Source organism: Bidens hawaiensis, unplaced genomic scaffold, assembly GCF_021521415.1.
Source record: "Bidens hawaiensis isolate Kalapana, Puna unplaced genomic scaffold, B.hawaiensis_p1.1 tig00002343_1, whole genome shotgun sequence".
NCBI lineage: Eukaryota > Viridiplantae > Streptophyta > Magnoliopsida > Asterales > Asteraceae > Bidens > Bidens hawaiensis.
In genome coordinates, this window is record NW_027491127.1 from 2,219,477 (window position 1) to 2,291,565 (window position 72,089).

General features: G+C 33.9%; 2 protein-coding genes, 1 long non-coding RNA gene and 3 pseudogenes across 8 annotated transcripts; 3 read left to right on the forward strand and 3 right to left on the reverse strand.

Annotated features, from left to right (window-relative positions):
• The first annotated feature begins 3,109 nt into the window (after window positions 1-3,109).
• On the forward strand, window positions 3,110-8,016 carry LOC143618947 (RNA polymerase sigma factor sigF, chloroplastic-like; annotated as a pseudogene). Its single transcript, XR_013151115.1, has 9 exons — window positions 3,110-3,403; window positions 4,454-4,605; window positions 4,730-4,860; window positions 4,964-5,173; window positions 5,259-5,535; window positions 5,607-5,837; window positions 5,921-6,061; window positions 6,130-6,330; window positions 7,431-8,016. The product of XR_013151115.1 is annotated as an RNA polymerase sigma factor sigF, chloroplastic-like (transcript).
• Window positions 8,017-10,326: 2,310 nt separating this feature from the next.
• On the forward strand, window positions 10,327-13,330 carry LOC143618948 (heat stress transcription factor A-3-like). Of its 2 annotated transcripts, none has more exons than XM_077091001.1 (3): window positions 10,327-10,412; window positions 11,541-11,806; window positions 12,283-13,330. In XM_077091001.1, exons 1-3 carry the CDS (start codon window positions 10,343-10,345, stop codon window positions 12,970-12,972), a joined length of 1,026 nt encoding a protein of 341 aa, XP_076947116.1. In that variant the 5' UTR covers window positions 10,327-10,342; the 3' UTR covers window positions 12,973-13,330. The 2 variants fall into 2 exon arrangements, with proteins under 2 accessions (XP_076947116.1, XP_076947117.1); XM_077091002.1 differs by having other exon boundaries at window positions 10,329-10,412; window positions 11,550-11,806.
• A 2,122-nt stretch (window positions 13,331-15,452) lies between these two features.
• Window positions 15,453-22,899, reverse strand: LOC143618950 (DNA glycosylase/AP lyase ROS1-like; annotated as a pseudogene). The gene is made up of 18 exons (XR_013151116.1): window positions 22,820-22,899; window positions 21,095-22,402; window positions 20,483-20,573; window positions 19,721-20,399; window positions 19,546-19,625; window positions 19,360-19,444; window positions 19,176-19,267; window positions 19,033-19,101; window positions 18,908-18,944; window positions 18,756-18,838; window positions 17,890-18,333; window positions 17,760-17,796; window positions 17,622-17,679; window positions 17,388-17,527; window positions 16,614-16,679; window positions 16,410-16,524; window positions 16,287-16,325; window positions 15,453-15,655 (listed from the first exon to the last, which is right to left on the reverse strand). The product of XR_013151116.1 is annotated as a DNA glycosylase/AP lyase ROS1-like (transcript).
• An 8,667-nt stretch (window positions 22,900-31,566) lies between these two features.
• Window positions 31,567-38,939, reverse strand: LOC143618885 (delta(14)-sterol reductase-like). Of its 2 annotated transcripts, none has more exons than XM_077090942.1 (13): window positions 38,806-38,939; window positions 38,497-38,614; window positions 37,851-37,921; window positions 37,720-37,776; window positions 34,658-34,749; window positions 34,534-34,581; window positions 34,289-34,409; window positions 34,160-34,206; window positions 33,432-33,513; window positions 33,287-33,363; window positions 33,085-33,204; window positions 32,168-32,242; window positions 31,567-31,880 (listed from the first exon to the last, which is right to left on the reverse strand). In XM_077090942.1, exons 1-13 carry the CDS (start codon window positions 38,842-38,844, stop codon window positions 31,805-31,807), a joined length of 1,023 nt encoding a protein of 340 aa, XP_076947057.1. In that variant the 5' UTR covers window positions 38,845-38,939; the 3' UTR covers window positions 31,567-31,804. The 2 variants fall into 2 exon arrangements, with proteins under 2 accessions (XP_076947057.1, XP_076947058.1); XM_077090943.1 differs by having other exon boundaries at window positions 31,608-31,880; window positions 38,802-38,939.
• A 3,099-nt stretch (window positions 38,940-42,038) lies between these two features.
• Window positions 42,039-44,235, reverse strand: LOC143618820 (uncharacterized; annotated as a pseudogene). The gene is made up of 9 exons (XR_013151077.1): window positions 44,147-44,235; window positions 43,960-44,058; window positions 43,778-43,863; window positions 43,609-43,691; window positions 43,393-43,520; window positions 43,221-43,322; window positions 42,850-43,155; window positions 42,654-42,778; window positions 42,039-42,431 (listed from the first exon to the last, which is right to left on the reverse strand). The product of XR_013151077.1 is annotated as an uncharacterized LOC143618820 (transcript).
• Window positions 44,236-56,253: 12,018 nt separating this feature from the next.
• On the forward strand, window positions 56,254-56,745 carry LOC143618886 (uncharacterized). The gene is made up of 3 exons (XR_013151097.1): window positions 56,254-56,351; window positions 56,434-56,544; window positions 56,650-56,745. It is a non-coding gene; the product is annotated as an uncharacterized LOC143618886 (long non-coding RNA).
• Window positions 56,746-72,089: the final 15,344 nt, after the last annotated feature.

The window sequence follows — 72,089 nt, forward strand, 5'->3', positions numbered from 1 at the left end:
CAAAACATGCTCAGGCATCATATGCTCGCGCATCACATATGCGCGCGGCGCATATCGCATGCTCTTGCACATCACATATGCTCGCGCGTCACATATGCGCGTGGCGCACCAGCGCGCGGCGCATATCACACGCTCGTGCATATCACACCTGCGCATGAAATATCTGCGCGTGAGAATAAAAAGAAGACTTCGCGCATTCTCAGGATGGGCGCATATCACACGTACACATAATCAACCTCGTCCTTATCCAAATCAGGATCAGGGCAACCTTGATTGTGCACGTCAGACACTCTTCTAGAAGGCATCTTTTTAAGGAGTAAGAATATGCTGATGTTGACAGCTGCCAAATGAAAGGTCGACAACTCAGCATGACACATGTGCTACCACATGATTTCAACCAACGAGAAAGCGCCAGGTGTCCCAGAGGACACGTGGCGCAGTGCGATTGGAGGAGGCCAACGAGGCTGAGCCCAGCCAGTGGAAACCCTAGCACTATAAATACAGCATCAACTCCACTTTGATGAGACATTCATTCACACTCAATCATTGACAGTTACAAGCAGTGATATCACATTCAATCATATTGAATTGTATTCACTCACAGTCAGTTACAGAAAACACACAGTCACATAATCAAGAGTATTCAGCGATTCAGCAATACTCTTGAGATTTCACTGACTCACACTTTATTATCTTCTCCACAAAGATACTGATTCTCACGCCGGAGGGTTACCCCAAAGAGGACCCCTCTGTCCCTTTCTGAGGGGTAAGTAACGGCGCTGTTCATTTTGTAGGTGGAAGAACACGGATTCAAATGAACCATCGGTGAAACAGTTTAATCATACCCGAGGAAAGTAGATCTGCTACCAGTGAGCGGATCCACGTTTCTTCAACTAGATAAACAAGAATGGAACGTTATATTTATGAACAATTGCAAGTGTTCTCAACGTCACCTTATTGTGTCGTGTAACGGGTTCCAAACGGTCGAGAAAGTAGACCCGAAGGTCTTTATACGAATTGAGAATGATCGATGCATCGTTAACGGTGGTCGTCCGATTAAACCTTCCGAATCGATTCATTTTCATTATGCTTGGGATTCTGCTTTCTTTTTGATGCCGAATTCTTCGAAATCTAGTTGTTAGGTTTTAATGTTGATTATATGGTCATATGTTACTTGTATTATTGGTTAATGTTTGTTTGTAACGATAGAATAGTTTTAATTTTGTTACTGTTTGCCACAATATGTTATGTACTTCGATCGCTCTTGTTGCAATTGGCAGTCGTACTACGACAATTTATACACACGTCGTTTGACATTTAATCATATATAACGATGTCCGAATAGTGATGGGACCACCGTTTTGACAAAAATATTTCAAAAGTTTGACCGGTCAAAACAAATATATTGACCAAACAGTTGTTTAAACCGATAACTTTTAAAGTTTGACCCCCCCCCCGGGTAGTTAGAATGAAGGCTTGGATATTATTAAATGACCGTTGTGGATCAATAATTTTCAACATGCTTTTTTTGTCAAAACCTTAGCCAGAGCCTCAGGTGTTTTATGGATGGTCGTTTAAAAGTTTGAAGTTATATCCATATGTGTTTTTTTTAATGTTTTTAAGATGCATATATTTAGTCATACGGTTGTGATATGTTCAACAGCCTTCACCCACGTTCACCTCTCATTACATCCATGTACATTTTTCAATCCCACGTTCACTTGCATGCTTAGTTTTCAGTTTAAAAGTTAGTTGTTAGTATCCTACGTACGTTAAGAGAAAATGGTTACAAAATGTTGTTTAGGACCTCTGGGTTTCTCTATGTATAATTTTTTTTTTGAAGCTTGACCCACTTTGCGGGTTGCCCATGATTGTTAGCGAGTCAAGTTGAGTGAAATGAGCCAAGGTTTGCTTGATATCAATAAGATTTACAACAATGAACGTAAGTGTACCTTGTTGATTTGGATGTTAAAAACTTAGCTCAACTAGCATTGGAGTGAAGTGAATATTTGGGCCGGAGACTGCAAGGTCTTAAGTTCGAATCTTATCCCAACTGGGTTTCATCGTAGTAGGCCTTGGGTGGCAGGTTTTCCCCGGAACGGGAGTTGGTGGGCTACCCCGTGTTGTCTACGATCGCGGACATATGGGGCCGTCTTTTGCCATTGAGTTCTCTCGGGTAGTTGTGCTTAATTTATTCGTTGATCGTTAAAAAAAACACTTAAACGACAATTTGGCCTTAAGAAGAGTAGGCAGTGATTTGTATTGAACAAAATGATTCAATTATAACAGAGACACATGTAAGCGGACAACAAGTTACGTTGTCATCAGTAGACGGTGATTGATTGGCTGAAGTCTTTAAATGTTGGACCGTTAAATAAAAATAGAAATTAAACACTATTAAAGAAATTGGACTAAAATATTGGGCTGAAATATTATATGCTTCAAAAGTGGCCTATTTTTAGCTTATTTCACAAAAAAAAAAAAGATTGGGTTATACTTAAAACAAGCCGAGAGTGAGCTCGAGTTTGACTAGTTTACCAGCTCTGCTTGTTTACAACTGAGTTTTTTTTTCAAGGGAGATTCAAACATTTCAACAGCCCATTTTATCCATAAAAACATATTCACATGGTCTAAAAAGGTAAGGATAGTATGCATATACTTGAATTGTATATGGGAAAGTTAACTTACAAATTAAAGTAGCGTGTTAACTGTGAGAATCAAGTAGTGTAATTATATTTACAAGTAGTGTAATTACGTAATTACATAATAGTGTAATTACATTTTGTTGATTCTCACAGCTAGCACGTTAATTTAATTTGTAATATCTAAACCCGAATTGTATATGCTACATAGTTTTATGTACATGCGAGATAATTAATTTAAGAAAACATATTTAAGCATGTATCAAATATCCCTTGAGTCCGACAAAAAAAAATCCGATAGAAGGTCACTACACCCATCCAAAAAGAAAACTTAAAGGGAAAGGGATAAAGTATAGAAAATTGGGAAAAATGGTTTGGGGGTGTGCGCCTGTGCGGGACGCGGGAACACCCCCGGGATGGTCGAGGCCAAACGGGTCTCAACTCCCACCTCCCTTTTTGTCAAGTCAGTTATTCAAAGGATAATATTTGCAATAAAGATATATAACAAGGGTATAACACTAAAACTATATAAAGCTTAAAACCATTATCCTCTTGCAAAAGATAAACCCACTTTCACTCTCATGGATTCAGAGCCAGAGAAAAACCCATTGTTCTTCTTCTTCATTGAAAATTAATTGTTTTTAATTAATTATCACATTGATGCTTGTTAATGGAGGCTGCAGCAGCAAGCAAGTTGCTTTCTTCTTCATTATCTTTGCCACCAAGAACCCAACTAAAGCAATCCCCTCATCCTCCTTCAGGTTAAATTTTGGATTTTTGTGTGCAAATGTTTGTGCCCACCAAGTGTTTGATGATTTGCTTGTTTGAATTTTGAAGTTTTTGTTACTTTCTTCTTACTTGTTTGGGTTCTTTACCTTGTTTAGTATATAAATGTACACATGTAGTATAAATTTTAGAGATTTTGGTAGGGGTGGAGCTGACCAGTGCCCGAGCCCGGCTTGTATTGACTTACCAGAGCTCGAGCTCGGCTGATTTATTTTTTTATTAGTTAAATTATACACAATTTGATTATTTATAAATTTTGAAAAAAAAGAAAAAAAAAGAAGCTTAAACGAGCGTAATCTCGGCTTGAGGTTTGTGTGCAATACCTTAAACGATCCAAAGCTCAGCTGTGAAGTGTAAATTTAATACATAGGTGTCTGAAAGAATTAAAAAGTTAAAAATACATTAGGCTCGTCAAAACGATTTTCCCAGACAAGGTTTGAGCTTGATAAGGCTCGGCTGGTTTCGAGCTTTTTATCAAGCTGATCTTGAGTAGCTCGTGAGTGGTTTGGCTCATTTGCACCGTAGATTTTGGTTGTATATTAGATACACTTTTGCACATTTCACTTCAGCTTAGGAATTTAGTTACCATTTTTGGGAATGTTTAATGCATATAGAAGTAGGGTTTGGATCAGATACAAATGAAATTAACGTGCTAATTGTGAGAATCAAGTAGAGTAATTATATATACAAGTAGAGTAATTATATATTACATTGTGATGTAATTACATAATTACTCTACTTGATTCTCACAATTAGCACGTTAATTTCATTTGTACGTTGACTTTCCCCTATAGAAGTAATCGAATTCATTGATTATGAACTACCATTCTAAAAAATCCCCAAAACGGGTAAGCATCATCTTCAATTCACTGTTACTATAACCTCTGCATATATCTAAATTTATTTTCATCACTAAATATCTGTGAATTATGAGGTTGATGTGTCTTGTTTTTGTTATATTGGCTTGTTTTTATTCATATCAAGGTCATTAACTCATTATTATTGATGACAACACCCTATTGCAGCTTTAAAGTTATGTGAGCCAGCAGCTCCTGCACATTCTTCTATGTTAGCAACTTCTTTAGCTCAACATTTCCCTACTTCTGTGCTGATTCAAGAACAACGTCCCGAAAGCAAGCCATTATTGCAGACCATAAAAGATGACAAAACATCGCAGGTAACACTTACAACTTTTTACAATAGAAATTAGGCGATATCTTGTATTATTCTTTAACCATCATCTATCGTCTATTTTACTACAACATTATACTATTTTGACAACTGTTGAATAACTTTAACAGCCTTTTGATGTATTTTTATTGTTCATAATAACAGACAACAGGCAGTTAGGAGCATGTGAAGTGAATGCTTTAAGTTCTGATCAATACCTTAAAGAATTCCAGTCTCAGTTGCTGCAATGGCCTGGTTTATGGTATTTGTAAGACTAATCAAATTATGTTATCATATGTGTCGTGTGTCAACCTTAACCATTTAGTTCTAAACGGGCCAGTTTGACCATTTTTTACTTTTCACAGGCTACCTTCATCAGAGTCAGAGACAAGAGAAAATATACTTTCCTCCTCGATTATGCAGCCCGTTCCGTACGGGACCAAAAAAAATATTAATATCGAAATGGAAAAAGTAATTGCTCTTGCGAAACAAGCTCTATCAGCTTCAAAAGAAGCAGCTTCACTAGTGGATAATAGTGAATCGTTTAAGGTTGACTTTGATAGCCCCACTTCAAGGTCGTGCCTTTGACTTTTTCTTTACACGGATTATAATTATCTGGGAAGATTTATTTTCAAGAGTTTAATGTATGGTGTTTTTCAGCTTAGGAACTACAAGTTCAACCGAACCACAAACCAAAAAGGTCAAATTTGTGAAGTCAACACGCCTCCTAGAAAGACAATCCAAGAGAAGAAAGGGGTCAAAGTCAAACGTTATTGTTCGCGAGAGTAACGCTTCTACAAAACCTGACCCACCTGAGAAAAAAACATCATATAAAGATGCCAATTTACACGATCCGCTTAGAATGTTCTTGGCACGTCCCGTAACATGAGAACTTTTGAATTCAAAAGAAGAACTTGAACTCATTGCCCATATAAAGGTACGTTAGTCAGCAAGATCCATAATTCCATATTATATGTTGACTTAATTTAATCACAAATTCTATTTCAGTGTGGGATGAGATTAGAAGAAGTGAGGTGTCGGTTACATAACCAATTTGGCCGTGAACCGACATTAGTCGAATGGGCTGAGGCCGCTAGTCTTAACTGCCAAGAGTTAAAAAGTCAACTCCACCTTGGTAATAGCAGCCGAGAGAAATTAATATGTGCCAATTTACGTATGGTTGTTTATATAGCAAAACAATATAGGGGACGTGGACTTGACCTTCAAGACCTTTTACAGGTAAACTTAATCCTTATTTTACATAATTTTATGTAATTATGTTTATCATTCATTATTTGACTAGTCAACTATAATATTTACAGGACGGTAGTATGGGCCTCATGAGGAGTGTACAAAAGTTTAAGCCTCAAGCCGGCTGTCGGTTTGCTACTTATGCTTATTGGTGGATAAGACAGTCAATTAGACAAGCAATATTTCAAAATTCAAAACTTATCCGTTTGCCCGTATGCAATCTTTTTGTATATTTTGTTCCGTGTTACAGAAACACGTTTTTAATTATTTTAACATGCAGGAGGGTGTATATAGTATGCTGTACAAGGTTAGTGAAGCAAGGAGATCGATCATACGTGGAGGAAATCATGAACCGACACAAAAACAAATTGCAGATCAAGCTGGACTTACTGTTGAGAAACTGCAAAAGTTGAAATCGATACAAAAAATAACACTTTCGTTGCAAAAGCCCATTTGGGCCAATGATAGTACTACATATGAGGTAATTACCAATTTACCATGATTCTAGTTTAGTGCACTAAATTACATTTATTTTACTCTAATAAGAAGAGTACACGTAAATATTATAAATGCGTGATTATAGCAAGTGTTAATTAGTTATTCGATAAAAATGCAGCTTTCAAATCAAATGTTATACATTTGTCAATTTAGCTTTTCAAGGTTACAATAGGTTCCCAAGAAAAAACTTACATCATGTTTCTTTTCTCCAGCAATAAAAAGTTGATAAGCAAAATATTAAAAATAATAAAATTCAAAAATAAAAATAAAGGTGTTTTGACCCGATGGGTCAAATGTCCAAATCAACCTTGACCAAACTGCTTTGACCACATTTCGACATGTTACCTAAACTGCTTTGGGGAAAAACCAGTTTTGACCATCTTTGACTAGGCCTGTATACGAACCGAACCAAACCGAACGAAAATGAACGGTTCATGTCCGTGTAGTTTGTTTAACTTTAATCGAACAAAAGGTCGAACACGAATAATTGAACAAATGGAGAATTCTTGTTCGTGTTCATTCGTTAAGAAACTGAATGTGTACATGCTCGTTTATGTCCGTTATTACCAGTATAAACAAACATATATGAACACAAGTGAATATAAATGATCGAACTTATATGTACATAGATCAACGAACAAAATTGAGCGAACATCAATTGAATTAAACATGAACATCATTATGCTGTCACTGAAAAATTAATAAAACTAGGGTAAATTGTAACGCACCTAAAAGCTTTTAGTAAACGTATAAATGAACTAACTTACACAAACATAAACCAACGAACATAAACGAGCTTAAATAAATGAACATTCACGAGCATAATAACAAATGATACATTTTCATGTTTGATCGTTTAACAAAATGAACAAAAAATGTTGTTCGTGTTCGTTCGTCTACTAAATATACCAACATAAACAAACTTCCCATGGATCAGTTCATGAACGATTAACTAAACGTTCAGTTCACCTACAAGCCCCAAATCGGTTTAGGCCCAGAAAGTGATTTGTGCACCTCTTGCTAAAATTTAAGTTGGTGGTCTTATACATATCTATATAAATTAATTATTTGTTTTTTAACCAGGAAATCACTCCGGACACTACAATGGACAGCCCAGATGACTGTGCATCAAAGCAACTAATGAGAAACCATATCAAAAACCTTCTCGGGGTTCTGAATCAGAAAGAACGGAAAGTAATTAGATTGCGGTACGGAATCGGCTGCGAGGTCCGGAAATCGTTAGCCGATATAGGAATCATGATGGGGGTATCGAAAGAACGGATTAGACAGTTGGAAAGCGGGCTTTATTTAAACTGAAGCAGTATTCTGAAAGCCAAGGACTTGATGCATATAAAGATTTGCTCATTTGATCTTTTGCAGTTTAAAGATAGTTAAAAAAAACTATATATGCTTTTGATCCATTACCAACAGGAGGAATCTGATGTTTTTGTCTTACAAGGTTCTTGTACTTGTATGTAAGTTGTTGAGCAGGCAAATTGGAGGTCAGGGTACAAATCTTCATGCTTAGGGTACAAGTATTTGGATCAGAAACCGGACCTTTTTGAATGTACGTTACCGAACTTTTCATACTTTTGTGTAACGAAAAGTTGGTCGTGTCTGAATTAAAAGCTTCCTCTTAATGAATATAATGTTTGATTAGTATGTTATTTTGTATAATTTACAATCTTCGGTAGTTTAATGTTTTATTGATCATCGATAACTTCAATCGGCTGGTTTATTTTGATTCACTGGTTAAAACTTAAAACTGTTAAAAGTTGATGTTTATTTGGTTATCTTGTTTAGTCATTGTTTATTTGGTTCTAAACGGGCTGCGGGTTGGTTAAATATAAGATCACTTTTCGCTAAACGATCAAAATGTTGGGTATGGGGTTAATCGATTTATTTCTGTAACTTTTAAACATATGTTTCGTGTGATAACTTATATCTGTTTTGGATATTATATGTGCATTTTAAAAGAAATATGAGAAGTTTTATAGTTAAACCATATTGTTTTATACCATTTTTAGTTATACACTTGTGATCACATAGTGTTAATTTGTTAAAATAAAATAAAATGTATTTTGTGGGCCAAACCAATAATGTAAGTATTTACACACGAAAACTCTTATTGGAGTTAATGTGTTTTGACACATGTTTTGACTTTGGGTTGTATATGAGGCTCGGGTTGGACTTAGGTTGGGCACCCTGCATCTCGCCTTAGGTGGTACTTCTAAACGTCAGGACGTTGGTTTGGTAGAACATTCTACCTTAAGAGACCATTTTTAAATTTATTTAGTTACTATTTAATTAGATTTTATCCAATGCGATCAGAAGATAAACAATAAATTTCTAACAATACTAAACTCTATAAATAATTTTGGAGACCATCATTTTGATAAATAAGTTTTCCACTAACGCTAGGTTGAAAAAATAATATCTATTTTTTTTAAAGCCGGTAACACGAGAAAGAGAAAAAAAATGGACAGCTTACAAAACGCAAGAAGCCTAACAACGTAAAAAAAGAAAAATGAAATATACATGCTACAAGCCAGAAAACAAACCATGCTATTATGTGAAATTCAACAAACTAAACTTACACCTAAATCATTTTGAAAAGTATATATTTTAAAATCTAAAATCATTTTTATCCTTCAGAATTTTTTTTATAAATTTGAAAAGTAAACAAAAATTTCAATTCAATTCAATTCAATTCAATTCAATTCAACTCATCAAAAATCAAAACAAAAACAAATACAATTTGTCCTTTATAAACCGCAAGCAACAGTTAATGGTGAAACCTTAATTCAACAATTTTAACCTAAAAATAGTAGGACAAGAATTTGGACTATTTGTCACATATGACATAACCCATCTAGAACTAACTACCAAAGGGTCCCACCAGATATTTGTCGACCCTCAAACCCAACACCTGATTCTCATTGGTCCATCCATGATCCAACCCTTAAACCATAAGCAACAAAACCTTAATAATATCTTTAACCAGACGACGTCGTATCCATGTTATAAACCAAGCCACAAAAATATTGAATTTTTTTTATGAAATAGGTGAATTCAATAAAGAAAAAAAGGAAAAACAAAAAAAAAGGTTTTTGATGGTGAACTAGAATTTAAATGGTTTAAGTAGTTTGTTATCTCAGGTAACGGATTACAAGAACATGTCAACTTACTTTTCACGTGGCTGTCCATGTTTACCAATTATATCAAACAACACTCACACATGTCATACCTCGCTGACGTGTACGACACTTATTGAACAATTGGATGACATAGAGGAGTGCAAGAAATAAAAAAACCACTTTGAAACTAAAAAAACCGAATTGGAACAAAAAATGACGGTTTGGTTTTATGTTTTTGTAAAAACTGGACTTCGGTTTGGTATTGGTTTTACATATAATAAAAACCGAAAACACCGAACCGAACCGAATTTCTAGTTTTTTATATTAAGTAATTTATAAAAATTCAATAAATATATAACTCAAATATTTTTGACCAAATATATAATAATCACTTAGTTAATAATTACCAAAATTATTTAAACCGAAAAACCAAAACCAAATCGAAAATACGAAAACCGAATAAACAAAAACCCAAACACCGAAACCGAACATTTTTAAAATTTCAAAAATCGAAATTTAGGTTTTTAGTTTGATTTTGGCTGACCTGTACTAGTAATCTGCTGTCTGTCTGATGTTAAAACCACCTAAATTCTAGTTAAATAAAAAACCAATTTTTTTTAAATCACGAGTACATCAAAATATTTCCAAAAATATCTGGGGACCGTTGTTCTTGGAAGGTTCAGTTTACTACCGGTGAAGATACAACGGTAGTACTACCGTTAACAGTATATAAGCTCCACCCCTTACTTTACTTGTCTGCAATATGCACTCGTTACCTATATATATGGGACCAAATACTCCCTTCATAATATTAATATTAATTCGTAACACTTTGTTTACAACAACTCATTTGGATACATGGATCCGTTCTATAAACGCTCACTTTCCTCCTCTTCTTCTTCCTTCGGTTCCCATCCGTTACGATCAGGTTCGTCTTTTTACTGAATTAAGTAACCGAAACCGGTTAATAACCGATGGTTAGGAACCGGTTATGGATTTTCAATAGGTTATTACCGGTTAATAACCGAACCGGACTGGTTACATCAGTTAAGTATAATAGGTTATTATCGGTTAACTGGTTAATAAATAATAACTGAACCGAACCGGTTATTAAAATAAGTTTAATAGGTTTATTATCGGTTAATAACAGAACCGAACTGGTTACATCAGTTAAGTTTAATAACTGAACCGAACCGAACCGAACCGGTTATGTAAGTTAGAGATTTTCCACTGAGAAACAGGTTAGGAAATGTAACCGGTTATTGCAAAAAACCGGTTTTGACCTTTTGACTAATAATTGGTTACTGTTAGTAACTGATATTCCAATAACCTGTGTTTAAAAGCCTATGTAACCGGTTACATAGGCTAGACTTTCGAGATTTCCCACTTAGAGGTCCATAACCAGTTATTGGCAATAACTGGCTTTGACCGTTTGACCAATAACCGGTTATGGTTAGTAACTAATATTCTAAAACGTATGTTAAATAATTAAAGCTCATGTAACTTGTTAAATAGGTTAGGAACTGTATCCGGTTATTGGCAATAACTGGTTTTGACTGTTTGACGAATAACCAGATACGGTTAGTAACTAATATTCCAAAAAACCTATTTTTAAAGATTAAAACTCATGTAACTGGTTAAATAGGTTTGGGATTTTTCCACTCAGAAATAGGTTAGGAACCGTAACCGGTTATTATTGGCAATAACTGGTTTTAACTGTTTGACCAATAATCGGTTACGGTTCCAAAAACCTATGTTTAAAAATTAAAACTCATGTAACTAGTTACATAGGTTAGAGATTTTTCCACTCAGACGCAGGTTAGGAACCGTAAACAGTTATCAGCAATAACCAGTTTTGACTGTTTGACCAATAATCGGTTACGGTTAGTAATCTATATTCCAAAAACTAGTTAACCAGTCCATTAGTATCTATGGTTTGCATTTTGTTCTGTATATATTGTAATGCATTATTCAGTATTAACTGAATTCAGTATTTTACTGTCTTACATTAATTTAATTGGCCTTTAATCACTTTTTGATTAACAATTGACAACAGATGATGCAGATGCAGCTGAAGAGACTGGAACTGGTGACTTGGATGTTCCGAAACCGCTCAATTGGTTACACGAGACACCAATCCCGCCATTTTTATCAAAAACTTATGATTTGGTGGATGACCCAAGACTGGACCAGATCATTTCATGGAGTGATACCGGTGCAAGCTTCGTCGTGTGGGAACCCGTGGAGTTCTCGAGGAGAATCTTGCCGAAAAACTTCAAGCACAACAATTTATCGAGCTTTGTTCGACAACTTAACACATATGTACAATCTATACCTTTTTAGCTCCTGTGTTTCTGTTCCTTAGCATTTTTATGTGTTTTTTTTTTTTTGGTTTGGTTTATACATCTGTGTAGCTTAGTTTCCACTTTTCACTGTAATTGTATATATCACCATGTAAATATATTAGCTATAGATAATGAAAGGAAGCTTGTTTTTTAATTCTGATTCGAGTCGGGTACTTGGATACTTTGTCATGGCCCGTTGGCGATATGTTTTTCATGCAAAATGCAGAAAAAAGGTAACAAACTTTACAAGTTTTCTTTTTTTGAGGTAATTAACTTCTTTTTTGCTCGATTTGAGGTAACCTGTGTAGTAAAGTATGTTACTTTTTTCTTGAATTTTGTCATTTTCGGTTCTTTTATGTGACTTTGGCTGTTCTTGTAGAAATTGCATATGTTCTTGTATTTGAATTATGCTGTCTCGGTTTTGTTTAATCTTGTTTGCATAATTGAGTTCAGGGCTTTCGCAAGATTGATACCGACAGCTGGGAGTTTGCATGTGAAAGCTTTCTTAGAGGAAAAAGACATCTTTTGAAAAACATTCGCAGGCGTCGGTCACTGCCAGCTCAGCAGCAAACCGAAGAAAGCAGCAGTCTTTCAGTTGAAGCTGAAGTGGACAGGTTACAGAAAGACAAGATGGAAATGATGCAAGAAGTTATCGATCTACAAAACCAGCAACGCGGGACACATCAATACATGGAAGCAGTTAACCAAAAGCTGCAAGCGGCTGAAGATAGACAGAAGCAGATGGTCTCATCGTTGGCTAAAGTTTTCCAAACCTCAAAGTTTAAAAAAGACCGACCAACGGGTCGAAAGTATATTAAACATGAAGTCCATGATCGTATTCTTGATTCACAGGATCTGGTTCAGGTTAAAGATCCTTTTCCGAAACAGGAACTTGATTTCAGTTTGGATTACGATGCTGCAATCGTTAAACAGGAAGATATATGGAACTCTGATTTTGAGACGGTTTCTGGCTCGGTAATGCCTAATACAATATGGGATGATGGTGGTCACTTTGAATATCCTGAGTTCGGTTTGCCAGGTGGCGAGTTGTCTGAGTTTTGGAATTTGGCTGATTTGGGCGCTGAGAATTGGATGAGTGGCGAAGCTAGCAAGTCTCAGGAAACCAACCAATACGGGTTTTGAATCCCAAGTTGGTTTGGTTGATAGGGATTTTTATAGACTCATAAAACTATTATCAAATATTTGAGATGATAGATGATTAGTTTGTTTTTTATATTTTTTATAGTTTTGAATATAATTACAGTTTGCTTCGAATGATTCTTTGCTGCTCGATCGTTTAGCAGCTTTTCTAACAAGTAGATGTTAGATTTTTGCTCTTTTCGTAGCATATTTCTTCATTGGGATTCATATACATACATATGTTTATCGACTTAATGTTCACTTTATTATTTTATTTAGTGTGTATAATCTCAAATCTTTCATTGTTTTCTTTTCTGCAGGTCGCTAGGATGCAGTCTTCGGTTCGTTAAATTCGGTAAGACAGGCCAAGTAAGTATGTGAATATTTTTATTTTTCACTATTATTCACAATTCATATTTCTTCATCACAATTGCCTTCTGTTTAAAATTTAAAATATATTTTGATCTAAACATTTGGAAATTTTTAGTTGTTAGATCAGAGGCATTTATGTGAATAAAAAAAATTCACTCTTAGTACCAGGTGTATATATAATTATGTATGATGCCATGGCCTTTTGGCCTAGTGATATATGGTGTTTATCATCACTAAAATGGTGCGGGTTTGAGTCCCACAGAGTGGGTAATAAGTGGATTTCAGGAGTAGATTTTTGGGTAGTATGTGTTAGCCATTAAATTTTTTTTGAAATAAACATAAATTTTTATCACGTTGAGAACATCGGCGTCTAATTTTCGATCAATGATAAAATCTAATTGGCTTATGATGCAGATAGACTTGGTCTAATTGTCTTATGATTAGTTATCTTCATCAAGTCATAAAACTTAATTATATATACATGTGTGATATCAGTATACACTTGTGGCATGTAATGTCTTGTTGGACTAACAAGCAAAGCCACATGTGGTGAGTCTTGGGGGCGAGTAGACAAAAAAACCGATTTAACTTAAACCGAAAATCATGTTCAGTTTTGGTTGAACCATATCAAATTGCACCGAACTTGTTTGAATGTTTGTTATTCGATTAATGGCACTCATCTGTTAATTTAGGCAAAAATTTCATAACCAAACCGAATTCATGCAAAATCGTTAGTTTTAATCGGTTTACTGAAGTCGAAATTCTAGGTTTGATTCGTTTTTGGCCCAAAATAGACCCATGCATACTCCTGCAGTCCTATGAGTGATTATTAAAGTAAGCCATTTGCAAATCAACTTAAGAAACAAGCAATCACATTTTTATTTGCTTTTTTTTTTGTTTTGATCAATGATGGATTTCTAAAGGTTGCACTTGATTTAGGTTACAAACACATAATAATTGATTGCACATCGAATCAAATAAAACGAGTCACGCCCCACGACATCAATTGTCGTATCCATAACTACCTTAATCTAATGGCGAGTTTGGTACAATCATGAGATTCACAATAATGTCAACATTCATTGTAACATCTCTTAACAAATTATTTCAATCAAACGAATACGAATGAATAGACAACAATCCAAACCTAGTCGCGTTCATGATCAATGATCCCTAGACCCATTGCATTTAGACGAAGCCACGGTACAAAAGAGAAAAAGAGAAATGATGATGTTTAAGTTGAGCCTTAATATCATTTTATAAATTGAACTCAAATGTTTATAAAAGACTGAGATGATAGGAATTGACCAAAAAAATGCAAATGTTTTATAGAACACAATAAATCTATAAAAACAAATAAGTGATTTTATAAAACTTAGGGAAGTATAATAAATATACTAGTATAAAGCAAATTGACCAAAATCGCCAATCGATTCCATAGGCTATCAATCTCATCACTACTCCTTTGGATTAACCGTCAATGTCTGTACGTTATCAGAGCATCGAGTGACCGAGCTCAGATCGTTTCGAGATCTTTTTCCAGAGCTTGAGCTAGGCTCGTGAATTGTTTTTTTCAAACTCATGTTTGGCTCGTTTATTATCCATTAGTTATATACAATTATACATTGAGAAAAATCTTAACGAGCCTAATCTTGGCTTGAGCTTGTGTGGAGTACCTTACGTGAGCCAAAGCTCAGCTCGTGCTTGGTTATGTAGTATAAAATTAATTAATACACACCCACGAGAGTTAAAGCTAAAAAACACACAAAGCTTGGGCTCGATAACTACAAGGGCTTTATTTGAGACTCGGGATCGACAAAGCTCGGTCGTTTTGATCTTCCTATCGGCTCGTTTGCACCCCCCAAGATTTGGTGGTCATTATTGAAACTTATTCCCTTAGTGATGAAAATCACAGAATTATGATGTGTAAAGAAAATCATCTTTTGCATATTAGCCATTCTCATTCTCATATTTGATGCCTTCATATGATGCTTTATCGCGTTATCGATGTAGTCGGAAAAAAAAAAGAACTGATAGGAAAAACTGTATTATCTCTAGAAAAAAAAACTAACGTAACAAAATATCTTATTTTTTTCTTCGGGTCGACAAGTTAACTGCTGTGTCTACGATTACTGAACTACGAATCATGCTACTCTCTCATGTCCGCTACTGCTAATTGTCTACTGCTTTAACTTCTCTTTCTCTTCGGTCTTCGGCTTTGACTTGTTTAACCTGCTAGCAGGAAAGTGCAGCCTGGCCATAAGCGGACGCGGTGCTCGTGTCTTCTGGTCAAATCCTCTCACACAAACAAACCCTGTGAAACATTAACAAAACCAACACTCAGAAAAAAAAAAGCAGTTGCATTCAAGCCCGAGCACAACTAGGCTCGACCTGGGCTTGTTTTGAGCTCTTTTTATAAAACTCAAGCTTGGGTCGTGAGACGTTTTTTCAAGCTCAAGTCCGGTTGGGGCTTGGATCATTTATTATTTATTAATTATTTTTATAAAAATTTTTATTATTTTATATGTTTCTTTATTATAATTTTATATACAACATAATATATATTATTTATTAATTTTTATTATACTTTTATATGTAATAATATTAATATATAAATATATATTCAATACATTAAATAAAAATTATATAAAATAATAGGCTCCTTTAGGCTCACAAACAGGCTCGATTTCAACAAGTGAAGCTTGGACTCAATTCGAGCTTCTAACGAGCCAGTCTCGAGTAGCTTACGAGCTGGCTCGGCTCGTTTGCACCCCTACATTCAAGTATTTTCTCAAATCGAAGTTTTAATCAAAACCAATATTCTTTTAAACATGAACCACAATTGAATAAAACGGATCTGTAAACTCATTTTGCTCAGAACCTATTTTGACCCACCACCCAACCCGACCCGCATGTTTTTTCCAGGACTTAATATATCTGCATACCTTTCCAGAAGCAGTATTGAATATCCTCTGTTGTCAGGCCTGACAAATAATCATTAATATTTAACGAGTGAGTTTGGTATACATTAAAGTTTAACTGATATTATGCATATAAATACTTTCTACCTTTAAATATTGTCGGTATGGAAGTTCCAAAATACACGGTTCGTCTTGGTAAATTCCATAACCAAGCTCTGGGTACGTCGATCGGGTTAAGGCTTGACTCGTGGTCTGCAAACACCTGCAACTCATTCGAAGTGTTATTGTTTTAAAGCAGAACAATTACAGTAAGAAATAATTTAGTTTAGCTGAGTCAGCATCATGATATACCTCATTGACTTGAAAATATGTACCGTTGAGTGGAAAACTCCCTCTCATTGCAGTTCGGCACGGTATCTGTTCATAGCACGCATGCAAGATTGAGATCACACAAACATATAATAAGATCATGCAACATCCTGAAAATCTTATATATCTTGAATCAAGTTTCTTAATATATATTTATTAGGCTGATGTAGGGGTGGCAAATGTGACCCATTGGGTTGTAAACTTGCATGGGTTGTATTAAAATGTATATAATGGGTCAGAATGGGCCAAACTAAAAAAAGAAAATGATTGAAACGGGTCGGCATTTCTCAAGGGTTTTTTTTTATAAAACGAGATAAACGGAGGAAACTTCTTAGTTTTTGACTTATATTTCAAGTTATGATTTTTTAATTGTTTTTTTGAATTTTATAATGAGGGGTTTTTGAAATCTCAACCCATTTTGACCCATTTCAAAAACCTCTCACTAAAAAGGAAAAAAAGAAATTAAAAAATCATAACTCGAAATATAAATCAAAAACTAAAAAAATAAAAAAAATAAAAGTTTTCCTCCGTTTTTGTCATTCCATTAAAAAAAAAAAAAAAAAAAACTTTGAAGCGTTTTGACCCGTTCCAGTCATTTTCTTTTTTTGGTTTGACCCATTTATATAAATTTTAATACAACCCATGGGTCACATTTGCCACCTCTAGGCTGATGCTTTGAAAGTCAACAAGTTTGACTTTTCTGTTTTAGTAAGTTGACTTTAGTTTAATGCAAAGTTAAAATAAATGAATACTCACCAGGAGGGTCCCACGAACGGTTTGCGAATTTGCCTCGCGTGTACTATTGCAAAAAAAACATGTTTCTTCGTTGCACAATGTTCCAGACTCTTGAGAGCAACATTGTCCTTCTGGCGGCTGAATCGAATCTGCAGTTTCACCTAGTATAAACAAACATCAAAAGACAATAAATGTAATCAGCAACCACAAAACCGATTATATAATTACGTTTTCAATTCTCTACTTCCTACTTACCAGGTGTCCAAATCGCTAGAAGGTACGGGCAAGGATCATCATGTTCCCGTATCTCCAGCTGAAATTTAATAATAATTGGTTAAGAAACCGAAATGTAATAAATATACAATTTATGTTTTCTTTTTAAAATGTTCTTACCCCTCCCAAGAGAGGATGTGAATCCGGAAGCTCGTACCTACAAAGTTAATATGAAAATGCCATTAATAAAATAAATGCATGAACAAACTTACATAGAAATAATAGCATTAGCAAGTTAACGATTGCTTACACTTGGTGTTCTGTTCTTAGATGACTGACATTTTTAAGTTTAGGTGTAGGTATCGAGGCAGCTTCCGATGTTAACGCGACTAACGCCTTTGACATGTCACCTTCCACAAGTTCCATGTGACTTTCCATGTAAGTCTGCAAGTTCTGAGTGAACTGTTTGATGTTGAGCTTAATCATTGGAATTTCTTCGGTGTCTTCATTGAAGTCCTCTATATCATATACTTCTTGTTGTAGTTCTTCCGGTTCTGGTGATGCCGGTACCTCAATATTAGGCCCTGGTGTTGTCGGTTCTTCAATAACAGAGTTGCAGTTTTGGATTTCTGATAGTTGTTTCGGTTGTTCACTAGATGAAGGTAAATCTATCATCCCAATTGGATTTTGACCGGTTTTATTTTCGGTTAAACCTGCTATACTCTCTTCTGGTGCTGGTAATGTCAGCCTTGCACTATAGTGAAAATCGTCGTTAGTGAATTGGATTATGCATTATTAATCTATGATCATGACGTGGGTTGACCCGCACTGTCATTTATATAATTTTTTGAAATATATTTATAATAATTATTAACTAATATATATAATATTATGAAAAAAATAAAAATAACTAAATAATATATATTATTTTATACACCAAACTATAATAGGAAAAAAATATAAAATAATTATAATTAATAAAAAATAATTAATAAATAGTAAACGAGCCGAGCCAGAGCCAAGCTTTAAAATCTACTCACGAGCCTAGCTCGAGCTTTGAAAATAGAGCTCAAAATGAGCAGAGCTCGGGCTTGGCTCGGCTCGGCTCATTTGCACACCTATACAGAATTTAGTCAACATTGCATTGGAAATGATTAAAAAAGATGCAGCTCGTACCTTGCAAATGCACTAGCAAAATGTCTGCACTCTGCTCTCAGCGGACACGCATTGCAATTTGGTTTGGTCTTTGTACAAAAAACCTACAAAAGTTACATACTTACGTTAGCAATAGTCACGGAGATGCCTTGTATATATATAAATCGTCTTACCTTTCCAAATGTTATCATCTGGTAATGCAGTTCATACCTGATAATAATGAAATTTTATAAGAAACGCTAATAACTCGATAAATAACTATATGTATAACATCAGTGCATGAAAATTGTTGGCATACAAAGTTTTCTGGTCAAGCTTGCAAAGTCTCGGCCATAAATACTTTTGAATCGTCTCCTGAATTGGATACCTGTGTGCACATAAGAGCGTTAATTAAGTCTTTTCTTTATAAGTAATAAACTTTGCATACGCTTTAGTCCTTACAGTTCTAAAAGATGCAACTGAAGGGACTCGGGAAGTGGTTGCAGGGGTACCTATCCAAGTCTTACAGCTATACGTCCCACATTCGTATCAACCTAGTCGAAATTATTAATGTTAAGAATCTTTAAATATTATATCATAAATACCTTATTAGAATGAATAAATATCTCTCGAGCATAATGCTTACCGGGAATGCAAGATGATGAAGCGTTAGAAGTCGAATACACTCCACACTTTTCAAGCCCAAGCCTTTAAAGCTTAACAAACACTCCCTAAATTAAAAAAAAAAATAAAATAAAATAAAAAATTGTTAGTTCTATTTTTTAACTATTTTAATTTTGAACTTAATGTGTCCAAGCTCTGAAAACCTTACTTGGCTTTATCGGGTGGAACGTCTCTTAACCATTCAAGATCAATGCTTCCATGGTCTTCAACTACGCGGTCAAGCATATCCTGTATCAATGTATCATGTAACTAATATCAAAATCTACTTCTTGAGATTACCACTTATAATATAATAATATTCGTTATGGAACGATATATTGTACCTTAATTCTTGCAGCGAGCCGATTATTCATACCCCTTTCCTTAATGGCATCAGCAACGTCATTTACATTTGCGGCCCTTATTGCCTCATAGTCCATCGAATCCATTGTGTTCGGTGTTCTTTCTCTCTTTTGTTCGACTTCCGCTTGCAATCTTAATTTATCCCAATCAACCTTAATTTGTGTCTTTGTAGTCTTCTTATTTTTAACTTCAGAACAACCCTCATCCGCACCGTTAACTATTTGATTATTTCTATTCAAATTACTGTTTGCTGATTCTTGGGAACTTATTATGTTGACCATCTGAATCGCAGTTTGACTTGCAGATTCTGATGATATTCCACTTTCTTCACTTCGAATAGTTTCACTTTCATACGCCGTTGAAGGTCCTTGCACGTGCAATAACTCTACAAAAGAAGCGCACTCGCCACTCTCCTTTTGTTCTTCAGATTCGTGCACGGAACATGTATCTGCAGAGTTTTGTGACGAGACTATTTCATCAACTTCTATATGACTTATAACCGATTCCGTGCATATTTCTAAATCTTTTTCGAACAACTCTGCAACTTCACATTCTGTATTATCATTCAAGTCTACACATGATTCCTCGTCATGAAGCGGTTCATTGCAGGCGGTGTTTGGCTTGAGGGGATACCGTGAAGCAAGTGACATAAAAGCCGAACTGCAATATTGAGTAATTATATTAGTTTTCATAGTCGGGAACTCGGGATCGAACTTATTTGTAGTTATTTCTTTATATCTTACCTGGATAAATGATCTGATACATTTTGAGTTAGAAAAACTCCAACGACTGAATCCAAAACAGACCCTTTCCACTTAGAGAATCGTCTATCACCTGCAAAACTTACATTTTCAGTATTTAAGACTAAAATGATTCAAATTTTATTTTTGAGTGAACTGCGGTTTTCGTCCCGTGGTTTGCCCAAATCTGCGGTTTTAGTCCAATAGTTTCAAATTTGCAATTGTCTTCCATGTGGTTTCATTTCACTTGCAATTAAACCCAGATTCATTAACCCCGTTAAGTCTGGTCGTTAAAACCATTAGCGTGCCCCTCATGTGATGTGAGGGGCATTTTTGTCCCTCTTCTCCCCAAATTCGCAAGCCCCCCTCACGTGAGGGGCTAGGGTGTATCCGGGAAAAAAAGGAAAAAATTGCCCCTCACGTGAAGGGTACACTGATCGATTTAATGACCAGAATTAACGGGGTTAATGAATTCGGGATAAATTGCAGTTGAAATGAAACCACATGGACGACAATCGCAAATTTGAAACTATTGGACTAAAATCGCAGATTTGGACAAACCACAGGGACGAAAACTGCAGTTTACTCTTTATTTTTTGATAATGTAATATTTACCTTGTACAAGATGCATTCTTGCTATAAATGAATCTACTCGCCCACGAAACACTCTTCGTTCTTCTTCCCACCATTTCGCCTTATCCTCATCCGTCCCGTCTATTCCTTCACTATTAATATTTTCCAATAAAAGCATCCAAACTCTATTCGTCTCGTCATCAAGGTCAACTTTAGGTCGTTGCTTTCTTTTCTTCACCGGATTAAACAAACCTTCGTAAGGAACGAGACTTCTGTCTTGGTGATATACAACAAGAGCATTTTTCTCATCGTTAATATGCAGCCACTCGAATCGGTTAATCAACACATCAATATCACATATGCTTTCACATTGTAAGAAATTTATCTTACATTTTGCTTTCGTGTACTTCCTTTTTAATCTCCCCTGTGGTAGCTCGGTTTTGCTAGGGGTGATCGGGTTCAGGGTCTCGGTTTCATGTACTTTTTCGTAATTTTCCACCGCTTCACTAACCACTATGCATGTTTTCTCAACCGTTACATCCGCCTGCTTATCACATTCATCAAACTCGAGCTTTCTCTTACACGTTTTCTTACTTTCTTGATCCGGGCTCGGATGTATGACCCCACTCGTTTCCTCGGGTCTTTCCGTTGACTTTTCAACCCCCTTTCTCCTCACATACTTCCTCTTCCTGGTCGATGCCCATTCGGGCTTTGGTGTTGTGGCCTTTCTTTCTCTTTTGGGCTTACCTTCCGTAACCACTTTCGGTCTATGCTTTCTTCTTTTCGGCTTCTGTTGTGGCGTTTCAATCACTCGTTCATCGTCATTTCGCGTTACTACATCAGACGCTCTTTTCGTCTGGTCTGGTGTCAATGGTGTAAACTGCAACGATAAACCCGTGTTTACTACCGGTTCCGCCATTGCTTGTGGCGGTAAATTGAGATCACACAAGCTTAACCGCTCACCACCGACCCCGCCATAATCCGAAGCTTTTCGGATCGAGGCGTCTGCAAGCGCAAGCAAATCTCTACAAGAAATATTATTCCATGTTTCCACATCATCTATGGAAAACATATTATTACACATTCCACTAGTAACATCATAAGTTTGACTCGTTGACCCGAAAAATGATGTTTCTTCAAAAACAGCTCCATCAAATGGATTTTCAAGCCAGTTTTTACAGATCGGGTTCGGGTTGGGTCGGCCGGGCTTCTCGGGTGTCACAGGAACATAAAATGAACTTTCTCCTCTTTCATCCATTTTCAGAAATGATCACAAATTTCCAAATTTATTTCAATAAATCAGATAACCAAATCCAACTAATTCATCAGTAATAGTTTAATACCATTATTCTGCACAAAAAAAATAATAATAATATTATAATAATAATAATTTACTAGAATTCAAATGACAACAAAACTGCTATATTAATCCTACGATATATCAGGAGGTTGTTAAACCCAAAAAATAAATAAATAAATAAATAACAATAATATTAACAATAAATAAATAATAACTTATTAGAATTCAAATTAAAACAAAACTACTATATATTAATCCTACGGTATATTAGGAGGTTGTTAAAACATAACAAAAAACAAATTTAATAATAATAATAATAATCACAATAAAATTAATAATAATAATTTATAAGAATTCAAATTACGAAAACTAGTATATATTAATCCTACCATGTATCAGGAGGTTGTTAAAAATAACTTTTATGATTGTTGGCAATACTGGCCGGAAAAGTGACTGACCTGGCTGACCGGTGATCGGAGAACTGGGTATTGTAGCCGGAGATCTATGATTCAGAGGGTAGCAGTCGGTGAGAGATAATAATAATAATAATGAAGGGGTTGGAGTGAGAGAGAAGTGAAAATTATGAGGTTGCTTTATTATTATTATTATGATTCATGGCTGCATGTGTTATGTGATAGTTTGAAAAAAAATGGGTTCGCGGGAAACAAACTGTTTCGAATTAAATGTTTTATTATGTTTGGTTGGTTGGTCTGAGTTTGTTTATACCGTAGCAATAAACAAAACTCAAAGCTGTTTTTAGAAACAGATTGTGTTGGAGTGTGTGTGAAATCTAGTAGGACCAACCTGCTTTAGATTCTCATAATACTTGATTTTATAGTACTATCTTTATTTGCAGCGAAACATTTTATATTATATTATATCATATCATATTAATATTATTTTAATTAAAATTTTATTGATCAATTTTTTTATAATGATGACTTTACTGTATTTAAGGTATCGAACTTTTCAAATTTAAAAAGCCTCTGTCTCATTCCTCTAATTATAACACATAGATTCCTTTTAAACATTACTATTTTAGAAATTATTTTTGTGAGATAAGAATAAAAAATCTTTCTAAAAGTAAGAAGGATAAACTTTTTATTTATTTTATGCTTGCAAAAAATATGTAGCTATGTAAGGACATGTACCAAGTGTATATACAAAACACTGATATATGATAAACTAAGTTATATAGAATATAATAGTGTATCAATATGTCTACTCAAATGCTTTGGGTATATTAGCCGGTGAGTGGCGATTCCATGTTGGGTAAGAGGATTCTATATGCAATTATATATACCTTCTATGGTATATTTGGAAGCGGAGTAATGCTAAGATCTTTAATAATAGGTGTCTCCCGAAGGAGGTTATTTTGGAAGATATCAAGATCAATATGTTCGGGTGAATCAAATCACGATCTATGCACAAACAGATTACTTGGGAGAACTGGAGTGTTAATCCTTTTTATTTTATTATGTTTTAGCTCGAGTGTGTTCTTTTGTTTCGTTTTGTTTTTCTCTTTGTTTGTGGTCTGTACGTTCTCTCTAGCAGCTAGCTGATAATTTTTTTTGTTCTATCTATATATGCTTTGCTGTTAAAAAAAATCATCCTCATCCAAAATATTCATCACACGTCAGCAAATTAATAATAAGCATGTTTATGAGTTTTTACCTTAAAATCACCTAGTATTTATTATACATAAAGAATTTTTTTTTATTGGAAATCTCCTTTTAAGAGTCATCGTTCGCCTTACGGTCATTCCTGTATTAAAAGGTACTATGGTTTTGTTGAGAATTGAGTATACATTTGAATTGGAAGATATGAAGAATAGGCACTTCACAAAAGATTTGATTTGTAGATGTATAGATAAAGAAAATAACTTCTTAATGTAATTGATTATTAGTTTGAAAGTATTTGTTTGCTTATAATGTAGATTCTCATGGTTTTATCGTTTTTGCATCATTTAATACTATCTTCGCTGATTAGAGGAGAGGTGAGGGGTGGACCTGACGTCTTTATAGAGAAAGGCGGAGCTCCAATGGAAAGATGGAGCGTGGAGAAGACAAACTAAGAGACGACAAGAGACGAAGTTTTATAGTTAACTTTATGATGTTGTTAAACGTATCTTGTGTCCTCTGTCAAGGGATATGCTTTTAGACACGCACATTGAGTATCGTTTTTGAGTGTTAGGCTATGCGTAGTGGAGGGGCTACAAATTGGGGCGTTTTGTGTCGTGTGGCGCCCAGTCAACAAGGGGTGATGTTCTCACCCCAAAACCTCCCTATTTGTTCGCACACTACATATGGCCTTAGAGTAGTTGCATTGATTTGAATGCTTTATGGTACTAGCCGTTTATACTATGCTTTCTTTTAACCTTCTTTGTTGTCTTTAATTGGTTTTCAAGTTTGGTGATTTTGTCTTTTAGTACAAACTCTTTTAATTTCAAAAGGAAATAGTAACTCTTGCACTTTAGATTTTCTTTCTATTACATGCAGTTAAATATTTGTTTGATTATTTCAAGTGTATTACACGGGTAATTGTTAAAAACTTTATGCTATAATCATTAAATGTGTACCAACTAATACAATCACAAATGTAGTGTACAATGGCGGAAATTAAAATATAACAAAATAATTTTTTTATTTCATGTTAATGGAAAATGACAAAGAAATACTAACCTTAAAGCCATGTTCATATTTCTGAGTTAGCATGATATTAGAAGATTTAAAGTTGCATAAAGTGAAAATCATCATCATCATCATCATCATCATCATCATCATCATCGTACTCAGTATATCCCACCAATAGCAATGCTATGGTAGGGTCTGAGGAGGGTAAGATGTAGACAGCCTTACCTCTATCCCATAGGGATAGAGAGGCTGCTTCCGGTGAGACCCCCGGCTCGATAGTAGTTTTGAATCAAGCCTTGGACATAAGACACATAACACTCAATCATCGGGACACCGGCTGATTGGTGCATGTGCCCTTGTCTTTCGGCTATCAACGCCACCACATGATACCTGATTAACCTTCCGCCACTTTTAACGTTATTTTCACGTGATTAGTAAAATAACGTCAAAATTAGTGCAATTTTACTTTTGCCCACCCAAGGGTTCACACATATATACATTATATGTGCGCACCGCAAGCAGGCGTGATAAAGTGAAAATAGTAATTCTTATTTATAATAGTTGAAAGTATTGGATAAGAAATGTTTAAAATTTAAATACTAATCCCGTGTTATTAGTTAACATTATGGGAGTTATTGGAATATTTAATTAACCGATATGTATATTTTAACAACTCATAGGAAAAAAAAATAAAGATTTCAGATTTGTTGGAAACATGGTAAATGACTTTTGACCGGATTAACTATTTTTTTATATTAATGTGAAAATATATGGTTATTAAGCATTTTGGTCAAAGTTATAGAATAAAATATTGAAAATTAAATATTGACTTTCTTATTGCTAAAACCCTTTATGCTAAGCTAAAAAAATCATATAAATAAATGACATACCATATAGTAATCGGTATACATATAAATTATAATTATCATATTCAACTTCAATAATTTAATGCTAAACACCAAGATATATATAATATGTATTCTCAATGCTTGCAATATTTATACAAAACGTTTGAAGAATTTTAAGAAAATACACATTTTTCTGGGTTCAAATTATGCATTGTTGCTTAAATCGCAGTTTAAAAAACAATTTGTAGTTTACCATACAAATCCAAATTATTCGATAATGATGCACATTTATTTGCTTTAACTTGCAATACTTGTGACTTTAAAGTTTTATTCTAACAAACCTGCAACATTAATTTTAATATTTCATTATTTTCTTATTTCACCACTAACGTTAATGAATGAATCGATTAAGATTTACATATAATAAAAACAAACTTGAATGTGTCATATATTGAAATGACTTAAAAGATAAGGGTCATATATTGAAATAAGTGAATAAAATGTGAGAAGGACTATGAGATTGACAAGTGGCAAAAGTAGGTAGTCTTTTATTAGAATAGATGTTTTCCGTTTCATAACATATTGAGGTAGAATGCAACAATTATTTTTGCGGTTGTAGGAGATAACTATGTGCTCTTAAATCTAGATCTTGTATTACATGTATTCTTGTTTATCCGTACATATATCTCATAATGTTAGTTAATATTGAACTTAGGCGGTCGATCCACAAGATGTTCATGACATATGTAGTGAACCTTCTATGATTTCTTGATCTTTTGTTTGTAGTTGATTTACTGAATATATGAAAGACATGTTTTATAAACATATATCTTGAATGGGGTATAATAGTAAAAAAGTTTCACATATCCACAAACATAAGATGCATGCATTTAAAGTCATTGGCGAAGCTTGGACATGAATGCCGAGGGGGCCGAACTCAAAATGTATAAAAAATTTCATAAAAGAGGGGGGCCGGGCTTAAATTTTTGGTCGAAAACAGGCAAATTTACACTACGCATAAAATATTTCGGATGAAAAACGGCTAAATTTACACTAACGCACGAAAAACAGGGGGGGTCGGGGCCACCCCTGCGCCTCTGTAGTTAAAGTCCGTCATGAATATGCAAGAAAGGATGTTCAGGGAGCCTTCAGTATCCTCCAAGCTCGGTGGGAGAGGTATAAGAGATTTGACAAGAATGTAGAGCCTAAAGCAATAAGTAATGTAATGTATGCATGTATTATGCTTCACAATACAATTGTAAAAGACATGTCGAAAGACATGCCATAACTTTCAAGTAATGAGGATGGTGAACCTGGATTAAACACATAATTATGTATAAAGAAAAGCATATATAAGAAAAAAAAACATTGGATATAAATGAAGTGTTTTAAAAAGAGGATGGAAATATTAATTTGACCGCGGGTGTATTACGTTTACAGACGTTTGAAACTTTAATAGAATAATATTTTAGTTAATTTGGCTTTACTTAGAATTTACTTATTTTTAATGTAGGTTTACTATGTAAACTAATGAAAATTTGTTAGCATTTGGAGATGTATAATGATGTCGGAAGTCATCTAGGTACCTTTTTCTTTAAGCATGGTGAATCATCATGAGTAGTCATGATCTATGATTAGCATTCTTTTGATCCATTGTTGATCATCAAATTCATAAGATTTAGTGTGCAATGTTGTGAACAACATACATATACAATAGTGAAAAAGTCTTAAAAATCTTATAAATAAAAGTAATCAAGAGAATCTTAAAATAATAAAAAAAAGTAATTTAATTAATTAAAACGTTGTAATTTTATAGATGTTAAATATTAAAATGATGAGCGGATGTTACAAATAGTTATTAATCATAACATAAATTATATTTCTTATTTTTATATATATCCATAAATAATAATGAAAATTGCAAGAGATGTTTATACGCTCACTTTCCGGTTCACAAGTATAAGTATAAGACGTATATGATATTAGGTAATACATGACCCAGTTACCCGAAACATGCATACATGGTTACCTAAACCATGCACGTAAACATTTTCTTTGTCTTTATAATATCATAATCTACTAATTTCACCGGCTTTACTATTTATCTGTTTCTAATTCATTGGATAAATAAACTCACATAAAATGTAAAGTAGTAACAAAAGTACTCGAGAATCACAATGAGTGATTTTTAACAAACTAACGAGCATATCCGACAACAACAATTAATGAGTAACCGAGCATCCCACAAGTAATAAACCGTTTATAGCACACGGTTTTACAAACAAATACACGACTAAAATTACCCAAACATGTCCTGTTTATTTAAACACTTGTTGCAAAGCATCAAATAAGATTTGACTACTCAACATGTAAATTTGAAGGAATAGAGGGGTAGAATAGCACTATGGACTCTGGCTACATAATGACAAACGGGTTAAACGAAGCCAACCACGTGACTGGATCTAATCAGGAAGATGATAGTATTTCAGACTTGAATTTGGATATTGATCTTTACTTTTAATTAGTGTTTGTTTGTTTTCCTTTATGCTCATTTGTATTCATTTATGTTTGTTAGCTATTCGGTTAGAACATGAACATGAACATGAAAATTTGTTTTTTAGATGTTCGTGTTCATTCATTTGTTTCGTTAAAGTTAAATGAGTGAACATGAACAAGCCTCACACGTGTTCTTTCGATTCATTTTCGGTCTATCTATTTTTTACTCGAAATTTTTTTCACTTAATCCGGTATAAAAAATTATGAAAGGGCTCTCAGTGGATTTGAAGCAACTACATCGATAGATCCTTACTTAATACCACCAAGGAATTTGAAAAGATGATAAATCATTTTGATAAGTTAGACAGTTTGTTGAAGGTGAATTTCAGTCTCTTTTTTATATATTTAATCGTCTTAAGAGATTGAAATTCAATATGTATGTGTTCATTTGTTTTAATTTAGGCTTGTAAATAAACCAAACGAACACGAATGTTGCATATTTGTGTTCCTTTGTTTAACTTTAGCCGATAAATGCTAGAAAAAGAACAATTTAACAAACTGGTTTTCTTGTTCGTGTTCGTTCGTTAAGAAAACGAACATGGTCGCGTGTATTTGTTTTAACTCTAACCGAACAACGAACATATTTGCTTCTACCCGTTTTTGTTTTTCATTATATTTGCTATATTTTCTCATTTAACTTATCTTGCTTCAAGCTTGGGAAAACACTTGGTATTGGTTCTTTTGAAAAGGTGAAAGTTGCAGTGTATGGTAAAGAACTAAAGATCCTTAACCGTTGCAAGATAATAACAATGGACATATAAGAACAATGTAGGAACATATTAAAAACAATATATTTGACTGCCTCATTATTTTAGCTTGAAGTTACATGTTCCCTGAGTACACTTTTCTTGCTCTTGCAGTTAGAAAATAGATCAGGATGTTAAGATTATTTATGCATCCGCATATCATCCATTTTATGAGTTGTTCGATTACATTGTTGAGAAGGGCATATTGGAGGAAGACGAGGGCCGTCATTTCTTTTAGCAGGTGATTGATTGAGTTCTTTATTTAATTTTTTTTTTGTTAGGACTTTTGAGTGTCAACCATGAAAACAGTTCTATGCCTTCAATTTATAAAGTTTCTAATAATGTTATTTATAATCAATTTATGTACAGAAAGATGTTGTGAGAATAGAATTTTTTATTTGATCAGTAGCCTAGATTAATATATCTTGTATTGCTTTTTTTTTACGGATGACTGAACCGAATATGGTCTCAAATGGCAATGTGAGCAGCGGAGATTGTGGCACAAAAGTGGCAAGAGATGTTCAGTCTCAACCTGAAGAGAGAGAGAGAACACAGAAAGGTATATCTATATATATGATTCATCTTTCACACATGATTCAAGTATATCATATGATTTTTGTTTTGTTTCTTTTGAAAATGAGTGACAGAGGAAGAGTATTTGTGGCCTCTATTCGCCAGATTATTTTTATTGACGGTGACCTCCACCCCAACTTTCACTTGCAACGGCGAGGTTAGTCTTTGATAATGTTTTCTTCGCTTATTGATTGCTTTTTGTCTTTTAAATCAACTGTCATTTTCCATTATATTATTATTAGTATTATTATTTATTGACCAAATAATGTAATTGTAATTTTATGGTGTGTAGATTTTTAAAAGCAAAGGTGAAATGAGGCTGTTTTGCAACCAAAAAACAACAAATACAATACCCGAAGAGTTTATTTGTGATCGATGAAAGAATTCCGCATCCGACCGCGAATGTTGCTGATTTGTTTGTTAAGGTTAATGAAGTTTATTTATTAGTACCTACCTTAATCTTATCAAGCATACAATATGTTTTAAATCTATTGACTAAAACGTTTTTTGGGTTGTTTTTAAGTGAATTCAAACTTTGTGTATTGTTTCTAGAAGTCAAGTTTTAAAGACCCTTTCTATATATTTTAAATCCGTTAATAAAAAGTTAAATGTAATTTGTATCTTTCTTTTCTTATTTTTTATCAACAACCATATCACATATGAGATGGTCACTTGAAACACAAGTGTTGTGAAAATCATTTGTTTCTGTGAATAAATGTTATATATTAAATATATAGCAAGTGCAACTTGTGTGGATTTCTTGTATGTGTTATTAAACTGTGGTTTGTAGAAGTACGTAGTTGATAATTTTAATGTTAAATTAGTATTTAACTGAGACGTGTAAGGCTTATGATGTAGATAGCCCAAACTTATGCTAAAATCTTGAAAACTATATGAAAACTAAAGTAAAAATCATAATAATCTTTTATAATGTTTTATACGTATAAGATAACTAACATAAGTAGTATATAACATATATCATTATATATCATTAGATGATTGATAAACTAACTAAAATGAGTATAACATTGCAAATTGTCGTCGCCGCAGCATCGCGCTGATTTCTAACTAGTGTTACTAGTATAGGCACACAGTGTGCCGCACACTTCACGTCTTAAGTTGGTTGGTTGGTGGTGTTCTTTTCATCACATACTCCTTCTAACAAAGTTTACTTATCCAATAGTTTTCTAGTATTTAAATTTTGATAGAAATTTAGAGGCTTACTTTTCTTTGAATTTTTGTTTTATATAAACTCACTAGCTTATTAAGTTGTGTATTATATGGGTTGGATGATAAAAACGTTATAATTCATATTCACGGTGAAATAATGAAAGAGATGTTCAATTTATAAAAATGTTTTGCAAGCACAACTTAGCGTTCTTTTAAATTTAAAAAAAACGTTTTATAAACATTAATTATAGAAATCAATATTATTTAATAGGATAAAGAGTCGGGAAACAATAAAATATTACAAAATTTTTAAAAAAATATGCATAATTATCAGGTGTGATATACGGCATAAAATAGTGAGGATGCATCATAATTGTATCAATGCACGTTAACTCATATATTATTAATAGTCACATGAACGCATAGACTAGAGTTGTTCAAAAAACTCGTGTCTCAAAGCTCAGGCCCGTGGCTCGCTTGAATAAAACTAGTGTGGACTTCCCAGCGAGTATAAATAGAATATTAGTAAATCAATCATAAGTCGTACATTATTTCATAAACGAACAAATATGAACAAATAGTCGAACATAATTCTAAATCTGCTTTAATGAAAGAATACAATTCTAGAGTCAATTAGAAATAATAAATAGAAAGTCCATTGGCCGCTTAAACGAAACAAACAAACAGCATACAAGAAATAAAACCTGCAATTTTGTTGCATCAAACACTTACGAACTTAACGTTATTTTTCTGCAACAACACTGCTAGCTTTAATTAGATAAAAATGGCTGCCAAATTTAATTCATAAACATCAAAACAAAAAATAAAAACTAGAAAAAATATTGGTTTTAATAAACATATGGAAGAATCCTCCATGGGACAGCCTGGCGATACTTGGCCCACACGTCTTTGTATTTCTCTGCACATCAAGCTTCGTCTCTTCTCTCTCGCCAAATCAGCAGAATCAGAAGATATATTGGATAAAAATATGGTACCGGTGAGCTGCAATTGTAAGGTCCATACATATAGATTTGTTAGTAATTGACTTTAAAAGTCAAACATGAGTACATGACCACTTTGAAATGTATCATAACTAAGATTCTTTTGATAAATGAGCACAACAATCAATTCATTTACATAATTCAGCTGAATAATTTAGGTAAAATCACACATTTTGATCAAACTTCGGGAAATGATAGCAATTTCAAAATCGAAACATAACCATTTTGACCAAATTGTTTGACACTTTGACTAGTTGCCTTAAACTTGAAACAAATGCAGGTTTTTACCTGATCCCGCATGGTAAACTGAAGGACAGTGCCAGTAACAGATCTCCAAGGTAGTTGCAGTGTCTTGCTATTCCCCTTCATATATGACAAACAAAGATCATCAGGGCCCGCCACATCAAGAATTTTGACAAGAAGGCCAAATGACATAAAAGAAACAAATTTTGACAAATTTATATGTGGGCAATCAACTTTTAACTACTTTCTAGTTTAAAATAACAAACTTTCCGTTTAGAATCTGCTAAGTGATAAAATTATTTGTTGTGCGTACAACTATAAAAGAACTGAGCGTTCAGTGAAGAATTCCAGAACCATTAGGCGGAAAGTTCGTTTATTTAATAAACGAACAGGCATGAACAAACCATTTTGTTTATTTACTTAAACAAACGAGCATTATCATACGTCTCGTTCATTAATTTATGTTCGTAAACGTTAGTTTATATAATCATTTAAATTTTTTTGGCCCGTTACAGCTTAATACAGTTTTAATACCTTTTTAGACCCAACACATTACTTTGAACTGGTTTTAGCTCAGTTATGTTCATTCATCTATGTTCAATAACCGTTCATTTAAACTGTTAGCGAATGAACACGAACAAGAAAACCTCGTTCATTTAATTGTTCATGTTTAATCGTCTGTTCAGCTAAAGTTAAACGAACGAACATGAAATGCTTTGTTCGTGTTTGTTCAATTCTTTACAAGACTAGTTACATTTCAAAGTTATTAATTCACCAGTCACCCACAAAGTAAAAAAAGTAAAAAACTGAAAACTTGTTACCTTTAACTGTTTATTTATAGTTGATTTACCCCAAAAAAATGTTGGGCCATATTTGCTTATGTTTTAATGTAATAAGCCCTTAAAGAAAATGAAAACTAAAAAAAAAATTAAGTTGAAACTGTTTAGAATTAATAACAGTACCAATAACCAGAAACCAGTAATTTTCCTCCAATAACCTTTGGAGGTTGACCCCATATAAGTGCTTTGGGGTTCTTCTTAAAATCATGTTTTTGCTTGTTTGCGCCTCTAAATACCAGATACCTGTAAAGATTAAAATCCAACAAAGCAATTATAAGCATACAAATAAAAAATAGTCAAAGTCTTTAATTTTGTAATAGATTACCCGATCACAAATACAATGCAATTTGCAACGACTGCAGCTGTTGGTAACTCCATTTTGTTACTCAAAAGCCACCAACCCTAATCACAATATAAAATTATACAGTTATACTTAAAAATCTTTTAAACAAAGTTATGCAACATATTACCTGTATGCTAAATGTGAAGGGAATCCACACTAAATCTCCAAATACTAGCATGAAGCCTAGTCTCTCAGCTATTATATCCCATCTAAAAGTATATGTAATTTAACGATTAAAATAATAATAAATCTAGAACTCATGACAGAACACGATTGTCAAGCATGCATTTTTTAAGAAAATCACTATAATTTGAACAGTTAAAACATTTTTACAAATTTTAATCACATATTCAACTTTCATCATGTTTCCTATCATCATCGTACTCAGTATATCCCACCAATAGCAAAGCTATGGTAGGGTCTGAGGAGGGTAAGATGTAAACAGCCTTACCTCTACCCCATAAGGATAGAGAGGCTGCTTCCGGTGAGACCCCCGGCTCGATAGTAGTTTTGCATCAAGCCTTGGACATAAGGCACATAGCACTCAATCATCGGGACCGGCTGATCGGTGCATGTACCCTTGTCTTTCGGCTATCAAAGCCACTACATGATGCCTGATTAACCGTCCGTCACTTTTAACGTTATTTTCACGAGATTAGTAAAATAACGTCAAAATTAGTGCAATTTCACTTTTGCCCACCCGAGGGTTTACACATATATACATCATATGTGCGCACCGCAAGCAGGGCTATTTCATCATGTTTCCTATCTAGAATCCAATTTCTGCAACTAGATAAATTTTGCTGATCGAATAAAAATATGTTTTTATTCCATCTTCACAAGAAATTAACTTACGTGGATGTCATGTATTCCTCATAAAAGAAGTAATCCATAATGTAGATCTAACAAGTCAAACAAAAAAGAGTTTTATTAATTTAAAAAGCTATCAATATAACAATATTAATAATAATAACACCTAATTACCACACAAAATAGTTGGTAGAGGATCATAGATTGGCTCAAGTTAGCATCTTGGATAGATTTTGCAAGCACCGAAAGATTAATGAGAAGCCATCCCATCATTCCAGCTCTCACAAAGAAAAATCTATATAAAAGTGTCACAAGAATAATAATTATTATTTAACAGTGTGATTATAATATGTTAAACTACAGCAATATTATTATAAGTCAATCATGAACTAAGTCAAACTAAGAGAAATATTACATACTTGAGGTCAACACCCAAGAAGTTAGGATTTAGTTGTATCCCAAACCACCTGTTTGTTATTTAATAATTAGTTGACTAAGCACCTTAATCTGCTACAAATAAATAATAATATAACAGAAAAATACATGTCATCAATTATGTTTCCAGTGACGTGAGGCTTTAGAGACGCACTTCGGTCTTTAGATTTGCAACCAGCCACATAAAGTATCAGTGTGACCTACCATTTAACAGTTTTCATGACAAATTCACAAGGCGGAAATGATCCCTGACGCACTCAAAAGCTTTCTCAATAACCCTATCCACACCTTCGCATGTGTAGGAGTTGATTCGAACAAGGAGAAACTGTTTTCGAAGTACTCACTTAAACTGATGAACACGGTGGATCTAGGCGCGAAGGCCGCATACGAATTGAGAGAACCAGATTTACTCGGTTATGATTCACAGTTGCTCACAATTCGGTTTCTTCGCAAACAGGTGGATCCGGAGAAACTGGAGGCGACTCTTAAGTTGAGCGATTGGGACTCGGATGTAAGGCCCCAGTCTCGGTGCCCTACGTTGGCGTTGGATTTACTCATAAAAACAATTCTAAATATCAGAGTGAATTAAAACTTTTCGCGGAATATAAAAACATCAACCATTCATTATAAAACATTCCACATCTTGATTTTAAACTTTCAAGTTGTCTTAACATAAAACATCATAACTTTTCTTCCCGAGATGTCAGTCAGCTCAGTCCATGCCATGTGCCTCCCTCAAGCCAGCTCCTCCATCCTATTTACATGTGTGCATACTAAAAGTCAGTTACGATGAGTGAGTTCTAGTTAATCATGCAACATACATTACATTCACATACGTACATATACGCATCCAAATATACATATTACATACTAAACCCGTTTTCTTTCTTTCATGTATACATACATACATACTTTCATACTTCTTTACTTTCATACTTTCTGATTTTAACTCATTTAAGACATATATAACTATCTCTACGTTTTAAAAAGCATTTCGCCTTATAACATCACAATATGTTATTAGGGTATGGTCCCTATCATCACATATATTTTAAGGGTCTGGTCCCTATCATCACAGATATTGTAAGTGTCTGGTCCCTAACATCACATATATTATGAGGGTCTTGTCCTATCTTCACATATATTATAAGGGTATGGTCCCTATATGGTCCCTCCTTTCCATACAATCATACAATCATACATATATTTCTTCATACTATCATTCATATAATTACATACATACATACTTTTAACATTTTTTATATCATTTATTTATCATTCACTAAACAATCATATAACATACACTTACCACTTAAGGTAGGTGTATTAACTAACCATATTGGAGTATGCACACAGCCCCGAAAACATAACAGAGAAAATGGGCTAGAAACTCACCTGAATCCTGTTTTTTTCCGAGTTAACAATAATACCCTTCCTTAGTTGTGTATGGCTAATTGTGTAATAATTATAAGTATCAGTTAACTACCTCTTACTATATAATCTAATCGAATCACAATTCTAATCGAATGACAATTCTAATCGAATGACCATTCTATCGAATGACAGTTCTAATCGAATGACCACTCTAATCGAATGACCACTCTAATCGAATCACTGATTCTAATCGAATCACATTTCTAATCGAATCGAGTCTCAATTCGATTCGATTCGTTTCTCCGGAACCCGATTCAAACATGGTTTCTTTGTATCTTTTCTTCCGAATCACATCTTTACATCCCGGTATGCCTGTTTTAATGATTAAAACGAGTTATGAGCCATAACAAGTTCGTTTTCGCACTTTAACATGGTCCAAACGTCACCCGCATTACACGTTTCATTCTAAATAACTTTTTTATGTTCAATTTTACATTTTTCTCACATAATAAGGTCTGATTTCTATCCTACCAAGTTTCATGCAAAATCGACTTTGGTTACCCGTCCTTTTTTCAAGAACCGGACACTACTCGTTTTACTCGAAACAAACCAACTAACCCATTTACTAGCAAGTTCATTACTTTATCAATAATATTGGCCTGCTCTATCATTCTACCAATTTTCATGCAAATCCGTACACGAAAATTAAACTTTTTTAACAAAAATGTACCTTTGAGGTTTATGTTCGAAATCACCAGAATAGACCAAAACCATATCAAACGAAATCGGAATTGAGTGATTCAAGAGGCCATGGAACCGTATCGCCCCGATAGATAAACCCATCAGCTGACGGTCTCCGAAAACGCTGCTACAGTCGCCGGAGAAGCTGCACAGGTTCTGGAAAATTTCATTTTTCACTGTTACGGTTTGCTTGATAAAAACTGGACTTCCCGACCTCTTATCAAGGATCTGATTGGTAAGAATCTTCTATTACATGTCATGAACACTCTGTAAAACTTTAAGACCGATCCGATGGTTGGATCTCCAAGAATCATCGTGTCTTTGCGGGTTGTTTTCCCAAAAACGGGAATTTTGGTAAAGGAGGAGTTTGGAGGCTAGAATGGTTATGAAAGAGATAGTGGATACATTTATAGAAAGAGGGTAGGGTTTCATGTTTAAATTTTCATCTAATTACACGTATCCCCCTCATACTTTAGATAATTAGATTTATCTTCTATAATTTAATTAAACTCAAATCATTTAAATACCGACGAAACTTGGGATGCTACATCGGATCAGTTACCGCACGATCAGGTATTGTACGCTACTGTCATTTTTCATGGTTCATTTGTGGTGGCGCAGATGCTCGAGTCTTGGTACGTGATGCTAGACTGTCGCTATCTAGTCAAAAACAATTAAATCAAGTTCCTAATCACCTAAGCAAGCTAGGGTAAGTAGGGTGTCGAACCACAAGGAGTATGTGGTCAGTGTAACGTGTAACAAATTTTGTACGATTATGAAGCAATAAATTATAGTGCTGATCACACAAGCAAACAAGTTTGGTTTTAATGATTAAACAAGCAAGTAACAATCTATCAAACAGTTAATAGAAACAAATCACACCTGGGGATCAAGTAAGCATGTAACAGTAATCTCATGTTAATTTAACATATTATTTATTAAAGACCAACACATACTGATTAACTAGACAAAACTTAGGCATCAACATTCGCTGAAGATAAATATTTCAGCTATTACACGTTAAAAACTATAACGGATTCAAAATTAGAACTTACAATAATACTGAAGATAAAAGTTGTAGACAAAAGCTCTAGCCCTCGGTCAGATATTGCCTGCAACATTCACACGTTTAGATAATAAATAAAGGTCAACATAAAGTCTTTCAAAAATAAGTTGTAGTACATACAGTGAGTGATACAAAATCCATCCAAGCTCCGATCATGAGTAAACCAACCAGCAAAAATAGTGACAGCAATCCTGAAAACATAAAGTTTCTATCTATACATTAAAACACCTGAATTTGACTTTCGTTTATATATTAATCAAACCAGATAATCTAACAGTTCTGCATAGGAATGGGATTTTTTTTCCAAACACCAGCACCCCACTTTACTCAAATTCAGTATTTTTGGTATCGGTACCGATATTTTTACGGTATTTCAGTATTTGTTACCGGTTGAAAAATGTAGAGTTTTTCTTGGGTATTAGGTATCGGTATGCATACCTTTTTTTCTTGTTTTCTATAGAAATCGATACGGTTGTTTTTAGGACATTTTGTATGTTTTGATTTTGGTATTACTGTTTCTTGATTACGAAATAAATTCATAAAATCAATAGAGATTAGAAAATAAAAAAGCAAAGCGGGTACCGATACCGAACCAATACATTCGGTACCTAGTTTTGTTCAAATTCGATATCGGTATTTTCTCTGCAAATATTTTATAAAACCTACTTGAGGGATTATAATATTATTATGTCATTTTCTTAAGAAATCAAATCCATACAAAACTACATTCTCCTAAAGATTAATAATTCAAAGCTCGAAACTTTACCATTACACCGATAACAAAGCCGAGTCCCATCAGCTAAAACCGCTCCCGGAACAAGCTTTCCAGGTAAAACAGATCCAGCAATCCCCAAATAACTAAAGAATCCCAGCAACAAACAAACCTAATATAATAAACATAACCCATTAATCTTAAAACAAATCATCACATATATCACATATATACATTCATTCTAATCCAATCTATTGCCCTAAATCATAAGCTAATCAAATTAAACTGAAAACCCACATACAGTTTCATCAATAGGAGCATATTATAACAGTAGAAATGAATTGAATAAAATCACTCACGTACAGAGTTCCATGAAGGCATAAAGGAAGTCAAGTAGTCCATCTTTAGATGCAGTCTTTCAAGTAAACTCCGTCGCTTTCGCTTTCGCTTCAGTTTCTACTTCTACTCGTTTCACTGCCAATTTTGCAAGTTTAGAATACCAGTCCTTGTACTTTTAAGTTTGGTTGTGTTTATTCTTTAGTTCGAGCTTTTAGTGAACCGATATTTTAAGTAGTTCATGGGTGTTCGGTTTCCGAGATGCTAAAATGTGTTATGTTGAATTAAATTAGAGGTGCACAAAAAGGTCGGGTCCGAACCCGACCCAGTGTACCCGACCCGGTTCCTACTCGTACCCAACCCGCGGGTAGGATTAGGTATAAGATTTCTTCCCGGAACCAAAACCGACCCGGAAATACCCGTTCAAAACCCGACCCTACCCGAAACCCGAAAAAAACCTGGAGGAACCGGTCAAATACTCGACAATACCCAGAACTGGTTTGACTTTTGTTGACCATACCCGGAACCAGTTCCGGGTTTAAAAAATACCCGATTTGTGCACGTCTAAATTAAATGGGTCAATGCGACACGTCACGTACAACATGACTAGTGAGTGTTAACATGAACATGTGTAGTAAGCGGCTTACATGACATAGCAAGTTTAACATGATTTATATTTAACTAGTAATTCAATATAACTGACATGTTTAACATGATTAAGTATAAGCAGTTTAGCTACACAAATAACATGACATGTTTAACATAGTTATTGAAATGATTCCTAAAACAATTTAAAAAATAATAATAATTAAAATGACTTTTTAAAGAGTAAAGGCGACAATTTAATTTTTTTTTGGTAGTATTTCAATTATCGATTAACTTACTTTTTTATTTTATTTTTATCACATCTTAAATTTATGCGTGTGGTTTAGTAGATTTACATTTTGCACATCGCCCACAAAGAAAAATTATATTAAATTTACTATGTTTTTCTGTTATTACGATACTTTAAAACGATGAAATTTCTACTATTTTATTATATCCTACTATATATCTTGTCATATAGCTCGAAGATGACATGACACTTCACATCTAAACTCACTCGAAACACGAATTTTCATTAGCTTTTGTAATGGGTTTGTAGATAAACAAAGCTTACCAACACTTTGCTCTATAAAATATTAAAATATGATAAAAGATTTGATTTTTCAAAAACTAGGATTTATTAGTCAAAATTATAAATATCACCCTCCCTTAAGATATGTTGCACAACAATTAACAACCGTTTTGTCAGAAATATGACAACTACCAACTTGCCTCTTTGATCATGTTATCTTGTTTTTCCAAAACAAATATCTTCAAAAACAAAGTTCATGTCAACACAAATAAACTTTGCCAACATGTGAACTCAATCCTAGCACCAACCTCACCCAAAGACCCTTACCCACACTTACCTGAAAGCTTTCAAAACTTATACTTTAGTTTCTATTTCCATTTTTCAGTTTATAAAATCATTCTTAAGCAAATACAATAAATAACCAACATACTTTCTGTTAATGCTCACAAAAATTTCTCAACCCCCTTCGATTGTTGAAATTGAACATGCATGTGATTTCTTAAAAGAAAAGACTTGTAACCGGTTGCACAGGTGGTCATTTTGCTAGCATGACATTATTTTTGAAAATCCAGTTTTCCTTTATAAAATATTAATTAAAGAGGTAATAAGTGTGCCATGTCAACCTATTAACACAATAAGTAAAACGCGTCATGAATTTGTTAACCGGGATGAACTTGTTTATATACGTTTTAAATCATGTCATTATCGTGTTAACTTGTTTATGACATGAATCCATTTAGCCTAAACACGTCCGTTCTTCATGTGAAGTCATGTAGCCTTATAAACTGCCCAAAATATTTGGCTGAGTTTTACCTTTTAACTATGAGATAATAGCTTACTCAAAGAGTATAAAACTATGTAAAATCACTATGACTTCTTGTCTTATGTACCTCCATGGCCCAAACAATAAACACATCTCTTTTGGAGAGAGATGAAATGTTTCTTCTACCGAGTAAACTTGACGTTCTTTTCTAATTTTTTAGTAGTGTCAATAATGTTTATTATTCTCTTTGAAAATGATAAAAAGAAGTCGCATTGAAGAAAAAACATTAAAACCTAACCAAATTAGTAATTTGATTGTCAGTTCAGTTTTTTTTATAAACGACAAATATTTTCTCCATAATACTCTTGTGTAAAAAAAAACTCCCCATCCATATATGTTACCTTCACGCATCACTGCCACGTGTATAACACATACTTAATTTAAGCAACAAATTTAAAAAAAAAATCAACAGGACATTGAGCAAAACAAATTGGATAAAAAAGGACAACAATTTTAACATAACTAACCTAAAAATCACAATTTTTTAGACCCCCTGAACTTAATAAATCAATCACTATTAGTTCTTAACATTATTTATGTACATGTTAGCTTCTATATATTTTTCTATGACATTTTTTTTACTTATTAGTCTCCACATCATATATCAACTTTAAAACAATTGCACTGTTATATGTATTATTTAGGTTCATGGAAAATAAATAAAAAAATATAGTTTTTAATTTATAGTATTTTCAAGGAAGACAATAAAATGCAATAAAGTGTTACATGAGAATAATATGTCAAATAAAATTTTTAAAGGAAATGAAAGTTCAAAGGAGAAAGTATGACAAATAGAGGAGTGAGGTACATTTAGCCTATCCCAATCGTGTAATGATGCAATATTGTTAACTGTGTTATAAAACCGTATCAATGATGTATGTATGGTAATAAGAATTCAAGAAACTCAATCTTAGTTTGCAAAGTGTACGTACAAGTGTACAACGTACACTCCAAGTTGTTCGAGATGATACAATATGCTAATGATGCAACTTTCTAAATAATAACAAACACACACATGTTACTTTTCTTCGGTAAAGATCAAGTTTTTCTCTCTTGAATGTACAATAAATCATAATACACTTTTAACTTAAAACTTTTTAAGTTATAAGACAGCCAATAAAATAATATAAGCCATGTTATGCATGTTGTTCATTGTTCAGTGAATAATAAACTAGCTGCTTATAAGTTAGGGGTCAAAGCAATATTATATCTCAAAGAAAAGTGCAAAAAAATATTTTAATTCTAGCTTAAAATTTCCTACACCCAATTCAAAACAAAATAATAATAAAAATAAATAAATAAACTGAAACTGGAGCATTCTTAAAGAAATGGATCTTCTTCTTGTTCAACACTCTTAAGTGCCTTCTTGGCAATCTTGTATTTTCGTGCAAATTGTTTTTGATACCTTGTAACATAGCTTTCTACGAAGAACTTAATTCCAGTTCTAAGGGTTTCATATTGTGGAGATCCAGCTATACGTTTGAATATATTCCAGACCAAACTATCTGCATACTCAAAAACGGCCTCGAAAAACATCCTAAAATGCATTATTTTCCTGGAAGTGAGTTTTGTGGTGTCGTGTAGATCTGCTTTTTTAAGAACGGCAAGTGAAAGTGTAAAACCGGACACCATTTCTGCTACAAATTTCGCCAGGTGCATTGATATAATTAGCTGCATTGATTCTAGTTGCATGTAGTGGTCCCATATGCAGTACTGAAAAAAAAATATTTATATAGAATTGAGATTCATCTAAGAACTCCAAAATAATTTAACAACTTTAAAAACTCTTATCAACCAATCAAATTATTTATTATTTTTCATTTTGTAAAGATTGTTTTATCATTAATATACATCGTAGTTATATACATTTACGCCAAAGAGTTTTTCAGGTCAACCCAGCCCACCCAGTTTCTACCAATTTGCCGAATGAAATACCTGTAATGTGAACTTGTGGTTCTTGTCACGACTTCATAGTTTTGAAGCAAGAACAGTATAATATTTGCTGAATATACTTTTTCATATAGACAGCAATCCACAATGACACGCACGATTTCTCTATCCTGCAATATCATGAAACACTGATAAAAACAATATACCTCAATAAATAAGACATTATTTTATTGATAGATACCTGCTTCCCTTTCAAATCCAAGCTCAACAGTTTCTCAGAGGCATCGATATAATCCTCCGCGCTCATAATTATACAAAAATTCGCCCGTCTTGCAGGTGTATTCATTCTTTGTCCAGCAGCAAGTTTAAGCATTTTTTGAGTTTCTAACCTTTCTTTATCCATCTTTTACGTGCCATTTACAATATTATTATTACCATTTGTCGTAAATGACATCATCTCTCCCGATAACCACCATTGACCGTTTTTCTCGGGGTCAAGAAGCTTGCTCCATTTCAATCCGCGGACTAAAATACTTTCTACCTTCAACTGTGAGAAAAATTAACATGTTAGAATATATGACAATGTATAAGAAAATAACGTATTAAAATGACCTTCTGAAGCCACTTCTTGATGCGAGTATGTTGTAAGGTATCCTCGTTACCCTTCTTTTTATTGTTCTTGATGTCATATATGGTTTCGAGCATGCACTCCATCTGCCATCCATGAAGCAAACAAAGTTACAAGAAAAGCAGTAAAAAAAATAACAATATATTATTTACATACTCTTTTACTTATAGTGTTTTGCTGGCTATCTCCAGATGCAGCTTTCAGTTCCGTAACCTTGTTCTGGATGCTAACAATAAAGTTTTTCATGGTGGCTGGATCGTCACCCCTCAGTCTCATCCCAGAACCTATTGAACGCAAATGACGTTTACTTGTAAATCGACAAACAAAAAGCATCGAGAAACAAATAAAACAATGAAGTATTGAGAATCTTACAATTAAGAACTGTCAAGATAGTGGAAACATCAACCTCGGTCAACCGCGAGCTCAGCATCATCATGAAATCATATATTAAATCGCTGAAATGGTATTATAACAGAGTTCCATTAACAAAACAAAACAAAATATTTATACATAATTTCAGACGAAAGTGAATAATAATAACCTTGAGCAAACTCCAAACATGTATAAATAAGAGAGAAGAAGAGTCAAATTCCGCAAGGAAAGATTGTCTTCCTTCTGATACTCGTCCTAATACAAATACGGGAAAATTATTAAAATCAAATTCCTTACACATAAAAATCTAAATTTACTTATTATTTCAAACAACGAAATCGTTTAACGAACCTCAAAACACTTTGCAAGTGAGCAAGTAGCTTTGCGCCAAAGTCAATCCCAACCAAGCAAGTCAAACCAGAAACTAAAGCTGCAAAAACAGCAGCATACCTGCAAGGGTACAAATGTAATCTAGTCAAACAGAACGATGAAAAGGTTAAAGAAATAATATTTATATGGCATAATAGATGGGCTTAACTGTTCGTTGCCACGAGGTCCTCCCGAGCATGATGCCAAAATTTCCTCACTTATAATTTGAGCACCGTCACTACGGCTTATAGACTTCATGCAATATAAAGTTCAAGAAAAATGAGACTACTGGTTTATAAAAGTTATAAACAAAAATTACATGGAGAAAGCCAGAAAACTTACCTGCAAAATTGAGGACATTTGCTCAGTAATTCCTTCTACATTGGATTCACCGAGCCTATTTAAAAGGCCTGTAAATAAACAAAATTATCACTTTTTTGAATGCATCAAGACTACAATGTGAGACCAGTATAAAAAGCACTTGCATACCGCGCACACGTTTTCGAATTTGAAAATACTCTTCCGGTTCGTTTCTTGACACTGATCTTAGTCCTAGTTTTGCATATGCTTGAGCATGCTTATTTTCATGTTCGGTTTCGAGCTCTTCAACCAAATTTTCACATTCTTCTTCCACTTTTGCATTTTCTTCAGTCTCCAAATAGCCAAATACAAATGGAATTTGAAGAAACATGAAATGAATCTGACCTGATCCAAGACGATGTTCCTCGGTCTTCGAGATAAACGAACCACGACTTCATCTTCTTCTCCGGTAGTTCGAGACCTGCCAAAGAAATATGGGGGTGTGGAGGTGACTGCTAAGAAATCTCGAGGATCTCTTGTTTACAGACACAAAAATGGTTATGGTGGTGGCTCTTATTGAGGACAACAACCCTTAATAAAAAGGTGGAGACCTCCTTATATAGGGGGCCTCATGGCCACCATCATGGTACCCTAATGGGCCTAGCCCAGTTAGGGTTACCTCCACAAAACCCCCTCAGCCCAATAATATTGTATTAGTCCATATAATAAAATAAGCCAAACATAATAAATTAAGGTCGTAAGCTGGGTTTAGTACCATACCCCTACAAGCCCCCCAAGTCCAGTGTTGCTCCTAGGCGTGCAAGCGTTTAGGTGGAGCATTGGACTTCATAAGGTGTGTTAGGATATGAGGCGGTTTTTTCCTTTTCTTCGGCCTTGTCTTTATTGTCTTTGAGTTTTGAGAGGTTTTCTCCATGATGGTGACATGTTGTGATCCTTATGATAATAATGGTGCACTGGCATGAATAAGATATAGCACGCATCATAACAATAGTGGCGCGGGGCCTGATAAAAGATAGAGTGCGCATCTCGATAATAATGTAATGCAACTTGCGCGCGAGGCAGCTTACGAGCTATAAAAATAATGAAGCTTGCGCGCGAGGCGACTTACGAGCTATAAAATAATGAAGCTTGCGCGCGAGGCGATTTACGAGCTATAAAAATAATGAAGCTTGCGCGCGAGGCGACTTACGAGCTATAAAATAATGAAGCATGCGCGAGTTGCGGCTTATGAGCTATAATATGATAATGACTGGCCCACAAGGGCCTCTTCTACGCAGGATGACTATCCCAACTTGTTTTCAAAATAATAATGGAGGCACAAACGGCCATGTAATAATAATAATGTCATAGGTGCTTGTGCGACTCGTAGCCGAACCTGCAAAAACATATCAACTAAAAGTGGATGTATTACAAGGTTCCCATCCTCGGGCAAATTATGAGGTGTGCCCAACCTACGTTGGCGCGTGGCCGTTTGGGATATTATTAGGCTCCCGACCTTTATGTTTGGCGTGTGGCCGTTTGGAATATTATTAGGCTCCCGACCTTTATGTTTGGCGCGTGGCCGTGTGGGATATTATTAGGCTCCCGACCTTTATGTTTGGCGCGTGGCCGTGTGGGATATTATTAGGCTCCCGACCTTTATGTTTGGCGCGTGGCCGTGTGGGATATTATTAGGCTCCCGACCTTTATGTTTGGCGCGTGGCCGCAGATGCTGGAGCTTTCATGAGGTTGCAGAGGCGACTTACGTTGTTTTGATCCACTGACTTGCATTAGTGACCTGCGAATGTTCATAGGTGACCCGCGGCGTTCATAATGATCTGCGGTGATCGGTGTTCGTCTAACGGAGTGTTGATCTGAGGCGCGCGCATGCATGGAGGCGGAGTGGTGATCCAAGGTCGCGTATGCATGGCGGCGGAGTGGTGATCCAAGGTCGCGTATGCATGGCGGCGGAGTGGTGATCCGCGGGCGCGCATGCATAGCGGCTGAAAGTTGAGCGCGCATGCATGGCGGAGAGTTGGGTGCGCATGCACGGCGAAGGGTTGCGTGCGCATGCATGGCGTTGGAATCTTTCATAGGTGGAATGTTGATCCGCGGCTGCATGCATGCATCGTGGCGAAGTCTTCCACAGGTGGTGGTGTTGATCTGTGGCTGCACGCATCATGGCGGCGAAGTGTTGACGCGCGGCTGCGCGCGTGATGTATGAAGGCGTAATGCACCCTGCTATAGTGGCGCTGTTGCGTTACAGTGGCGCTGTTGGTATGCTAGTGTGTATGTGATCCGCAAGTATGATGGCGGTGTGTTGTTTAGCGATGCGCATGCACGGTGGCGAGGTGTTGGATTGCGGTGGTGCGGTGCTCGGCGCCAGCGCGCATGCGTGATGGCGCGCTGCTGCTTCATAGCGGTGGTACTCATGCATGGTGGCATGCACCATGGCGGCCAGATGGTTATCCGCGGTGGCGTGTACGCGTGGTGGCGCAATGACATTACCCGGTGGCGAGGTTCACTTGTCGTGGTGCGCATGAATGTTAGCATTGTATTGAACCACGGCGAGCGCATGCGTGGTGGCGGAGAGTTGTGCCACGGTGATCATCACAACTTGCGGCTTGCTAAACTATAATCTAATCTCATGTGTTAAACTTTGAGAGGCCCAGACAAATCTCATGTAGCTCAGTTTGTTAAGAGAGCGTAAGACTTGGAACAATAGAGGTTGCGGGTTTTAAACTGATCCTAAGTGCCAATCACCTTGCCGCTGAGTGAGGCTGATTTACCTCTCACGTGGCGGGTATGGGATGGTCTGGCTTGAGCTGGTTTGTGTGTCCGTAACAACACGTTTTAAAATAAGCTTTAAGAGGCCCATGCAACTACTTGAGAAATGCTACAAGCCCAAACACTCCATTAAGCTCCAAATCCACGAACACTTTTGAGCTCCAAGCCCACATCCAGCTACAACCTAGAGGTGGGAAAAGAAACCGGTCCTACCTGTTGAAATGAGATGCCCAAGACACAACGTATAAAGTGGTGGCCAATGATATACGATCCCGATAGGTCACACACTAAGCAAATATTCCATGTGTACACTCAAACTTGGTTTATTGTGTATAACCCTAATATTATGTCAAGATAATTATCATTGAGTAAAATGATAATACTCCATTATTTAAGGATTGTATTTTGTGATATATTTGATTTAAAGAATTCTTACATTAAATTAGTGAATTTATATTAAAACTAATTTATTGTATTTATTTAAAAATAATCGATTTTAATGCATCAATTATATTAAATCAATATATCATAAAGACAATTAACTCATTTGGTCATATTTCATGTTTTGAAATCGGATTTCAAGAATAAAAGGAAAAAAGTATTGGTTACTTTTTATGTGAATGTCTACCCTTTTGGTGTAAGTTTATTTAAAACTTCTTACTCACACATGTGAAGCTTTACGGAAGCAATATGAATGGGACTTCACTTGGAATATTGACCATAGGTTTTAATTGTGGAAAGTAGGGAAATAACTTTCTATACATTTGACTTTCTACATGCTCACTTCTTGTAATTCTTGAAACACTTAATCTTGACATCTTGAATAAATAGACCACACATGTGGGCTAAGGATTTAATGAAAGATTTTAGTTTCAAAACTCTCAAGAAGTCCGAAAATTTAGAGAAAAGAAAGAAACGAGAATCAAGGGTGATTCTTGTGAGTTTTATTCTTGACATTTGTGGGTTAAGACTAGCATCTTGGAATCCAAATTGCTTGGTGTGTTACTAGTTGAAGAACATTCAAGTTAGAAGTTTTCATCCTTCTACCTTCTTTTAAGGTCATTCAAAATTTTTATATGGCTGCTTTATTTCAAGAAACATACATATGGATCCTTTCATGGGTTTAGATTTTAAAGTTTTAAAACTGAACATGCTTCCGTTGCCAATAAAAAAAAATTGTTGAAGGCATGTCAAAGCAAGAAGACGTGGATGAAGACTAATACCGTACTACGTCTTGTCAAATTGATAACTACACCTTTGCCGGATTCCAACAAAGCTAAGTTGCTTTTGGAATACTCCATTGAACTTAAGAAAACCATAGATCTTCGAGAACATGCTTTCGTAGAGTTGGATGATGCTGCATTTAGGGTTTGTGGCAAGAACCAACTTATGAGGATGATTCTGTGTAGTGTAGGTTAAGCTGAATGCTCTTAATGAGGGTGAATGGGACAACACCAACCCACTCATAAATGATAAGCAGATAATATACGCCTCTCTGGTGGCACGGTGTCTGGAAAATGGTTCTTCATGAAACTGTTGGTAAGTGATAGGTGCTTGATATATGAGGTTAAGAATTCAAAAACCATCCCTGAATAATTGTTGAAGACGTTTCTCAAGAATACTGATTACACATTTTGCGCGGTGAGAGTTGAACTTGTCAAACCAACCATGTATTCAAGCCACTTTCTTAGGTTGGTTAACACCATTGATTTACGTGAGAAAGCAGCGTTCGAGTTAGACTATGAACCATGTGTAAGACAAGGACCAACGGCACTCGTGGCGGGGCTGCTTGGGAAGTATGTTCGGTAGTGGGCGCGTTTACCGAGGTCATATGATGGCAGTGGGTTTCTAAGACCAAGTTTATTAGCAACCTCCTATGAGGTCATTGTACTATTTGGTGGGCCAAATCAATTAAAAGAAAATAAAAACTAAGTTGTATTCCTTAACTTAGGTTGCTTTGGCAACCTTGGGTTGCAACCTATTATGTGCCACATGTCACTAATTAATTGGTTCATATGTTATATTTTTTTTCATTTAACAATTAATTTCACATACAAACTAGTTTTTCTTAAATAACTATTAATATTTAACTTTTTTAAAAGATAAAGAAAACGCAATCTTGTTTATTTTTTTTTGTGAATGCTTCGATATAAGTTTTAATAAAAACGGAGTTTGGATAAAAAAACATATTTTTTAAGTATGATTGCGTCACAATATTATTAGTTCGTAAACTTATTATGTTAAAAGTTTATTTTTTTAAATATATTTTGAAAATTATAAACTATATTTATGTAGTTAAAAAGTAGGTTTGAGTTAGGTTGTGAATGAAAATGAAATTTTGAATTAGTTTTAATAAATATTTTTATTAGTTTTAATAAATTTATAGAATAAATTAAAATCTAAATAACATATATGTATTAAAATAATTGGTTTGGGTTGAGTTGTGAATAAAAGTGAAAAGTTGGATTAGGTTGGGTTGTATAGGAGAAAGAGAGTATAAAAATAGTTTTTTATTAAAAAGTTGGGTTGAGTTGGGTTATGAATAATTAGTCTAAAGAACGGGTGCAAGATTGGATTTTGAGAGGGTATGCTCTTTTAATCTGTGCTGGAAAATTGGAGTCTTGGTATGCTATCGATTCCAAGCCACTTGTACTTATCGAATGAACCGATGCCTGAATTGTTACTTGAAGACACTGTGTGCAACACCCTCACCAATTCTCCCATCAAGTTCAGTTTAGATGTAGAGTAGTTGATTAGCTTAGTTACCTTGCAAATCACTGTATGGCAGCTCTAGATAAAAAGTCAGTGATGCTACTACATCCTGATATGTGTTTGTCCATACACAAGTAGCCTACTAGCCTCCCTTGAACTAATTATGTCTTTTATCAACTTGACTTTCAAGTTTCAACAACCAACGAATTGTTTGGACTAATAAAAGAATTCTTATTACCATACATACATCATTGATACGGTTTTTTTGTAACACACTTAACAATATTGCATCATTATACACTGCGTTCTCGGGTTTAAAATACAAGAAAAAGAAATGATAAAATTAGAAAGGGGAAGAAAGGAAAAGAAATTATATACTTAAAAGGAATTTCGAGTGAAATAAAGAAAAGAAAATAAAATGTTAATTAAATTCTTGAGTTAGATCGGAAGGAAATGATAGGGAAAAAAATTGTAACTTTACAATTATGTCCTCATAGTAACATGAAAAAAAGAATTGAGATAAGATAAATTGGTAATATTGTAATGAGCTATAAACTTTTCTTCACAATCAAGCCATATTTGGCAGGAAAATTTTAAAGAAAAAAATGCCTAAGTTTTCTTTCCATTATCTTTCTTTTCTTTTAATGAAAAAACTCAAGAATGAAAAAAAAAAAATTTTCTCTTCTTTTCTTTTCCGATCACTTAAATACAAAATTCAAGAACTTAGTCTAATGTGGATTCTTAACTTACATGCAAACAAATCATTGACGTTTAAAGATTACATCTTTATTTTTTGAAAATCTTCTTTTATGAATTTTGGTCGCTAGACAAACATAGTCATCGCAAACATGTTGATGGATGTCACAACCAGGCTAGGATCGTCTCTAAGAATTTATGTAACTCGGTCGAGAAAAATAAGGGCCCGTAGGCCCTAACAAGTAACGGATATATAAACTAACTAGGCTATATGCCCGTATAATATACATGTTGAAAAAACACTTTTATAACACTAAAATCTGGTTTATGGATACCAAAATAGTTTTAAATGCAAATAAGCTCTTGAATTGTTTAATGCAAAAAAATTGGATCAAAATTTAAGAATACAATTCAAAAAATGGTAGCGACGCACTTTGCTCGTTTGCCTTCTTTTTCGATATAAATACTAATTTTCATAAGAAATATAAACTTATTTCCACTTATTTATTACCAACAATAGTTATAGTAAATACCTAAATACCCAAAATGCCCTCTTACAACTAAAATAATTTGTTTCATAACCTATTTTTATAATTTAAGCCATAATATATATATTTAAGGTTGCACTATTAGTGTCATATCTCAACTTTGACGCCCATGTTTATTTATGAAAATTGAATCTTAAGCTATGCCAATTTGCATCTTCAATAACATTAGACTAAAGAAATAGAATTCTTGATTTTTGTTCAATTATGTGCAACTTTTCTTGATTTGAAAATTTTACCAAATGTTAAAGTTGTCAGTTGAATGCAGATGTTTGCATCGATATAAAACCAAGTCATCTATGATCCATAAAGGGATAATCACCTCATTCTCTTAGCAAATACCCAGAGTAGAAAACGAATTACATAAACAAAAAATAATGATCGTCAATTCCTTACAAATTGCTACATAATAGCAAACTATTCACTTGTCCGTAGCCATTACATAAAAATATTACATGAATTCATTTAGAGCTGTTCTTCACCCGTGCAAAGCAAACTACTTGGTATAATACTATAATGAATCCTTGAGTTGTTTCATCTTCAATATTTGAATCAGTATCGTGTTTTAATCCGATTTACCCATAGAAGATTTAGCTTATTTGTTAACAACATTATCAAATATAACAGTTAATTAATCAAACTCTTCTTTGAACACTAGAGTAAAAACTCAGCCAAAACTTTTTTGTTCTATATTTGTTCATTTTGTTGAAGATTATGGAAATAATTATTAACACCTTGAATATATTTGTATTATTTGTTTGTTGATGTGCTTTGATTTAGCATCTAGGTAGAGGTGAACATATGAATTGTTAGTTACGGGGCCGGTTCTTTAACCAAAACTGAAACCGATTATGTCAGTTTGGTGAAACGGGCCCCATTTCAAACCGAAATGCGTGAAACGAGCAACTATAATCAAATCTCATGTGCCAAACTTTGAGAGGCCCAAACAAATCTCATGTAGCTCAGTTGGTTAAGAGGGCGTAAAACTTGGAACAATAACTTAGAGGTCGTGGGTTTGAAACCGATCTTAAGCGCCAATCACCTTGTCGCTGAGTGAGACCGATTTACTTCTCATGTGATGGATATGGGACGGTCTGGCGTGAGCTGGTTTGCGTATCCGAAACAACACGTTTTGGAACAAGCTTTAAGAGGCCCATGCAACTACTTGAGAAATGCTACAAGCCCAAACACTCCATAAGCTCCTAGCCCACATCCAGCAAGAGCCTAGAGGTGGGCAAGGAAACCGGTTCTACCGAACCTGGGGTACGAACTTGGTTAAGGTTATCCTAAGAAATTGTACCTGGACCGGGAACTGACCTGGATCGTTCCACTTCTACCCGGTCAAAACCTGATAAATACCGGGTGAAACCAATCAAAACCCGATCATACCCAAATCCTGTTCCTACCCGACCCGGTTCTTGACTTTTGTTGACTAAACCTAGAACCGGTTTCAGTTCCTGAAAATACCTGGCTTGCCCACCTCTTACATCTAGCTTTCACATAATATACAATTAAACAACACTTTTGTTGACTATAGAATGTGTTTCAGTTTTGTTAAGGTGAATAAGAATCAACATTCTGCTTGGAAATAAACGTGCACTATGGTAATGGGGTATCTTAGAATTCACTTTTAGATGCTTACTTGAGGAATGTGGAAATTAAAAAGGCTATTTATTTAACAAGATGGTTATAAAATCCTCACTAAGATTCAAAATTCATATGATTCTTTTCTCATAACATCCTGTTTTCAGTGTATAAATAACGAGTGTATAAATAACGATGTTTGGAATTTATTCATATTCACAAAGTATAATAATGGATATTATGGTCGGGCATAGTGTATGGTCGTAGAAAGTGGAAGGGGCAAAATCATAAAATTTTCAAAGATTCAACGGGTGAAACCTGCAATTGTCGTCGCTATAGGGTTCGTCATATCAGACCAAATTTCTTTCAATGACATGTTTCTAACAAAAAAAGTAATAAAAATGGTCTAAACAACACGTTGAACGAATTCACCGGAAAGGAATCTAACAATTTCAACTGACCCGGAAAATCACTTTTTTTTAAAATAAATTTCACAATTAGAGCATTCACATTATAATCAAACCCTATCTTTATGAATATAATTCTCCTTGCAAGCAGTAGAAAAAGTTTGAAAAGTGGAGCCAAGACCACATAAGAACCTCCTTTTAGTTTTAGATAACCGTATTTTAAACATTCATTCGATTGTAAAACCACTAATTAATGTATCTTTGGTGTGCGATGGGTATGGTGAGTATATACTTGGTAACACGAGAGTAGCCCGGTAAAAATATGAATTGCCTCAAAGTCGCATGAGTAGCGCGATGTTCGGTGTGGTTCACACATCCATGTCACCTTCACGCAACACCGTCAAGTGGTATAACACATGCTCTAAACAATAAACGGTCTAAGCAACACATTGAGCAAAAACAAATTAAGTCGAAAAGGACCGTAACCATTTCAACAAACTGGCTCGAAAAATCACAATTTCTCACTTCATATTAGAATCTATATCTATATTTTTTTTATATAATTTAACTAAATATCTTTGAATTTATTTCTAAATTTAATTTATTTAGTAATCATAGAAAATCATATATTTTAGGGACCCAAAATAATGGAAATATTTAAAATTTATTTATAGATAGAAATAAAGAGAGAAAATATATATAATATGAATGCCCTATAAAACCCTAACCGTGCTTCAAAACAGATCATCATTAAACATCGATCGACCGCCATCAGAAAGAAGAGGTTAGAGTTTTGAACTTTTGAAACGATGCCATTAATTTATTTATGTACAAATTAAACTTGTTAAATAATTTGACTTAGGGGCTGTTTGGCAATTGCTGAACCATTAAGTGCTGAACCATAAAGAGATCTGAATGGTTAAGAGAGTCTGAACCAGTAAGACCTGAACAAGTTAAAGTCTGTTTGGTTAGACATCTGAATAACTATACAAAATGACTATGTTACCCTTTGAACTATTTTATGCTGAATAAAATGTATCTGTTTGTTTAGAACTCCGAACGATAAATAAGCATAAAAATGGAAATACAAATCATCAAAGAAAATCCAAACTACACATTATTACTTCAAAATCCATTGAAACATATTAAAATCCAAATAGAAGTTAATACTTCGCATACAAAATTAATTTTATCAATTTGAAATTAGTTGAGTAGCTATCTCGTCACACAAAGTAGTCATATACTCAATGTCTTGTGAACCCCATTCTAGGTCGTGAACGAACTGCCATTACTTTCTCCACCTTGTATATCAGAAAAGATAGTCTTCTCGTCGTAGTCCAACAGATTCTACTCTTTTTTTGTGTCATTTCCTTGCGGGCAATTTCTAAAGAAAAAAAAACAAATTACCACAACCAATAACTTAGGGGATCATAACTATAAATTTCTCTAAAAATCAATCAAGAATGCAAGCTTCAAAAAGTTATCTAGAATGTATACGAAACACATATAGTAAGTTAGTTTTGCTTTTATTTGAAGTGTAATTGTTTTTCCGTCTCATCTAACATTTGATCTTGTTTCCATGCTTCATCAGTTTTACCATCATTTTTTCATGAATATATTGTTTTGTATTTTTTATTGTTATTTGTACATTTAACTATTCTATTAAGGGTAATGAAGAATTAATATTAATGTGTGGTTAAAACTTTATCAAGTTTTTATTCCCAAGTATTATTTCACTCAGTGACATCTGGTTATTTAGAACATGTTCTATGCATATTGAACAACTTTTTTATTTTATTTTATTGTTTATGCATTCTTTCACGAAAGCATATTAATCCCGAACCGTGAAACAAAACCGGAACCAAACCATTAATAACGTAAGAAGTTAACACAATAGCTAAAATGCGTAAACGACAAATCGCATAGATGATAACAGAAAAGTTTCAGTAAGAAGTTAACACAATAGCTAAAATGCTTAAACGGCAACCCTTTGGCCAATAGCTGAACTAAGGTAGAAACATTGCGAATTAACCGCTTGGAGCGGTTAACGAATTTGCAGTCAACGAATTTTATATTATGTTTTGTAATTAACCGGTTCGGGCGGTTTCACGTTTCAAACCGAACTACGAACACCCCTAAAAAGCAATGCATATGAAATTTGTCTACTACGAAAAATTACTCTAGTAGTTTTATGTTCTTAAATTTCTAAAGAAACAACAATATACATCAATAGTGTTTAAAACCGAACCAACCTGAATCGCTAATAGCGGTTTGGATAATTAAACCCAATCGTTTCAATTAGATAACTGTTAGCCTAATTTTATTTTAGTTAGGCATAATACAAACAAATAAATCTAAAAAACTGATCTGTTAGTTCTATTGAAAAAAAAATGGAACAGGTAACTTCAATAAGGCATATATGCATTTATCATCCAGAACTCATAGTTTATTTCACCATTGAAGCCCAATCTCTATAATTGAGCCCTAATCTCAAACAATTATGACCAATACCAACAATCAAATTAGTCAATGATATATACTATAAACACACAAACACCTTAGCAGATGGTAGAACAAAGAACAAACCAAACTGCTCATCAATATTTAGAGAAAAAAATTACCTGGTTGAGGGTTGGGATGGATCACAAATGAGAAAGGCATGTTAGGTTAAGGATTGGGAGGGATGCATATGAGAAGATGAGAAGCAGCATGGGTTTTTTTGGTCATATATCTCATTCAGACTCATATGGTATCTGAGCGATTCAGAGCTTCTAAGTTTCCAATCAGATGTAACAATTGAAGGTGCCAAACACTCATATATCTGAGCGATTCAGATATTTGCCTCTGAATGGTACCAATAAGAGGTAAACAAACACCCCCTTAGTCTTATGAGTTACTAATTTATAGATGTGGGAATTAATCTATCTGTTTGTAAAATTTCAGCTAGTAAATGGCTGAAGATAACAATAAAATCGAGTAGCACCAGCACCAATGGATCCAAGCAAGACCGCATATCGTGAGTTTATGGATAGCGAGTATGCTAGAATCTTACCGCCTGGGGAGGTTAGCTACTGCTTGATCATAAATTTATTGTTTTGTATAATAATAATAATAATTATATTACAAGTATTTATTAAGGAATATCTCATAGAATAGTAACCGACTTTTAAAATTTTTCAATTTTATTATACTAAAAGTATGCATGTTTGTATGTATGCCTTTTTATATAGGATAATAATAAAGCACCTTACTAGCACCTGAACCTTCACCAATGGATCCATGCAAGACCACTTTTCGTGAGTATATGGATAGCGAGTATGCTAGAATCTTTCCGTCCGGGGAGGTTAGCTACTGCTTGATCATGTATTTATTATTTTATATAATAATAATAATACTAAAAGGATGTATGCATGTATGTTAAATAGGCTGAGCTTGCTCTTGCATCAATGGATCTAAGGGACATCTCTTATCAAGAGTTTATGTGGAATACCGAGGTTGCTAGATTCAAGAGTGACGATGCCCGACTATTCCATGAGGTAGCTAGCTGCTGCTTTCTCTTTTCTAATTCATTTTTTTTTTCATTTTCTTACACTTGATTGATTTAGTTTAATGATACATGTGGAATAATAACAAATAGCTAGGGATATAAAGCGAAAATGGAACAACGGGCAAGGAGAGAACAGGAGCTGTTCTTCCCACATGCAAAGCGAACTAAATAGTTAGTTAGTTGGTTGGTATATATCCTTGGCTTGTTTCTATGTTAATTAAGTATTTGAATGTTTTCATCAGATGATTTAGCTTATGAGAATGGTCATATCATAAATATTCATCTTCATGTATACGCTGTTGTTTGTGATGTTTTAATCCGAAACCATTTCTTTTATACAGTCCAACTAGTGGCGACGCTTAGACGAAAATGCGTAACAACGTTTGATTGTTTTCAATCTCTCACAAAACCAAAGATGTCAAATATTTTGACATTTTTGTTCAGCTAACAATAGGAAAAAAGTGAAACAAGTCTTAAGTACTAACTTTGCCATCAGGTTTAATATATGAGTTTCTGTTTTGTTGTCTTTTACATTTTCTAAATTACAAGTGCAAATAAAATGCCTTTCAATAATATAATGAAAACAAAAACTCTAATTCTCTTCATCATTATGATTTATATGTTAACAACAATATCTATCAAACACTCTTGTTTGGAACACTAGAGTAAAAACTCACTAAACCTTTTTTATTATATATTTGTCTTGTTTGTTAAAGATTATGGAAATCACAACTTGAATATATTTGTAAAACATAATGGAAGCATTATAGATGTGTTAATATTTTGGAACTAAACAATTCCCGTTATACCCTTTTGAGTTATCTTTAAGCTTTTAATCTTAGCCCCATGATGGATTTTAATAAACGGTTGGGATTGGTTCCCCAACATTCCCAAAATAACCATCTAAACAATAACACCTACTTATGCCCGTGTGTTGTGACAAAGCGCGTTAAATGAGAGATATATTTTAAAACTAACGCGCATTGTGGAAGGGACGTGACGTGAACTTGGTCGGTATATGTTTGATTCGTTATGATAATATTTTGTAGTCAAAGTTTAAAAGTTTATTGCAAAAGCGTGATAAAAATTTTGTGGCCCAAATTGAAAGTCTAAAACTTTTGTGGCAAAAGTTTGTTGGCCAAAAGTATTGTGACGGAAGTTAAAAGAACAAAAGTTTCATTACTAAAGTTTGATGAGCCAAAAGATAAATGTTTATAATTTAAATGACAAAACTCTAGGGACAAAAAAGTAGATGCTTGAAACTTAGATAGCACTTAAAGAGTAAAGTGCCAAACTTGTTCATGAGGTTTGGTCGATTATGCAACTTTCGTCCAAAAAGTTTAGTTTTTTGTGCAACTCGACCATCAAGGTTTTCCACTTCTTTCTTGTCAATTACATCGAAATTGCTAACTCCTTTAGATTTACTGTTAAATGAAGCAAAAGTATAAATAACAAAACTTATAAATTGATTTTAGTTATATACCTTATGTATGTGTACTTGTGTATCATAACACACTTTTTATGAAAGACATGTTTGAAGCTTGCAGGACTATTAAAACAATTTTCACAACAATTTGTTCAAGATAAGAAGGGATGTGACAATGTGGTGATAGATCATATATCAATCTTACGAGCACTACGTGAAGATTGACCTTCGGCCACACGAAAAAAGTGTGGCTGTAGGCCTTTAGCCACACACATTTGGTTCAGGTCATATGTGGCCAAAGGTCGCGACACCGTAGGAATGATATTGTCACACACAGTTTTTGGTGGCCTTATGTGGTAATAAGTGTGGCTAAAGGGTACAGGCATTAGTTGCTGGCCATCAAGAAGCCTCTCCAATAAGTGTGGCTAAATGGTCGAAAATGGCCACATGACTATTTACTATGAGTGACCATTGCACGTATAGAGCCACATGAATTAATGTTTCAGCCACATGAATTTTATAATTATGTGGCCAATAGGGTTGTGTTAAGCGTGCATTGTGACCTATACCGTGTGGATATAGCAAAGCAATGGCCACTTAAATTTAATAATAGTGTGGCTAATTATATTATATAGACACTGAATATTACATTAAAAGTGGCTAAAAATGTTTATTTGCCACTCAAACACTCCTTTGTAGATTATAGTGTGGCTATTGTCTTACCGTTTGTCACACATAATGCTTTCGTAATTTAAAGTGTGGCTATTGTCAAACTTTTCGTCACACTTAGTGAGGTATTGTGTAGCTAATCATATCATATAGACACTGGAGGTTATTGTCAATGTGGCTAAAAATGTGAACTTGCCAGTCAAACACTCCTTTGTAGTTTGTGGTGTGGCAATTGTCTTACCGTTTGTCACACATAATCCTTTTGTAATATAAAGTGTGGCTATTATCATACTTATAATTTTGGTCACACATAGATAAATGTGGCTATTTCATAAGTTTAACAAACACAATAACATAGATTCAAAACAAATTTACATTAATAAACCTTCACTAATAAGTTATGAATTCAAAACATTTGAAATTACTACTAATTACTACCGACCTCAAACTTTCTCATAAACTCATCAAATTGTTTTTGCCTCCTTTCTTCATTTTCCTCAAGTTCTTTTTCCATTTATTTCATTCGGTGCACTCGTTCTTCTAACTCGTTTCTTGACTTCCTTTCATCTTTTTCCATTTCGGCTCTAACTTTTTGAACCTAAAATTGTTAAAATATTAGCATCATAACTAGTAAAGGGTTAATGTGAGGCGAAACCTCAAAGCATGACGACTATCACGCACAATCACATTAGACATAATGTATACACAAACAAAAACTTGAATAGACGACTCGTTGGTGATAATAATCAATATCAACTGCACAAAAAAGTCCTAACATGTATTCACACATTATATCATGACAAATCAACCAAGCATTCATCATACAACTTAACTTATGATCATTTAGTTCACGAGACAGATTATAGCGTGTACAAACTGATTTTATTCACTAAGAAAAGATTAAGTATAAATTCTATAAAATTTACAACAGTAGAATATATGAATTAAGTTTCTCAAAAAAATTTTATTATATTTTTCTCATACATACAAAACTCACAATAATTCAACCATTACAGATATGTACCAACAGTTCAGCATATTGCACAACAAACACTTGTTTAATGGTTCTATCAACTCATTAATCTAAATTGTGCAAGACCAATTGGGTTGTCTTCAAAACTCATAATACTAACTTTCAGAATTGAAAACAACCCGTTTGGTTTTGTCATTAGGGAGTTATGGTGTCGGAAAGACATGCCAAAATATAACTCCCCGAATCAGCTTTGACCAGTGTTTTTGTAAAATCATAAAACTATTCAAAACGTGTCCAAAAATTACAAACTTGACATTTCTGGAAACTAGACTCATAGTGCTATATCCTAGAATCAAAAAGCGTTCAGTATTCATCGTTTAACATCAAGTTACATACCAATAAATAAATGAAAACGAATTTGTCAGCAAATTGTTGTCATCAAACAAGTGAAATACATACCTTTTTAGCGATGAAAGAAGATGTACTAAGCTTCAATTACAAGAAATAACACTTAAAATTGAAAATCCCCAAACTTGGTTCTTAGGGTTCTTCACACTCAACACGAATCCGGAAAAAATCGAGATAGAATTGATGGAAACCGACACCACACGTGAATTCCTCTCGCAAAAATAATTAGATTAGAGCCCGGAATCAAAGGATTTGGTTAAGAATTGAGTGAGTTAGAGAATTAATGATTGAGAATTATGATGGGTGTAAAGAGATGAAGAAATAGAATAATACGAAGGAATGAAGAGAAAGAAAAAAATGTAAGTTAAATATGAGGTCAAATTAAATTTAAGAATGGGAGGGTAATTCAAAATTATTTGAAGAAAAGAAGGGTTGAATTTAATTTAAAATTTTGAGGGAAGTGAAATTAATTTGAACTAAATATGAATTTAATTTATTTTTAATAATTAAAATAAAGAGTTGTTAGTGTAAATTTATATATATATATATATATAGGGGATGGATCATGCGAGAAATGATTTTAGGGTGAGAAGTGCGAGAAATAGATCTAAACCATTGATGGTTTTAATCAACGGTGTACAATACAAATGGCATATTAATAATTAATTAGAAATTATTGCAACATGTATTTAATTCAAAAGGGTATAAATGTATTTGGTATTTATGCCTAATTAAATCATATTTCAATCTCTCCATATGTTGCCACCATTTACTCCTTAATTAATTAAATCATAATCACAATTATCTTGTAATTAGGAGCTTTATTCAAGAAAATTAAATATTTAAGACATTCAACCATGCACTTCATTATAAGTAATAGTTTTTATGAAGGACTTTTAATTTATTTTTAACCTCATCTCAGTTATTATACCTACACACATACATACCTACATACGTACATACATACGCATGTACGTACCTACACATAGTGAATACATAAAAACGTACGTACATGCATACATTCCTACACATATATGCATGCCTACATACCTACGTACTTACTGTCACACCCCGCCAATGCAAAAACACGGGCGAGCGACCTTCATGGATAATCATAGCTATTGATTAACGTGGTGATCCTACATGCGATGCTATGTTTGTATATGCCCATAAATATCTTCCTTAATTTAATAACCTGAAAAACATACTTAAAAGTCAACATAATGTTGGTGAGTTCATAGGTTTTAAATGCATGATTAAACTCGTTGTTTTGAAAATATTGAGTTTCAAATGTTTAAAATGTATAAAACAAGTAATGATTTTTCAAGTATATGCTTTCATGATTAAAACACTTATCAAAAACTTATGCTTTCATGACAAAAATGTGCTTTAAAACTTGTTTATGTTTACGTAAATAAAACGTGTATTAAAAGTAATTTATGTCTTCATGATTAAAATGCATCTTAAAACTTATTTATGAACTCGAAAACTTTGTTTGTTATGAGTGCGTTTTCCCGATGAAAACGTTGTCCAAAAAGTTTACGTTTACGAACTTAAAAGCCCTTTTAGTTATATAAGTTAGTGTATGCGATGCAATATGATATTTACGATAACCTAAACAAGATCGATAATCCTCCGTAGACTAGCTAAGAATACGAATTAATATATGACAGTGAGCCTATAATCAAACCCAAATCCATATGTATGTCCGATAACCGTGCCATCACGGTGTGAATTATAGAATATATGTTCTCATTAGCACGTCGGTTAGAGCGACAAACCATGAGCGGGGGATCAATCCCGATAGTACTACCCACATATTCCTCGACTAAACCCATAGTTAATGATTATAGAATGTATTGATCTAAAGATCTTAAGGGCCTTGTGTAACTCATGCTCATATAAGATTCTATATCTTGCTTACTAATTATCGTATTAAATAGTTTTATGTAAAGTTGTCAAATACCTTTATGCAAAGTTACGAAATAAGTCTATGTAAAGTTATCAAATATGTTTATACAAAGTTACTAAATAAGTTTATGCAAATTTACTAAGTTCATGCAAAGTCATCAAATAAGTTTAGTATGTTTCTCCCCCTGGTTTGTAAAACAGTAAAAGAGAAAAGGAGTCGTGAAACTCACCTTGGCGTTAGTGAGCGATGTGTGAGAACTCTTGTTTGTATACGCCCTACATGCATCCTAAGACATGTACGGACTTACAACTTAAGGTGGGTTCGGCGTGTTAAACGAATATGTCAGTTTATGCTACGTGTTCACCCAATAACCTAGACTTACGTGTGAGACAACTTGTTGGTGATACATTTATGTTTAGTGTAGTTCATTTTATAAAATAAATATGTGACATTATATATTTATTTTAGGAAAAGCGCGTAGTTAAAACAAAGTATATTTAACAATATATATTTTTATAACGTTAAGAAACTATTTATCAATATACATACATATATATATGTGTGTGTTTTGGTCTAACATAATATATCAAGTTTTTGTTAACAAACTTTGATAAAAATCCTTTCATACACCAAAATCCTTACAAGAATAGTAAATAATTTCTTTTAAAAGTTCAACATAAGGTTCTCATTAGTATTAACCAATATGTCCTTTCTTTGAGCACGTGTAGTTAGATCCACTCGTGTATAGAGAGATCTATATATCTTTTTACTAGAACTATGTTCTATAATTGCTTTTCAAGTAATCCACACTTTAGAATCATGTTTTAAGTTGCATGTTTTAGATTTACTCTTTTATTAGTATTTCTTGTTACTTTTACAATGGGGTGAACATGATTTAACATAACCGCTAATATCAAAGTACGTAAAAAAAAAGAGGAAATAAAATAGTTTGTAGGCTCACTATGCTTTAAGGATGGATTAAAGAAATGTAATAAGAAGACATAGGCTTATATGCACCGCTCTTGGATTCCTACTTCAATCTCTAACACTTATAATAGATCCTCCTTGAACACAAATACACTTTCTTGCAAATTGATTATAATGTGAGGAAGCTTGTTTAATGTTCAGAAGATGGTTAGGATGGTGAATGAGGATGTTCTTGGTTTATATGAACAAAATAGTGGTGTATGTGTGGGTGTTTGATGAAAATCCATCCAAGGGGGTGGGTGCTTGGAGTGCTCGGTCAAGAAAGCAGGAGTTGGAAGAATGTTGTATGAATTTGTATGGGTTCCATCCATCCAAGCTTCCCTATATAAATACTAGAAGGTACATTATAAATATTCTAGTGTTAGCTCCTATTTATTCTTGTGTTATATTACCATTGACTATTGATTTATTGTATATATGTATGTTGTGTGTGTATGTCGAATTGTTTTGTACAGAAGTAGGGAGGCCAGGGTTGGGTTTGGGAATATAATTAGAATTAACTTGAGATTCTTTTTCCTAGGTTGACTATTACCAGTACCCTTATTGGTGTAAGGATTCTTGAAAGTCCTTTTTTTTGTTGTATTATGACAAAGTTTCATGCATGCATGATATCTTATCCATATTTCCACCCAACTAGATGACAGATGTCCCATGTGTGTGTGCTAAATGAGTTTGTAGATGGATCAGTTTGGAGATGATGAGAAAGGAATTGTTTGAAAGCACTTTATATATAAGTTGCCTTTAATCACCATTTGGTGTAATATTTTATTATAGTATGCTTTTGTTACATGGCCTGTAACTTTCATTTGGTTCTCCAAATTTTCCCCCCATTTTGTGAATGCATGAGATGGTGTGTTTGTTTCTTTGCTCAAAAGTTAGTCAAGGTGATCACAAGAAAACCGACTTTTGTGGATTAGATAATGGTTAGTATCGGTTCCAATTTGATGTGGTCCACTAGTTGTTAATATTTGAAATTTTGCTAGGTTTGTAAATATATGAACTTGTAATCAAGTATTATTAAAGTAAAATTATATGTTTACATGCTCGTATATGAGAAAATGCTCGTATATGAGAAAAATAAAATTATTAGAAGACATTTTTTTTATATTTAATTAAGTTTAGGCTCACACTCGTATTTTGTCATAATATACGTTCGTTTACGCAAGTTCGTTCATTAAACATAAAGTATCATTAAACTTTAGACGCGGTTCAGAGTTGTTATTTATATACGTATATATAAATATGTTGTGTCGTTTTTCCTTTGAAAAATAAAATATTATTTTACTACTCAAAATATAGTGTCACCAATCATCGTGTTGGGTGGTTGTGTGCTTGATGATGTAATCCCTATAATCATCTAACGAGTACGATATTTGTAAACGCAATTTCTTAGATTTTTTTTTGATTTAATGAATGTGCATTTAATCTCGAGCATTTATTCAATGTAATTATGTCTAATCATTGTTTAAAAATTGTACGGATGTTGCGGGTTGTCACACTTACATACACACCTACACGTACCTACACGTACTTGCGTACCTACATACTTACATTCTTACGCATATCTGCATACCTACATACATACATACACATACCTGCGTACCTACGTACTTGAATACGTACATACATCCATGCATACATACCTGCATACCTACTCATAAATACAAGCAGTTGACGTAACAAATAATTAGGGTGATGTAAAATTTTGTTTTATAAAAATATATTTGAAGTATTATGGTGAACATATGTAAAAAAGTGCAAAATGATGTCTATAGGATGTGTAGAATTGTGGTTTATAATTAGCATACAACATAATGCATTAACTGGTTGGTTTGTATAACCTTAACGAATTCTATATACCGACTACACGATAAAATTGATGTTATGACAACATAGAATTTTGCATAAACGAAATTAATATAACTTGGTTTGGTTGATTTTAGGTTTTTAAATAATCAAACAATCAAAATCGAAATGCATATATTGAACAAAAACAAATATGGTGAACTAATATAATTGGATCTGGGATAATTCAAAAATATGAAATATGACTATTCATATGAATTTGATATTGTCAACATGACATCTGAAGAAAAAAATTGGTGAAAAAGAATTAATTTGATGAAGAACTAAATCAAGAGTTAAGGATCAGTATAAAAAATAATCATATAAAAAAATAATGATTTGTAACTTGCATTAACAATTATTAGTTACCAAAATAACAATAATGGATCATTTACAAATATACCCACATGATTAAATAAAGTGGAAAAGAAAATGAAAATATATGATTGGTTAAAGTTTTTTCTCGCACTTCTCGCACTAAAAATACTTCTGAAATGAATCTAATCCTATATATATATATATATATATATATATATATATATATATATATAACAACCAATTAAACCTTATATAATATAAAAAAATGTATTTTAAATATAAAAACATATAAAATAAATACAAGTGATATTTATAGTTGCTTTAAAAGAGTTGTATAAGAGTGTAGTAATCAGTGTTAACGCCCAAAAACCATACTTTCATTAGTGGGTCATACTAGTTCTTGATCGGTGTTAGCGTCCCATTATAGCATCTATCATGTCGCGGTTGCTCTAAAAGAGTTGTATAGGAGTCTTATTAGTCATGGTTAGGTGTTTCTTACGCCTGAAACACACCATATTTTCATCAATAGGCCTTATTTGGCCTTGATTTGTGTCAATGGCCCAACATGTTATACATTCATCAATAGGCCTTGATTGGTATTAGTGGTCATTATATCATCTATCATGTCCCCGTTGCTACAAGAGGGTTGTATATGAGTGTAGTGAGCCATAGGCATGTGTCAACGCCCGATAACATGTCATACTTTTATTAATGGGCCATATTGGGCCTTGATTGTTTTTAATGGCCAATATCGTCTCTATCATGTCATAGTTACGTTAACAGGTTATAGGAGTGTAGTGAGTCATAGTTGGTCGTCATACTTTGCATCAATGGGCCGTCTTGGGCCTTGATTGTTGTTAGTGACCCATTGTAGTCTCTATCATATCATAGTTGCTCTAAAAGGGTTGAATATGAGTTTAGTGAGCCATGGTTTGGTTACGCCTAATAATATGTCATACTTTCATCAATGGGCCTTATTGGACCTTAATTGTTGTTAGTGGCCAATATGGGTCTATCATAGTTACGTTAACATGTTGTATATAAGTGTAGTGAGTCAGAGTTGGTCTTTGGCCTTGATTGTTGTTAGTGACCCATTGTAGTCACTATCATATCATAGTTGCTCTAAAAGGGTTGAATATGAGTTTAGTGAGTCATAGTTTGGTTAAAGCCCAGTCATACTTTCATTAATGGGCCTTATTGGACCTTAACTGGTGTTTGTGGCCTGTTATAGCCTTTATCACATCATAGTTGCTCTAAGAAGGTTGTATAGGAATGTCATTAGTCATAGTTAGATGTTAATGGCCGATAACATGTGATACTTTCATCAATAGGTCTTATTGGGCCTTGTTGGCGTTAGTGGCCCATTATAGCCTTTTTCATGTCATAGTCGCTCTAATGGGCCATATTAGGGCTTGTAATTTCTTAGTGGCCTATTATGGCATGCGATATGTAACATTAGATATTTAAGGGTTATATCGTGTTATAGGGAGTCATATTAGACCATAATAGACAAAAACAAGTCATACATGTCCTAATGGGCCATTCGGGCCTTGAAATCTCTAATGGCCCATTATGCATATAATTTTAAATTGAGTCTTAAGAGGTACAACTCGCCTAACCTGTCGATATACATTAAACATAGGGGTGGCAAATGGGTTGGGTTGGGTCGAAACGGGTTATGGGTCGGAACGGGTTAGGGTCGAAACGTGTCAGGATTGGAACGGGTCAACTAAAAAAAATGTTGTTATGTTTCGGGTCGGAACGGGTCAGGGTCAAAAGGTTCGGCTCATAACGGGTCTGGGTCAAAATGGGTCAAGTCGGAACGGGTCAAAACGAGTTTCGGGTCTTTTTTTTTAACAAGGACAACGAAGGAAATGTTTTAGTTTTATCATTAAAGTTCATGTTCCAGTCCAGTTCGTTTCAGCACTTAACAACTCATTTTTACAGCAAACAACATGCTAAACAGCTCGTTTCATCGATTTTTCAGTCCGTTTCAGCACTCAACAGCTCGTTTTAACAGCAAACAACATGTTAAACAGCTCGTTTCAGCAAGTTTTCAGTTCATTTCAGCACGTAATAGCTCGTTTTTACTGCAAAGATCATGTTAAACAGCTCGTTTCAGCGATTTTTCAGTCCGTTTAAGCACTTAACAGTTCGTTTCAGCACTTAACAGCTCGTTTTAACAGCAAACAACATGTTAAACAGCTCGTTTCAACAAGTTTTTAGTTCATTTCAGCACGTAACAGCTCGTTTTTATAGCAAACATCATGTTATACAGCTCATTTCATTGATTTTTCAGTCCGTTTCAGCACTTAACAGCTCGTTTCAGCACGTTTTGACCAGTTTTGCAGCAATTCAGCAATAAAAAATCAACATTTCAGCTCGTTTTTGCCCGTTTCAGCAGGTTACATAACCAATACTTCAAAACGTTTTGTGTTTTCAATCCAGAAAACAAGTATAGGCAAACGTATAGTGTTTTCAAAACCAGTATGCAAGTATGCCCGTGTTTTCAATCCAAAACCTGGTGTCACGTGTAACAGAGTTTACTCAAAACCAAATGAATGCATTTGACTCGCTAACTGTTACCTAGTACAAGTGTTTTAAGTTATGAGAGTATGTTCAACAACACATGACTCTAAGACCCACGTATGAACTCACACACAAACACAAACTTGACCCGACGAATCGTTGGTGATAATAAGTAATGTCGACAGCACCGAAAGTTCTAACATGTATCCACACATCATATCATGGCAAAGCAACCAAATATTCATCATACAACTTAACTTATGATCATTCAGTTCACGAGACATATTCTGGCATGTACAAACTGATTTTATTCACAAAGAAAAGATTAAGGATAAATTCTACAAAATTTACCACAGTATGATATATGAATCAGGTCTCTCAAACAATTTTTATTATATTTTTCTATAGCATAGAAAACTCACAATAATTCAACAATTACAGATAGGTACTAACAATTCAGCAGATTGAACAACAAAAACTAGTTTAATGGTTCTATCAACTCATTAAACCAAATTGTGTAAGACCAATTGGGTTATCTTTTAAACTCATAATACTAAGTTCCAGAAGTGGAACCAGCTCGCTTGGGTTTGTCATTAGGGAGTTATGGTGTCCGAAAAATGGACCAGAATATAACTCCCCGAATCAGCTTTGACATGTGTTTTTGTAAAATCAGAAAAGGTATTCAATACTCATCCAAAAATTGCAAAATTTACCTTTCTGGAAACTAGACTTAGAATACTATATCCTAAAATCAACAATCGATCAATAATCATTGTTTAACATCGAGATACAGACCAATCAATAAACAATAACGAATCTGTCAGCCAACTGCTCTCAACAAAACTCAAACCCTAACATGTTTATGACATCTCTAGGGTTGTAATTAATAATGTTGAAAACCCCCGTTAGATTTGACCGCAGGATGGTTGATGAAGTTTGGAGCAAGAATCAATGTGATGAAGAAGAGTAATGAGCTTCAATCGATGTTTATGGATTAGGTTTGTAATTGGGAGGAGGTGAAGGTGATGGTCACATGAAGCATAAAGTGTGGCCACTAACTAATAATAGTCACATTTGTTGTTTTGTTGTCACTATTAGTCAGGAAAAATAACTTAGGAAAAATAAAGCGTTTTAGCCATATAAAACTAAACTACTCTTTGGTCTCACAACCTCGTATAAGTGGCCATATATTTTAAGCGTTTTAGCCACATTACTAATATATACAATGGTTGTTCGTCATATTTCGCCACATTATTAAAAATGTGGCTAACAAATGTGACATTAGGTCACACAACGTAATATAAGTGATTATATCTTTTACCTTTTAGACACATCTCTTATTAATACAGTAGCCGTTCGTCACATTTGGCCACACTATTAAAACATGTGGCTAGTTAAATGTCACAGTTTGTGGCTAATGCATGTTTTTTGGTCACATGTATTAAAGATCAAACAAACTATGAATGTAGGTCACATTTCGTTACACGTTTTTATAATGTGGCTAGATTTTGTCACAGTTTTTTTCAAAGTGTGGCGAAAAGTACCTAAGTAGGTATAGAATGGTCACATGAAGAATAAAATGTGTGGCCAAAACATTCTGGAAAGTTTTCAAACATGGTCAATGACCTTTTAGCCACACATTTAAGCCGAAGTGTGACAAATCGCCCAGACCACATGTGTGGCTAAAATTCGATTTTCACGTAGTGGAGTAGTTGATGATCTTAACAAGAATGAACTAGATGAAACATTTTGTGACGAATGTTTATTTGTTGCAGGACTATTAAAACAATTTTCACAACATTTAGTATGTTGATTTTGTAAAGTATTTAGCTCCATGTAGGATTCTTGAAATTTTCACATTTAAGTCGAAGAGATGAGCTCATGTGGTTATCTTCACATTCTCGTGGTTGTGGATTATGTTTCTACTCAGATGCAAGCATAGCTACAAGAACCGACAATCATAAAGTAGTTTGCAACTTTGTTCGTGTTAGTATTTAATCAAACATTAAATTTCTGTGTTATTATTGGTGACGAGGGACACATTAAAAAAACCTATTTTGGAAACCGCTTAAGCATTATAGCATTTGCCATCGTGTTGCAACGCAATATCACCGGCCCACAAACAAGTGGGCAAGTTAAAGTATCAAATCGGCAAAATCAACAGATTTTACAAAAACGGTATGTCTCGATTGTAAGGATTAGTCTTTGCGTTTACAATATTATGGGCATATCGTACCGCTTTTAAAACATGTATCGGCAATACGCATCACAGCTTATCGCTTTTAAAATAGCAATATAGTTATCCGTCAATATTGCTAAGTGATATATGTTTATTTAAATGCATTTTAAAAATAAACATACTAGTTTGAGAAGAAGGTTTCAAATGAAAATAATAAGCACTTAATGAATAAATAATGATATTGATTCTTAGGGTAACAGGACACGATCGGGTTGGGTTGGCACCAATTGGGTGACGTCCTATCAAATCTTCATGGCAAATTAATCAGGTTCTACAAACCGAAAATATATAATAGGTTTAAACTATAAGATTTTACATTAAGAGTAACTTTAGGTCTACTGTATACGTTCATGCCTCTTGACTTCATACATACGTCACATCACTCACATTACCTTTATTTTTATCTAAAAACAATTCTTAAATTATAGTGTGTGAGTGCATAGTATTTTTAAGTACACTAACATTTTCACTCGTCTTGTCTTTAACACTTGTTAACCCATGAAGAGAGTGATGTCCAACTATAACCCAACCTTTAACAGGTTAACCTACTACTAAACAGGTTCGTGTTTGAAAAAAATGACACGGTTAGTTATCGTGTCGTGTTCGTGTTTAACACAACATGTCATTGTGTCTTACCATGTCGTGCCCGACATATTATGACAACCCAACGTTTATCCTTGTAAACTTCACACAAGCTCCAGCCGCCACATCACTAACTTTATTATTATTATTATTATTATTATTATTATTATTATTATTATTATTACTTAAATTCAATTCTTAAATTATTTTGTGCGAGTGTATAGTATTTTAAAGTTTGTTAACAATAGTTATAGTGAAGACCTCCAAAATGCCCTCTTACAACTAAAATAATTTGTTTCGTAACCTTTTTTCTTATAATTTAAGCCATAATATATGTCTAAGGTTACACTATTAGTGTCATATCTCAACTTTGACTCTCATATTTATGAAGGTTGAATCTTAAGTTATGCCAATTTGCATATTCAATAACATTAGACTAAATAAATAGATTTCTTGATTTTTGTTCCATTAGATGCAATTTTTCTTAATTTTGAAATTTTACCAAATGTTAAAGTTGGCAGTTGAATGTATGATGTTTGCATCGATATAAAACCAAGTCATCTAAGATCCACAAAAGGAAAATCACCTCATTCTCTTAGCAAATACCCAAAGTAGTTAAACTATTTTAAACTTTGACGTAATTGTTATATTATAAATTACAAGTAAATGATAATAATCGATGTTTTAAAAACCGATTTTTTCCTCGTACCTGATTGAGCTAAAAAATGTTACAACCGGTTGAACCGGTTTATACCGGGAGATTTACTAATTAAATAGTTTACCTTATAATTTCATATAAATGCAACTTTAACTCCAAAAACAACCCAAATGTAAATGATTTCATAACAAAAAATTACCCAAAAGTTAATCCATATTAAAAAATTATACAAAATCACTCAATTTTAAATAAATAGTCATAAAGTTTGCACATTTGAATGTTAATAGTTGGGTTAAAAGTAATTTTAAAAAAATATGGGCCGCCAATATCAAATATTTCTCAGACTTAAAACCGATTTGACTTTAAAAACCGATACGACGTTTTAGGAAACCAGACAAAAAACCCGGGCTTAAAATACCCGCTTGTTGTGCGAAATCCGGTTTGAACCGATTTTTAAAACACTTAATAAACGATAAAAATAAAGATACAACAAGGGACAAAGATATAATAATAATAATAATAATAATAATAATAATAATAACAGGGTCTACAAAAGAATGAAAAAAGCCCTAATCGAGATTCATTCCAATCCATTGCCATTACCATTACCATACCATTGGTTCCTTCGTTGGTGAATCCAAAGGCAAAGTTTAAGGTTAGAATTTTTAATTGATAGTTAGATGTAGGAGTTGTTGAATCTGTAAACTAAAATCTAATATGCTTGCTTGCAGATATGGCTGAAGAAGATAACATCAACAACAAAATCGAGTCTGCCACAGTCTCAATGAAACATCTCCTCTTGTCAAGCCCACCTGAGGAGCTGGAGGTTAGTACTTACACTTCCTTGATGCTCTTCTACTTAATTATTATTATTATTATTATTATTATTATTATTATTATTATTATTATTATTATTATTATTATTATTATACTAAAAGGATGTATGCATGTATGTATGTATGTTTGTATGCTCACCTGCATATATATA

Bases quoted from the DNA above. Each gene is read 5' to 3' on its own strand.
- LOC143618885 (XM_077090942.1), bottom strand. From the start codon at position 38,844: ATGGACTACTTGACTTCCTTTATGCCTTCATGGAACTCT. The intron at 34,750-37,719 runs GTAAGTTCTAAT...GTTAAATGGTAG, and splicing joins CTTTTATCTTCAGTATTATT to GTCACACTGATACTTTATGT. The intron at 33,364-33,431 runs GTAATATGTTGC...TATTGTGATTAG, and splicing joins CCTTCACATTTAGCATACAG to GGTTGGTGGCTTTTGAGTAA.
- LOC143618948 (XM_077091001.1), top strand. From the start codon at position 10,343: ATGGATCCGTTCTATAAACGCTCACTTTCCTCCTCTTCTTCTTCCTTC. The intron at 10,413-11,540 runs GTTCGTCTTTTT...AATTGACAACAG, and splicing joins TTCCCATCCGTTACGATCAG to ATGATGCAGATGCAGCTGAA. The intron at 11,807-12,282 runs GTACAATCTATA...AATTGAGTTCAG, and splicing joins TTCGACAACTTAACACATAT to GGCTTTCGCAAGATTGATAC.